This window comes from Nothobranchius furzeri, chromosome 12 (assembly GCF_043380555.1).
Source record: "Nothobranchius furzeri strain GRZ-AD chromosome 12, NfurGRZ-RIMD1, whole genome shotgun sequence".
Classification (NCBI taxonomy): Eukaryota; Metazoa; Chordata; class Actinopteri; order Cyprinodontiformes; family Nothobranchiidae; genus Nothobranchius; species Nothobranchius furzeri.
Genome location: NC_091752.1, coordinates 47,607,345 through 47,679,433, shown reverse-complemented (window position 1 = coordinate 47,679,433; position 72,089 = coordinate 47,607,345). Strand labels below are relative to the sequence as shown.

General features: G+C 42.5%; 1 protein-coding gene across 1 annotated transcript; it reads right to left on the bottom strand.

The window, feature by feature from the left end:
* Positions 1-31,101: 31,101 nt before the first annotated feature.
* Positions 31,102-46,816, bottom strand: LOC107374441 (oocyte zinc finger protein XlCOF6). Its single transcript, XM_015942591.3, has 5 exons — positions 46,635-46,816; positions 35,745-35,901; positions 35,018-35,076; positions 34,872-34,944; positions 31,102-33,666 (listed from the first exon to the last, which is right to left on the bottom strand). Exons 1-5 carry the CDS (start codon positions 46,755-46,757, stop codon positions 32,516-32,518), a joined length of 1,563 nt encoding a protein of 520 aa, XP_015798077.3. The 5' UTR covers positions 46,758-46,816; the 3' UTR covers positions 31,102-32,515.
* Between the last annotated feature and the right edge of the window lie 25,273 nt (positions 46,817-72,089).

Genomic DNA, 72,089 nt, shown 5'->3' with positions numbered 1-72,089 from the left:
ATGGGAAATGGGACGGAGATTATTGAAATCATTGGGATCTGAACCAGGTTTTTTTAGAATAGGGCTGACTGAAGCAGATTTGAATAGGGAGGGGACCGTACCAGAGGATAGTGAGGAATGAATAATGGCTGTTATAAAAGGGAGCAGAGAAGAAAGGCACGATTTAACTAAAACTGTTGGAATAGGGTCCAGTTGGCAGGTGGAAGGTTTGGATTTGGTGATGTAATCTAATAGTTCTGAGGGATGGGGAAGTTTAAAGGAGGAGAACTGAATGGAGGGTTCAAATAAATCAGGAGAGGGAGGGGAGGAATGAGGTAAAGAGAGATGGATTCTATTGACCTTATCATTAAAAAACTGAAGGAGAGAGTTACAGGTTTCTGAAGAGTAAAGATGGATGGGTAAGGAGTCAGGAGGCTGAAAAATGATCCCGACATAAATGATGGAGACAGTGAAACAGCACTTCATGATCTATCGTGTCAAAGGCAGCCGTGAGGTCCAGCAGAACTAACAACACAGAATTACCGCTATCAGTAGCTAGATAAATGTCATTGAGCATTCTAACCAGTGCAGTCTCAGTGCTGTGTAGAGCTCTGAAGCCAGACTGGAAAGTCTCAAAAATGGCATTCTCATCCATAAAAACCAAGAGCTGGTGGTAAACACATTTCTCTAGTACCTTACTTAAGAATGAAAGTTTAGAAATGGGTCTGTAGTTTGCAGACAGTGAAGCATCCAGTCCAGGCTTTTTGAGCAAAGGTTGAATAACCGCCTTTTTAAAATCATCAGGGACTATGCCAGAGCTTAGGTTCATGTTAATTATGTGCAATATTAGAGGGGCAACTACTGGACAAACTTCTTTAAAGAGGCGCATAGGCATCACGTCATCTGGCGAGCCGCTCGGCTTAGCCTCCCCAACAATCTTGATCAAATCATCTAAAGTAATTGGTCGAAATGCTACCAAACCTCTGATAGCAGTCACAGTAGGGCTGCATACTGGTGCCCTAGACATGGTAGCCCGGAGCACAGCTACAATCCCCAAAAAAGGTCAAGAAACTCAGTTCAAAGGTAACTCATGAGGTGAATATATATGAACCCAGGTAGCAGTTTCTCTTTAGGATTGAGAGGAGATGCAGGAAGAAGATAAACAGACAGGACAGAAAAATAGTCAAATCAAAACAAGTTAGTTTTTGTACCTGGTGGTTGCAACAAACAGACACCATTGAAGGTAATCAGAAGTGAGGAACAGAAAATGAAATAATTATTTTAATGTTTAGAGCAGCAGGAACTCTGAGATGTGTTCCAGCATCTGTTTTGCCTTTCGTGAACTTTGGTTTGACGTCAGTATTTGCGTTCCAGGAACGTTTGATTTACAAATTAAGCACTGGTTCCAAGTGCTTGCTGACCCGGTCGACCGAACCAGGAGGCAGCGGAGAACTGACTAGATCAGGAAGTGATCCCTGTTTTCATCAACTGTTGTTGACAAATTTAAACAAATCAGAATTTGACAAGTTTAACAGACATTACCAAAATACCTCCTTGATCCCTCCTTCCCTCAGATACTTAGAGGTTAGTGTTAGTGAGAAGTAAAATGTTAACCATTAATATTAATATTATGATACTACTGTCTTCATAATTATATATTCATTATTAATTCAACAAATACTGATCTGGTGTATTTAGGGTATGAAATGGATCATTACAGGAAAAATATTCATTTTAACCCACAATGTAAAGAATGGGACACATTATTCAAACACTCTGGGTTTAAACATTCAACAGAATATGATTACTGTATATGAAGTTCTAAAGTCATTTATGCCAGGGAAGATGGACTTTATTCGGAGAGTCAAAGATAAAAAGTCCTGTGTCTTGCAGCCTTGAGGACTCATGATGTATGCAGGATTAGTAAAGATTATTGGCTGAAGTTCATCTCTTCATATCAGCACCACGGTGTCAGATTGACCTGCATGAAGGACTTGGCCTGTAAGTTAAAAGCTAACTTCTGGTCATTTCTGGTGAAAAACCTGGCCCTTTGGTATGCTACAGTTGTACTTGTCCAGTTTTCTAGGACCACCTCCTGGTCACCAAGAACCTGTCTTACCTCCTCCTTGAAAACCTCACAACACTCATCTCTTTTCAGTTTCCACTTTGAAGTCGGTTCCCATGATGACTCTCGTCTCTGGGCACATGCTGTATCAGATCATGGAGCTCACTCCAGAGTTTCTGCTTCTCTTCTAGCTCACACCCTACCAGAACCACTAACAACATGGATCATTATTCCTTAAACTCATCAGCCTTTCTGACACTATTTTCATATCCAGAACGTTCCTAACAAACTCCTCCCGCAGGATAACCCCTTCCCCATGTCTCCTTCCTTCTACACCCGGGTAGAACAACGTAGCCCTTCTCCTGAGCATCCACCTTCATGATCTGCATCCTGTCCACCAGCTCTCTAGCTTCACCTCTAACAGTTCCCTTCTTTCTAATCCACACTCTCTCTTTTCCTCTTGTCTCTCTGCCTATGAACAGGCCTTCGTCCTGTCCTCCATCGACTAACAGAAGTCTAATTCTCACAGCTACCTGTAGGCCAACAGTGCCGGTGGCAGTCATTAACTTGGGCCTCAACCGATCCGGTATGAAATCCCTGAATGTAATTCGCATTTGGCTCAGGTTTTAAGTTGGATGCCCTTCCTGACACAGCCCTCTGCATCTATCCAGACCTGGTACCGGCACAAGAAATCACTGGCATGGACATCTTGAGGACTCTAATTAAGCTGCAAAAACATCTCGAAGATCAGTGGAAACAGGAAATGAATACTGATGTATGTGATATCTCAGTTCATTGGTTTGTAAGGAACATTCAAGTTTCTCCATGAAGCTTTGTTCACATTGTCATTACAGGGTGTTATGTGTAGAGATTTGTGTGGAAAATGGATTTAATACATTCTGGAATAAGGAAAACCCTAACCTTTTGTCATAAACAGATTAGTAAAGCTCAGGTTTGAGTCTACGAACTGGACCGATGGCTGGGAGAAACCAATGACAATCTGGTCTGAACTGGTTGGCCTTTATTTAAGCTCAGCAGCAGGAGCAGCAGTAATCTTCAGGAAACACAGGAAGTGTTAAGTGGTACAAATGAAATGAGTTCGTGTTAACACTGAGAGGATGAAAGTAACCTCGACCTCTGCTGAGGGTCCTAATCTAATCTAATCTACTGTAATCCAACATTAGAAACCTCAAACACCCTCAGATCAACATCTGTGGCTGCAGGAAAGAATCTGAATAATTAATCTGGAGAGGCAATGACCAGAGAGAAGCTTCTGTAATGGAGAGATTAAAGTGATGAGGAATAAGGAGGAGTGTGGACAGAGTCGTCAGTGAAGGGTCATGAGGAGCCAACGAGGTGGAATGATTAATGAAGGCTGGTTGGATGAGAGCTGAAGATCCCTTACCAGGCCCTGATGGCCAAAGAATGTGAAGTTTATTTATCTAGGACCTATGACAGAACAGAGGGTTTCACAAAGGAAATTGCATCAAAATTAAATCCTAATATAAAAACAAAAGAAGAAAATGTCAATAAAAACAAAAAATGTCATTCCCCATGTCCTGTCTGGCTGTGAAGCAAACAGAATTAATGTCTGAATGCTGGTGACAAGCCTTACAGATTTACTTTCAGGTGGAGCATCAACGCTTCTGCTTTTAATATCACGCATGATACTTAAAACTTTATTGTTATTGTTTTGTCAATGATTTATAATTCCGACCAGACACAGAGACAGAGGTGAAAGGAAAGGAAGAAACGGAGGGGGTGGGGGGCTCCACAAAAGTAAACAATCAATGATGAACAAGAGTCTGCTTCTAGACCTACAGAAAGCGAAAACAACACACAACAATACAACAAGAGCAAGCTATCACTGTGTCAACCTGATGAGGAAATGTAAAATCAACATTGCTTTACTGAAAAATCACACAATAATAAATCACAGTGCATTTAGTGCCAACCACAGCTTTAAGACATGTGTTGAAAACAGTGTTGCCAACTCAGCGACTTATTTTCCAAAAAGTGACTAGCAACATTTCTCAGGACCGTTTGCTTCTTTCTGTACAACTTTCTTTCGATATTCCCTACAAATTAGCAACAAAGAAACCATTTGCACTCTGATCCGTTCTTCCGGGTGTAAGGAAAGACAATGATAATCTGCACATGTGCACAAGGACTGACAGATCATAAACCGTTTTCGGCCGGGCAAAGACAAAGGTACAGCTGCAGAGCTGGAGACCGATGATTTACACCGCTGCTGCTGCAGACTCGTGCTTCTACTAGAGATGGCGCAGGCGTCAACCTGTGATCTCTGGTTCTGCAGCCGTCAGACACTGACTTTACCTGCACTTGGCAAATAAAGTCAACAGGAGTTTGAACTACCGTCCCATTTACACCCCAGCTCTGTGGCTCATCCAAGCCCCACAATGTGGGTCTGAAATTGAAGTCAATGCGGAAGTGAAATAAATTGCAGTTCCACCCTCATCCGCTGGGGGCTGGTGTCAGAAGCGAGCAAATCCTCATTGACTCCCATGTTAAAAAGACCAATTTCACAGCAGAAATAAACATGTTTACAGCCTGGTTCCAAAACATGTTTTTTGTTTAAATAATCTAGTTTACACTCATGGCTACTCTGAGGGGGGTGAATTTTTCTCACTCTTCTGTTTAAGTGTATTAAAAGCCTAAAATTCTGTATAATTAATGAGCATCTGACACACGTGGCCACAGAGCTAGCCTCAGTCTGAGCCTCGGTCTTGCCTGAAAACTGTTCCGCGATTTTTAGTCTCTGAACTTAGACCAGTAGTTGTAGTGTTTGTGTATTCTTTTTTGGATATTATTTGTGCAATTGTTGGACAAAATGACTTGTTGTGGTATTAATTGCTCTAATAGAGCATCCAAGGAGTCTCCACTTCATTTTTTTTGGTAAGTAAAATTATATTTATGTCTTTTAGGTCACTGTCGCTTTTGCACTAGCTGAGCTTATCAAAGTAGCTAGCTAACTACCATTTTAACATGTACTGTTTAACCATGAAATTTAGATGTAATACGGTAAAATAATTAATAGGGTATATGTCGATGGGTGTAAAACCCAGTGCATTTAACATAAAAATGGGTTGAAATATGACGGAGCTCTCAGAGGGAGACTTCTGTGTTCTATTCTTTCCCCTGGTTCTCCCCAGCAGTCAGCCCGGCGCATCTCTGACTGCTTCGGCGCCTGTCTGCTGCGCGGGCTGACCGCTTGTGGAGCTCTCGGACTCAGAGAGAGACCTGACCACAGAAATACTGCAGCTCGGTGAGTTGGTTGATAGTGCTTGATGTTAGTCTCCAGAAGTCTGTATGCCATCAGATAAACTCGCTCGTTTTTTTATTTTTTCATATTTAAAATAGTGGTTGTGGGGAGCGACTAAATAACTAATTTGTCCACAAAGAGCCACGACCGGGTACCCTATTCTCATGGGAACTAGTGCAGTTTAATAAAATGGAAATTAGTTAATAAAATTGATTATTAAAAGGTTCATATCCTATCCAATAAGGCGATAGACTCAAGTGTTTGGTTTTCTATATTTTTCTATAAGGTAAGCATTTGGTATTACTCTTTATCCTAATTTTAGACCTTTTACTACAGGCCACGATGAGCTATTAAATATTTTAAACCCATATGCTTAAGTAGTTCTTTGTATGAAGTTTTCCTCTAGGTGATCCAGAGAGGCTTGTCCTTAGGGTAAGCAACCAAAGAAGAGAGTGCTGGACTCCCGATTCACCCTCCCGCTTGTGCAGTGAACACTTTGAGAGTCATCACTTCACCACGGACTCCAGGGTACAAACACATTATTTCATATTTTGGTTAAGATTGAAAAAAATTGAAGCATTAGCTGTATAATATACAGATGTTACATTGCTGTGTAACAAGAAAAAAATTTCCCCCTCCCTTGAAATGTCTGTGACTAGGGCTGTTTAGATGGGGGAAACAATCACGCTATTAATTTCAATCTAATTCTATGGATATTTATTCTGATAAACAAATACATTTTTGTCAGTCTTTAATGTGTAACTTTATGTATTGGGATGAATGAAAAATATTCATTTTAAACTAAAACGTTAGGCATTTAAGGATAAATTAACAAAATAATAAACATTCTACTGGTGTCAAATAAATCAAACTGTAATTAAAATATAAATTTTCAAAGTCTGGTTTCTGTATAAACTCTAACAACATATGCTTTGTAATTAACAAATACTCTCCATATGGCTTTCACACACACACACACACACACACACACACACACACACACACACACACACGCACGCACGCACGCACGCACGCACGCACGCACACACACACACACACACACACACACACACACACACACACACACACACACAGACTGCTCTGGTGTACCAGTGGCCTTTGAGATACAGAAATTGACCTTGTCTGATGTGTGTGTGTATATGTGAATCTCTTTTTTTATTTAATTTATTTTTTTATTTTAGGGGAGACTTTGCCTGAAGGACACAGCTGTACCTACAATCTTCTCTTCCTTTAAGGACAAAAAACATTTTCCAAGATGGAAAGTATAGGTAAGTAGGAAGGACAAGGTAAGTGACAACCCCATTGGTTTTGTAAATAGTTTTGAGAAGGTTGCAGATGTAGAAGCAGGGGAAGACAGTGCCATAAAAGTTACTGTCGATCTGAGCAATATAATGATGTGTGAAGATTCACCTCAAGAGGTCTTTGTTACTCAAAATGTAACACATGATGACATTCCTCTGCAAGCAATTGAGTGTGATAATGCTCATTTTGGTCACAGTGTTCAACACCAGAAGGACTCAGACTCTGGTCAGTTTAACGCTGTGCCATTACAGCCAAATAGCATCCTGAGTGACCATTGCTATCAAATCACAGAGTCTCCCAAATCGCTTAAAAGGAGAGTTCTGTCAGCAAATGAGAAGGTGTAGTTCAGAAAAAGCTTGGATTGCAATCCCGGAAGACTAGGAGATTGAAGGAAATAATTTCTTCTTTGAAAAGTGTCACCAAAATTCTTCAGAAGAAACTTCTAATATCAACTGAATGTGCTTCTCTTCTTGATGGTTTGGATGTGATCCAAAAGAGTTGTTTCAGAAAAGATCATCTTTTTCTGAAAATTGAAGCAATTTGCAACTACACTGCATTTTTACTCTCCCAAGGCTTATGACTATGCTAGAGAACACTTTCACTTGGCTTTGCCTCATCCGCAGACCATTCGCAACTGGTACAGTAGTGTCTCTTCAGACCCTGGTTTTACTCTTTCTTCATTTACAGCTTTAAAAAGTCAAGTTGTTGAGAAGAAGAAGGAAGGAAAAGAAACGGTTTGCTCTTTGATGTTAGATTAAATACATATTCATAAGCAAACAGAGTTTAATGGGAACCAGATTCATGGCTATGTTGACATCGGAGCTGGTGAGATTGAAAATGTTGTTGCAACACAAGCATTGGTCATCATGGTTGTTGCCATCAACGAGTCTTGAAAGCTCCCGATTGCCTACTTTCTTATCATCAGCATGACTGGGAAAGAAAGAGCTAGCCTCATTCAAGAGAGTCTGTGTAGGCTTCATGACATCGGAGTTAGGGTTGTATCCTTGACATGTGATGGCCCCTCCCAAAACATGGCCATGATCAGGGAGCTTGGTGCCAAACTGGACATAATAGACATGAGATCACACTTTCTCCATCCAGCAGATCATACACAGAAAATCCATGTTCTCTTGGATCCATGTCACATGCTCAAGCTTCTTCGCAATGTCTTTTCAACTGTTAAAGTTATTGTTAGGGAAGATGGCCAGCTAATACATTGGCAGTACATTGAGGAGTTACACAAGCTTAAGGAGAGGGAAGGCTTGCGTGGCAACAAACTCAAAATGGCTCACATTCAGTGGCAAAATCAAAAAATGAAGGTTCACCTTGCGGCCCAAATCTTTGGCAGCATCGTGGCTGCTGCTCTTGAGTACTGGCGAGCAACAACTGAGGTATCCACAGTTCAGTGGATGTGCCACAGTTGATTTCCTGCGCACAGTTGATGCTGCTTTTGATGTCCTAAATAGCCGCAATCCACTTGGAAAAGGACACAAAGCACCTATCACACCAAAAACTAAAGAACGTGCCATGGTCACTTTAAAAGAAACAGAGTCCCTCCTCAGAGGGCTCAAAATCATAGGGAAAGACAACAGAGTGGTACATGTGCAATGACTATGCTGCTTTTGTGGCCGCCCTCAGGAAGACCTTTGTTCCACCCAGTAGTGAAGTGGGGGCTGAAGCACGTCTCCCCAAGCTCCGCCAATGGGAATGCTCGGTGTGCGCCTATGCTTCCGAGTTTCGCACCATCGCGGCCAAACTACAATGGGATGACTCTGCCCTTCGGGCTGTCTTCTTGGAGGGGTTGGCGCCCTACATCCGAGACGAGATGGCGGGAAATGAACTGCCCCAGACCCTGGATGAAGTTGCCGACCTGGCGCTGCGCATCGACCAGCGGGTTCTGGTTCGACCCAGGTCCTCCGCTCGCACACTCAGAGCTCCTGGACCTCTTCCTCTTTCACCAACACCAGCTCCCGGACCCACTTCAACTGAGGAGCATATGCAGCTAGGCCACCTTCCCCCGGAGGAGAGACAGCGACGGTGGCGCGAGGGTCTCTGTGCCTATTGTGGCTCTCCCGACCACCGGCGCCTGGACTGCCCATTACGGCCGGGAAACGGGGGAACCCACTGAGTATCGGGGTAGCTCAGCCCGGGCCACCCTCTGCCCCATCTCTTCCCACCGACTCCTCCTTCCTGTCACCCTCTTTCACGACGAGATCTCACATCAGGTACATGCTCTGGTGGACTCGGGGGCCGCCAACAACTTCATGGACGTGGATCTGGCTAAACACCTACGGATTCCCCTGACTCCCCTGGAACGAGTTGTTCTGGTGACCTCGGTGGACGGCAGACCTCTCCAGCCCTATCCTGTCCAAGACCGAACCCAGTCACTCCAGATGGTCCTCCAAGGCCACCAAGAAACCCTCCACTTTCTCATCATCTCCGCTCCCTCCTCTCCTCTAATCCTGGGGTTCCCCTGGATCCATCTCCACGACCCCCAGATTTCCTGGTCCCAGAACCGCCTTTTAGGCTGCGGGACCCAGTGCCAGGTCCACCTCTCTCCTCCTCCACCCATGGCAGACCGCCCGGCCAGTGGTCTTGGTCCTCTACCGCCCAATCTGCCACTACCCTATCGGGACCTGGCCGCCGGACGCAGCATGTGGCTGCTGCACCGCGGCTTGTATTCGAGTGCGGCATGTGTGTGTAGAAAACCTTTTTTTTTTTGTTGGTGCATAGTCCGGAAATTACGGTATCTGTTTTGGACCTTATTGTGTCTTTAATAAAGTGATTGATTGATTGATTGATTGGTATTTATCAATAAACCCATTTCCTGCAGCTAGAGAGAGAGACAATAAGCAGACAATTAAACCAAATTGCAATCTGTGGCAGAGCACGTGGCAATGCCCCGAGTTCCGCTCTTCCAGTTTATTTTATAACATGAGATAAGAAAGGAACAGAGGTGTGTGTGTGCGTGTGCGTGTGTGTGTGAATGGGAGAGAGACAGTGTGTGAATGGGAAGAACAGTGTGTGTGTATGTGGGTGTGTCTGAGTGTGAGTATGCTTCCAGGCATAAGTTAGTTAATAGGATTAAAGTAATGAAACATAAAAATTCTATAACAGTCTACTTTTGTTTTATTGGATGATTTGTGTTTTTATTCTGTACCGTGTCCTTGAGTGACCAGAAAGGTGCTTTTAAAATAAAATGTATTATCATTATTATGTGTTCGTGCGTGTGCAGCAGGGCTGTGCAGAGACCTTTGAAGGGGCGGGTGCTCAAATTTAATAAGGGGCACACAGAATAATATTTTCTAACACCATGACATAACCACAGTATACCCAGCTGAATAACAAATCATATTTATTAGAAATTCAAAATGGAAGTGAATCATTATATACACCCCTACCACATAAGGACAATGTAAAGCAAAAGTAACTTATTTTGGTAAATGGTCTGTATTTGTATAATGCCTTCTTAGGGTTCTACAACCCCCCAAGGCACATTACAACACAATCAGTTATTCACACACACACACACACATTAACACACTGATGGTGATGAGCTATGATGTAGCCATAGCTGCTCTGGAGCGCACTGACAGAGGTGAAGCTGCTGAGCACAGGCGCCACTAGTCCCTCCGACCACCACCAGCAGGCTAAGCAGGTTAAGTGTCTTGCCCAAGGACACAACAGCATCAATCTCTGATTGAAGTCAGGATCAAACCTGCAACCTTCCGATTACTGGACAACCTGCTCCACCTCCTGATCTATTGCTGTCCTATTTTACCTGATGATGGGGTACAATGTAGCTGTTGCAGGGTTGCTCCTCTTGCTGCTGCTGATGATGCTTGAGGGCAAGGCTGTGTTGATCTCAGACTGTAGGTAGTAAAACGAACAGAGGAGAAATGTTAGTCAATTACAAAATTAATGTAAGATAATAAAAAAATGGCAAAAATTGGTGAAAACTCTTAGAACTGTAAGACAGAAATATCAGAGACAACACCTGTGGTGAATAAATGGAAATCTAAACATTAGTGGATAATAGAGGAGTTTATGTCAGAGATAAGAATGTGACAGAAATATAAACAGAAAGAGTTGTGTGTGTGTGTGTGTGTGTGTGTGTGTGTGTGTGTGTGTGTGTTTTCATCATAGTATTACCCTTACCAGAATAGACTGTAGAACTCTATTGGTTTCTTCCTTCCATCATGATTCTTTCTTTCTTTTTTCTCTCAAATATTAAAAGCAACAATACAAATGCAAATAAAGATAAACCAACAGGCAACAATCAAACTGTTTAATACTCTGGAAACAAAAATAACAGTGGGTGTGTTCAGCAAAGAGCAGGAAGAACCAAGGTGGTCATCAGATCATTTTACACATCACAACAGTAACTTTCTGTTGGCCATGTCCCAAAAAATGTCAATAACATCACTGCGGTTGACTGTAACATCTTTCTCAACAGCCAATAAAAGAAGCTCCGACAACCTCTCCTCAGAGCAAAGGGTGCGGAGTTTGGTTTTTACCAGTTTGAGTTTTGAGAAGGAACGCTCCACTGTTGCTGTGGACACCAGAAGTGTGCCGTATGTCTTCATCAGCTCAGTCATGTTGGGGAAGATCAAATGTGCATTGTTTTCTTTGACCACTGAAAGAATGGATGTCACATTTATTGGTGGAGGGCATGAGTGCATGAAAGACCTTAAGTTCTGTCAGTAATTTGAGTTTCTTCACAGCTTAGAGTGACTCTGTTGAGATTCTTGCTGTTTGCCAGTTCTCTGGGACTGTCAGGTAATGGAAGGCATTCAAGATGTCCCATGTGGAATTATCTCGTCCTTTAAAACGTCTCTGAAGCTCCTGTGTCATTGTGTCCACAAAGGTGTAGTACACTTTGGCACGGTAGTACTCTTGGGGGGTTGTGAAAGCATGTTCAGCAGTAGCTGTTGTTGCAGTAAACTTAAACTTTGCTGGCACTTTCCTCCTCCGAGCTTGTCCAGGCACCTCAGATGGAGGATCCAGTCCCACTGATGCTGCCTTCTCTGTAGCCTGTTGATACATTTTCTCAAATTCTTCCTCCGTTCTGCTGTGGGACAGCCTCTTCAATACTCCATCAACAATTTTGTATGCTGAAGCCAAGTCCATGTCTTTTTGCTGCAGTGCATCAGATGCTGTTGCTGTCACTTGGAAGATTGGACAGGTGATCTCCAGACACAGGAGGAATTCAAAATTGATGTTTTTGAGTAGAATCATAGCATCACCTGCTGAAGAGTCTGGGGGATCTTTCTGTGTTATTTCCCCAAGAAACTGCATTAAAACTGGAAGGACCTTCCTCATTGTCTTCAGAGCAGTTTCTTGGCAGCTCCACCTAGTGTCTGACAGCTTCTGCAGCTCCAGTGGACGCTGATCAGGGTACACCTGTCGTTTTGATGAGTTGGCCACAAAAGTGTAAAGTTTTTCAACCAGGTTAAAAAAACTCACAAAACAAATGTTTGACTTTGCACTCTCCACCAACACCAGATTAAGGCAATGTGCCTGGCAGTGCACATATAAAGCCTTTGGATTCTGTTTCTGGATTCTCGACTGAAGCCCCTTAAACTGCCCACTCATGTTTGCAGCCCCATCGTAACCTTGACCTCGGCTGTTGTCTATCTTCAGGTTATTTTCTTCTAGTAGAGCCCTCACAAGCTTTTCAAGAGCATCCCCACATGTTGATTCCACGTTACACACCTGAAGGAAGCACTCTTTGATTTCCATGTTGTGTACATATCTGACAACAAAGGAAACCTGTTCAGTGTGAGAAACATCAGTGGTTTCATCCAACAGTATGGAAAAAATGTCACACTCTTGCAGTTCTGTTTGGATGACACGTTTTACTGATGTGGCCAAAGCTTTGATTATATCATTTTGACTTCTGTTTGACAGGAGCGAGACAATAGGTCTTTTTCCAGGTCCTTGTTGCTCTTTTATGGCATCAAGGTGTATTTTGATCACACTGTCATACTTGCTGAACAACTCAACCAACCCCAAGAAATTTCCTCGATTCTGACTTGATGCAGTCTCATCATCCCCTCTGAAAGGCAGGCCCTGTCTTGCTAGGTAAAGAGTAATGGCTATCAAACGAGACAAAATTTCTCTGTTTCTCTCTCTCTTTGTCTTTTGCTGCTTGTGACACTTGGTCAGCCACTTCAAATGCTTCCTCCAATGACTTTTTCCTGAATGAGTTCCATCTGACCATACTACACATGTGAGACTCTGACGCACTGTGCTCTTTGATTTTTTTTAAAGCCTTTCTCCACCTATTAAACCCTTCTGTCTTCCAGCAGGTTTTGCGGCTTGTGTGTTTTTCCTCATGTAAAAAAAGACGGCAGCTGAAACTAAACATAGCATCAGTACTTGGAGAATACTCTAGCCATGAATTATTCTCATACCACTTGTTTTGAAAGGATCGACCTTCTTCATTTTTGGGATATGATGACAGTATTGGTTTGCAGGGTCCAATTTTATCACACATTTGAATAAAGGCCTCTGTGTACTTTATGTTGCAGAGTAGGACATGGGCAGGATCATTTGGGCGTGCAAGTCCAAGTACCGTAAATCCTCTAATACAGGCCCGGGCCTGTATTTGACTCAAGCTCATCAAGCTCCAGGCCTTTATTGGAAGGAGGGCCAGTATTAGAGGCAGGCCTCTATTTCTATTTGAGCAAAATGAACTAATGGTTCGCTGGAGTTTTTGACAATTAAAATTGCGCCCACATTTTCAAAGTTAAACACATTTCTTTTAACAAGGGTAGTTCCTGCTTCAGCCCTCTCCCCCCCTCCCCCTGCGCAGCGGCCGCAAACTCACTGATGCGCCTGCAGCCTCTCGGAGTTCCTGCTGCTCTAAACATTAAAATAATTATTTCATTTTCTGTTCCTCACTTCTGATGACCTTCAATGGTGTCTGTTTGTTGCAACAGCAGGTACAAAAACTAACTTGTTTTTATTTGACTATTTTTCTGTCCTGTCTGTTTATTATCTTCCTGCATCTCCTCTCAATCCTAAAGAAAAACTGCTACCTGGGTTCATATATATTCACCTCATGAGTTACCTTTGAACTGCAGTTCTAAAAGATCTACCGACCGCAAAAACAGCGGAGCGCTTGCTGTTTGGCGGCCGTATGCAGCATGCAGCGAAACGCATCAGGCGCAAATAAAAGACAGAAAACATTAAAGGAAATGACCCGACATGAACGATCGCGTGTCAGTACCTACGGTCTGGCACAGCGCGTTGCCCCCCCCCCCCCCCCCCCATGCGAAATATCAAGAAATTCTTGTTTTTTTTCCATCAATTTCATCATAAAATGCACTTTTTGTAATAAAACTAAAAAAACCAAGTAAAAAAAATTTTCTTGAGTTTTACCCCCAAAAAGAGAATGTGATCATACGATAATTCAATAGGGAGCGTGGTTTCACAGACGCGGAAGTGATAGCGTCGGTGAAACGCCGGCTGCTCTAGGAAACTCCCGAGCGTTCAAGCGTCAACGAAGTGACACGGAAATGCCGGGCTTTCCAGAAGTAAGTAAGATAACTTACTATGAGCTGATAGTTCGTTGGATTGATCGGTAGGTTGGAAACTCTGATCATGAATCTGAAGAAACGATGACTGAGTGGTGAGCTGGAAAGGCGACTTCCGTTTATAGCTGCGGTTTGTGACGTAGGTGCGACGTGGAGGGAATCCCCGCGAGGGGCATGCTGGGAGTCCCTACTTCGCGGATTTTCACCTATCGCGGCCAGGTCTGGAACGCATCTACCGCGATAAACGAGGGATTACTGTAGTTCATACACCCCCTACTGCTGCTCTCCAGAGTGTTCTGCAGCATAATCAGCACGTTCTCTTTGAACTTGATAGTGTAATGACCTGGCTGGGGTTGTAAGCCAGGTGCATTCTGGGTATTGTGTTATATGTGTTTCCTATCGTTCTGCTAGTTCCTATGTGCTGATTTGCATGTTGTGTGAGTGTTATGTAAGCCACAGGGAAGGTGATGTGTGTTCTGTGGAGCGGGTTGAATTAGCATGGTTAACTGACACCGTGACTCTGTGTGGTAGGAGCTTGATAGAGGATCGTGTCTGTAGCGTTACAAAGCGTTGAAGAAAAAGCCTAATTAAGGTCTGCGTGAACCTCTACTGCCTCCTGCTGGTTGATTTGGGGACCGTAACCCTACCGCTGGCACGCTCGTACTTGCTTGTTACCACATTCCATCCGGCCACAATAAGAGACCGGCCATTTACCTCCGCTGACTCCGACAACGGCCAAAATTGGAGACACGACCTGTATTAGAGGATTTACGGTAGGTCTGAGAATGTTCTCTCTATGGCTTCACTCTCCTTCTCACTGGGCTCTAACTCATTCTGATACTTTCACTTTAGCCTCGGTCTCCTGAGACTGACTTGCCCTTTCCTCAGAAATCTCTCTTGGCTCTGTCTGTGACTTGCTTTCTGCTTCTTTTCTTCCTTCAATCTCCTCATCTGATCTATCACTCTCCACTTGCTGTTCATCTGAGGACAAGGCAAAATTAGCTATTGTATGAATGAATTATGTAGTTATTCACATTTAACAGGTCTTGCACCTAATCCATGATCAAGAGGCTAACAAAAAACATTTTCTGCCATCAAAACATTGCAGTTGTGTATATTATTGTTTCTACACTTGTTGCTGTGATGCAACTTACCTGCACTCTTTTATCCAGCTGGTGAGGGACCCACTGCCTTTAGCTGCCTCACATAGCTCTTTCTGTCGCTGCTTCCGCCTCCTGTCCTTACGAAGCATGTCTGTACAATGATATATCATAATTCATTTACAAATATTTTTTCATGCATATAAAACTCATGCATACACATACTGGGACATTTCATTCCTTATCCAGAAAACTAACTGTATATAATTTGGCCACAAATTTGCTTCATGATGCTGATCCAGAATATTTCCATAATATTTTAATCATAGTGCTTTAGTAATTATAATGAAAATAAAGAATAAAACAATATGTTTATGCTTTCATTCAGTTTTACATAACATAACTGTCATGATTATGAGACAGACTAAACAGACTTTTAGCCAGAATGAAAAAATGTTACAAATATTTTATAGAACAAAATTCCCTCTAAATGAGGATAATGAGCAGTGGCAGCTGGTGAAATCAGTTTTTGACCTTGTCATTCCTGCTTACCTGCAGGGGCGGATTGAGGACTGAAGAAGATCCGGGGCTTAACACACACACACACGCGCGTGCACGCACGCACACACACGTGCGCACACACGCACGCGCGCACACACACACACATGACACACACTAGTCAACATCATACTTGTCTTGTACCACATAATGTTTAATCTGAAGCTACATATTAAACATTTTCAGGGCAGAATATTGTTCCTGTTAGTGTTTAGTGTGAGATGATAAATATTCCATTTCTTTCTCCAACAACTTTACCTGATAGTAAGCTAACTTTAGGCAAACCAGCAGCACAACAAATATTTTTAAATAAGACTCCCAAACCTGAGTCAACACCAGTCTCATCAAAGCTGGGGTTCTGTTGCGGTACTTTTGGTCTAAAAATGTCCTTATGTCCATCTTCACACATGCGTTTCAGGCAGAGACTGTAGAAGAAGCCGGCTGCTGAAGGGCTTCTTCTTCAGTGGTGGAGGCTCAGGCAGGCTGTATACAAACTACTGCCAGCTGCTCTCTCTCTGTTGGACTTTGGTACTGCATGTTACTTCCACGTTTGAGATCCGGGGCTTTTCATGAAACATCCGGGGCTTCAGCCCAAGTAGCCGGGCCTAACGCCGCCCCTGCTTACCTTTACTTTCCTTCTTGTAAGATGTTTTTGACCTTAAAGGAAGAGAAAATTGTGGGTACAGCTGTGTCCTTCAGGCAAAGTCTCCCCTAAATGAAGATAATAAAAAAAAGATTCACACACATCAGACAAGGTCTATTTCTGTATCTCAAAAACCCACTGGTACACCAGAGCACTGTGTGTGTGTGTGTGTGTGTGTGTGTGTGTGTGTGTGTGTGTGTGTGTGTGTGTGTGTATAGAGTGTCTGTTATTTATAAAGCAAATGTAGTTAGATTTGATCCAGAATTCAGACTTTGAAATTTTATGTTTTAATTACGGTTTGATTTATTTGACATCAGTACAATGTTTATTATTTTGTTAATTTCCCCTTAAGTGCTTAACGTTTTACTTTAAAATTAATATCTTTCATTTATCCCACATAAAGTTACACATTAAAGTCTGACAAAAAATGTATTTGTTTATCAGAATAAATATCCATAGAATTATATGGAAATTAATAGTGTGATTGTTTCCAAATCTAAACAGCTCTAGTCACAGACATTTCAAGGGAGGGGGAATTGTTTTTGTTATGTTAAACACACAGCAATGTAACATCTGTATATTATACAGCTGATGCTTCAGTTTTTTCAATCTTAACCAAAATATGAAATAATGTGTTTGTACCCTGGAGTCCGTGGCGAAGTGATGACTTAAGGTGTTCACCATCTTCTGAGGTTGCTTACCCTAAGGTCAAGCCTCTCTGGATCACCTAGAGGAAAACTTCACACAAAAAACTACTTAAGCATATGGGTTTAATAGCTTATCATGGTCTGTAGTAAAAGGTCTAAAATTAAGACAGAGTAATACAAAATGTATACTTTATAAAAAATATACAACCAAACACTTGAGTCTATCGCCTTATTGGATAGGATATGAACCTTTTAATAATCAATTTTATTAACTAATTTCCATTTTATTAAACAGCACTAGTTCCCACGAGAACAGGGCACCCGGTCGCGGCTCTTGGTGGACAAATTAGTTATTTAGTCGCCCCACCACCATTATTTTACAATTATGAAAAGAATTAAAAAACTAGCGAGTTTATCTGATGGCATACAGACTTCTGGGGCCTCATTTATTACGCCTGCTTACACACAAAATGGGGTCAGAAAACTGCGTAAGCAACTTTCCACGCAAACTTTGGGATTTATGAAAGAGAACGTAGCGGAAAAATGTGCACAAATTTAAGTTGACTAAGAACCTGGCTTACGCACATTTTAGACATGGAGAGCACCTGCAGTGCTGCTGCTGAGAAGGATAAAATTATGTTTATGTTTATTCATTTGGCAGACGCTTTTATCCAAAGCGACTTACAATTTATAACCTATAGGGCATGCTGCGATCTGTGGCGGAAACCGGAGTACCCGGAGGAAACCCACGCATGCATGGGGAGAACATGCAACTCCACGCAGAAAGGCTGCAGCCGAGTTTCGAACCTGCAACCTTCGTGCTGCGAGGCAACAGTGCTAACAACTGCGTCACCATACAGCCCTGTAAAATTATGAAAATCCTGCAGCATTATCACTTGTACTGCTTCATTTTCACACAGAACAAGACCCTCCACACACACACACGCGCATGTACACACACACATGCGCGCACACTCACACACACGCGCGCACACACACAGCCTGAAGTGCAGAATATGGAATGCAGACTATCAGCAGGGGGACAGATTGAGACAGAATGTCATGCGTCTGTGACAGTGTGTGTCCTGTCACTGTGACCCGATTGATCATGCGCCCTGGCTACCTGGACAAGGGAGATCTCTGTTTGGCTGACTGGTTAGCGTGTGCGACTTTCACCCGGTAGTCTGGGGATTAAATCCTGATGCACCATTTATTTTTTATCACTCTGATGAACTCAGCATTGACGGCTTCAGCAACGCTGTGCCGCTCTGTGGATTTTCTCTTATTTGTTTTGCAAAAGCACTTCCTTTCATTTCTCCACCTCACCCACAGGTACCTCAATTTCTGCTTCTGTGAAATAGCGCTTCCTTGATCTGACTTGATCTACGGTCGCCATCGTCATTGGCGGAGCGCTGCAACAGCCGGCTTATGTATATGCATGAGATCCACAAGGCACTTTGCATTGACTATTTATGGCAGTAAGTGGGCGTGGTGAGGGCGGGATGTGACTAAAAAGCAGCTGAGAAACATTCTTGTTAGTCTCCGATTTATGAATCGGAGATTGCGTGCGGCAGTGTGTACTCCATGTTTGGTAGATCACAAACCTGCTTGGCGTGAGTAAATTTTTTTTCTGAGCTTAAGTACGGTTTTAGTAAGGATTCTACGCAATGTTTGATAAATGGGACCCCTGGAGACTAACATCAAGCACTATCAACCAGCTCACCGAGCTGCAGTGTTTCTGTGGTCCGGTCTCTCTCCCAGTCCCAGAGCTCCACAAGCCGACAGCCCGTGCAGCAGACAGGCACCGCTGCGATCAGAGAGGCGCCGAGCTGCTGCTGAGGGGAGGGAGACCATACCGATAGTCGGAACCCAGCTCCACCAACATGTCATATTTCAACTCATTTTCAAAAGTGCAGCGTTATGTTAAATACACTGGGTTTTACCCCGTTACATCTAAATTTCATGGTTAAACAGTACATGTTAAAATATAAGCTCAGCTAGTGCATGAGCGGCAGTGACCTAAAATACATAAATATAATTTTACTTACCAAAAAAAAATGAAGTGGAGACTCCTTGGACGCTCTATTAGTGCAATTAATGCCACAGCAAGTCATTTTGTCCAACAAATGCACAAAAAATATCCCAAAAAAGAATACACAAACGGCGCAACTACTGGTCTAAGTTGAGAGATATGGGGGAACAGTTTTGAGGCGGGGCTAAGGCCTTTCCACGGAGCTAGCTCTGTGGTCACATGGGTCTGATGCTCATTAATTATACAGATTTTTAGGTTTTTAATACACTTAAACAGAAGAGTGACAAAAAATTCACCCCCTTCAGAGTTGTCATGAGTGTAAACTAGATCTATTAAAACTAAAACATGTTTTGGAACCAGGCTATAAACATGTTTATTTCTGCTGTGAAATTGGTATTTTTAACATGGGAGTCAATGAGGATTTGCTTGCTTCTGACACCAGCCCCCAGCGGATGAGGGTGGAACTGCAATTTTTGTCACTTCCTGTTTTGCTTCTTATCCAGACCCAAATTATGGGAGGTGGGTGGTTTGTGCAACAGTTATGTTGTCCAGTGGGACTTAGGTGTTTGAGTGAGACACACTACTGAGTCACCATGGGACAGGAGCTCAACAGGTTGGAAAACCAGAGTCAGAAGTTCATATCACTTGTAAGTCGCTTTGGACAAAAGCATCTGCTAAATACATAAACATAAACTTCACCAGCGCCATTGTGTCTGAAGTAGCAGTTTCATACAGTTGTGTATTTGTCACCTGGTCTCCCATGACGACAGCCTGGATGCCGAAGAACGGCCTCATGAGGAGGATGTGGGTTCCGTCTTCAGCAGGATGAGGATTCCTCTGGTCTCTGAGAAGGAACAAGAGGTCTGAAAGTCTGCTGGTACTCCACCAGCCACTCTTAAGTCCTGCCATCTCTAAAGTGAGTGGAGGTTCCTCAGGACGGAGCAGCTGGCAGACAGTTTAAAAACAACAACTCTTGGAGCGCTGATTGTCGAGGAATTAGGTCACACTCTCATTGATCCTCCTTGTCTGTTCCTGGGGGGTTTGTGGGGCTTGGGAGCCTGAGTGTGTGCAGAATTTCATCTTAATTCATTTTCTACTGAGCTGCAGATGTTCTGTCGCTAATCGCTCAAATTAGGCTTTAATCTTTACTGAAGAGAGAATCAGACGGACTTACAGTAGGATCAAGCATCAGAACCTCGGCAGAGAAAAACTGTCCAGACATCTGGACACCCGCCGAGGACCCAACGGAACCGCCAAGATTTGAACTTTCTGCTGTGTGTGTGTGTGTGTGTGTGTGTGTGTTCTTGTACACACTACATACTGAGAACCATTTCCCCTACAAAGTGAGGAACTTTTTAGGGATGTACCGACATGTTGATGAAAGTGATTGTCGTGTATTAAAATTACAGCATTTAAGACTATAATGTGTACTACCCTCCCTAAAATCAAGACAGAAGAAGAAGAAAATATCATTTCTATAGCGCCTCAAGATAAAAATCACGAGGCACTTCACAAAAACAAAACAAAAATGTAAAAATATAAAAAAGCATTGAGAAAATGTTCAAAAATATATTTAAAATGAGCAAAAATAGGCAATTGGGATTTAAAAGAAAAAATGTTAAGAAAGAGAGAGAGTGAATAGGAAAGAGGGAAATCAGTGGATCCTGGGGAAGGTGGAATAGGTGGGGAGAGCAGAATAAAGAGAGAGTGGTTGAAGAAGGTCATACAAAAGCCAGCTTGAACAAGTGAGTCTTCAGCTGCTTTTTGAAGGAGACCACTGAGTCCACTGATCTCAGGCTCAGGGGGAAAGAGTTCCAGAGTCTGGGGGCCACAGCAGCAAATGATCTGTCACCTTTGGGTCTTTAGCCTGGTGCGCTGCACAACCAGTAGGCTTTGAACACTGGACCTCAGGGACCTGCTGGGGGTGTAGGGACTAAGAAGATCACCAATGTAAGATGGTGCTTGTCCATGTAGGGCCCTATAGACCAGAACCAGGATCTTGAAATGAACCCTGAAGTTGACTGGCAGCCAATGAAGATGGAGGAGAAGCGGGATGATGTGGGTGTGTTTGGAGGACTTGGTCAGAAGCCGAGCACAGGCGTTCTGGACCACCTGTAGACGGTTCAGGGAGGCTCTGCTCAGACACGTGAAAAGAGAGTTACAGTAGTCTAAGCGTGAGGAGATGAAGGTGAGGAGAACTGTCTCAAGTTCAGAGCAGGACAGAATGGGACTCAGCTTAGCAATGTTCCTGAGATGGAAGAAGAAAGAGCGAACAAGAGAACTGACATGAGAATCCAGGGTGAGAGCTGGGTCAAAGGTCACGCCAAGATTCCTGACAGAGGGTTTGGTGTGGGAAGCAAGCTGACCAAGAGAGTCTCTGACTTTGGGAACCAGCTTGTCTGGGGCACAGATGAGGATCTCAGTCTGATCTTCATTCAGCTGTAGAAGCTCCCAGCCATCCAGGTTTTGATAGAGTCTAAGCAGGTGTGTAACAGTTGCAGCTTAGACATCTCATGGGGCTTAAAGGAGATGTACAGTTGGATGTCATCTGCATAAAGATGGTAGGAGATTCCTTTGAAGGAGCTCAGGATGTGCTGAAGAGGAAGCAGATAGAGGAGGAAGAGCAGAGGCCCCAGCACAGAACCTAGTGGGACACCATGGGTAAGAGAGGTGGTGGAGGACCTAAACTTGGAGACGGCCACAGAAAAGGAACACTCAGAGAGATAAGAGGAGAACCACTCCAGAGCAGATCCTGATAGGCCTACCCAGTCTCTCAGCCTCTCCAGTAGCAGGTGATGGTCAACAGTGTCAAAGGCTGCAGTCAGGTCCAGCAGGACCAGAACAGAACAGTCCCCTGCATCACTGTGAGTCAGAAGGTCATTAGAGACCCTAAGAAGAGCTGTTTCAGTAGAATGAGCTCTACGAAAACCTGCCTGGAAGCTATCATAGATGTTATGTTCATCAAGAGCAGCTGTGAGTTGTTTAGCCACAACCTTTTCCAAGATCTTGGAGATGAACAAAAGTTTAGAGATGGGTCTGAAGCTGCTATGGAGAGAGGGGTCGAGACTTGGTTTTATAAGAAGCGGGTGGATTACAGCGTTCTTAAAGTAAGCAGGGACCTGACCAGAAACCAGAGAAGCATTAATTATAGAGAGCACGCTGGGACCGATGGACTGAAAAGCACTTTTAAACAAAGATGAGGGTAAGATGTGGAGGGGGCATGCAGAGGTCTTCATAGAGTTAACTAGTTTGGTTAACTCAGGCAAAGAAACAGGAGCAAAGCTATCTAGGATGATGGGCCTGGTTGGAGTCGGGAGAGGCAGCGATAAGGCTGAAGGAGAGATGCTAGATCTAACCTTATTGACTTTGTCCACAAAGAAAGACACTGCAACAACTCAATAACAAAACTATAAAATATTTATTTAGCACTGACCTGACATCAATGCCCAATTTAAACTAAAATTAAAAAATAAACTGTGTCACTTGACCCCACTCATGTGTATATAAAATAATAATAAATAAAAATAAATGATAAATGTACAGGATAATAACCGAAAGGCCTGCTGAGAACGTCTGTGAATAACACATCAAAATAAAGTGTCCTATTTCTGTGTAGGACTACTGCAACAGCCTGCAACAAAGGGCATTCAGAACAAATGCAACAGCTGATAGAACAATATTTTCTCTGTAGGCCTTCAACATAGAAGTCAATAAAAAAGAAATCACCATAGCTTGCGGGCCTCTGTCAACAACAAGTGCACCAATAATTTTGGACGTGGGCTACGAGTGTAGACACCTGTCCATTCTGCTTCTCAAGGTAGAGTGACACGTTTTTCTTGATGAAGAGGAGCATTTCTGCTTTCTCACACTGAAGACTGCTCCTCCTCATCAAGAACATGAGCTGCAGCACTGACCAGTCTCTCACTGTTGGTGCTTATGCATGGTGCTGACTAGTACTTGTGTGCCATCTTTGCCAGGTCAGGAAAGCGATCGTGGTTATTTCCCCAGTAAGCAAGAGGGTCATCACTTCTGGAGATGGGGACTTCAGACACATAACCATCTAATTGTTGAGCTTCTTAGCTGCCTGACAGTTGAGAGAGATAAAAGGCCAGTAAATAAACATTTTTATCAAATAAATAAAACTGTAGGCAATAGCAAGATTAAAATATTCAGTCATAGTGAGTCAGAATCTAATAGCCGGCCTGTTGTTTGGGGCACTCCCTTGCAGGATCTCACAGAACACATCAGCCAATGAAGGGACACTCCTCTCATCTGGTGCAGAAAGACGAGTCCTTTCTACGGTGCTCCTCCTGCTCTGTGTGCTGGTGTGTTTCCATCTGTGTTGTCTGCATCTATTGCAGCTTGGATCATTTCTTGTGCATGCTCTTTTATTCCCACATCCAAGTAAGGATCTTTAAAATGTGCATCAAGCACAGTCGCAATTAAGTGCAGAGGATCACCATAGATCGTCTGTTGACAAACCTGACGAGTGTACTTTTCATTGTTTTCACCCCGTGGTCCATTTCGACTTCTTTACTTAAAAGATGCTTTAGAGCTGCAATTGACGGTATTACGTCTGCAACAGATGCAATGGAGGAGCTGATCTCTTTAGTTAGCTGTTCAAACGGGGCAAGGACAGATAGAATGTTTTCTATTAAGACCCACTCTTCCGAATTATTTTTAAATGAAGACACTGAAATAAACGATCCAAACAAATTCATTAATGAATTTAACAAATGCTTCACTACTGTGGGACCAAGCTTGGCAAACACCATTCCAAAAAGAACTAATTATAACATAGATGAAAAATTATAAATAACAAAAATAGCATGTTATTAAATCCAGTGACTAATGAAGAAATAAGAGAAATTGTAAAAAAAAAAACCTCATAAATAAAAGAACAACTGACTGCGATGATTTAGACATCCATCCATTTTCTGAATCCGCTTTTGTCCACATAGGGTCGCGGGGTGGCTGGTGTCTATCTCCAGCGGTCAATGGGTAATCAGGTGGGGTACACCCAGGACAGAGAGCCAGTCCATTGCAGGGCAGCACAGACACACAGGACAAACAGTCACACACACACACACACCTGGGCGTCGGCTGGTGCATCACCTTTTATAGTCCTGATCCTACCACCGCCAAACATAGTTCCACCATAATTGTTTCTAACTAATTTACATTTAAGCAAACAAACATTACTTCCCCATTTACCTTCTTTTATTACACTTCAAAATAATATTTTTTTAACAAAACAATATATATATATATATATATATATGTATAGCATAACATAAAAACACATACAAATGAACAATAAAACCAAGCTCTAACATATGCTTATAAGACCACAATAATGCACTTTTAACCTTATTGTATATGACAGTTTGTATTTGATTATTATTTTATGTGTGTTTACGTATATTTTTTGTATCTGTACAAGGCATTTAGCTGTCTGACATGCAGGCCATTGGGGTTCGGAATAATTATATACTAGTATAATAATTATTGGATTAACATGATATAGCTATGCAGTCTACATACAATAGAAAATAAAAACAGGCCATGTCAAATAGTAATTAAAAATTAGTTATGGACATGAACAAAAACAGGAAATATATACATTGAGATTTATATAATTCCATCCATTGTCTGAACCCGCTTGTCCATGTAGTGTTGCGGGGAGATTTATATAATTAATATAACAAATAACTGTTTAGAGAAGGGAGAAATCCTTCAAAGGCACATTCTTCTGGGAGCTCCTGATCCTGACAACACCACCAGAGGAGACCCAGCTGCTGACATCAGAGGATCGCCTATGACCAAGCGAACAGCTGGTATCAGTAAATAAATAATGGAATCAGGGCAGTTTTACTGGGATGTTTGTGTTTGTGTAAGATAAATGAACATTACAGAATAATTTTCTCAAGGGGTATTTTCATAACTTTCTCTGCAGCAGACAGTAACTTTAGCCCAGAGCAGGTGACCGTGTCCTGGAGAGCTGCTATCCAGCACCTTTCAGTGTCATGTTGGTGGGGAGGTGTCTGACCCACGACATGCAGAATCATTCACAATGATGGACACAGCAATCCAATTATAATCCAATCCCAGCAGCTGGATGAGCCACACAGATCTGATATGGGATCAGGTTGTCTGGTCTTTGTTACATAATCATGCTGTAGACCAAACTGGATCTTCAGTTTTAATCTGTTTTAGGATTAATGTTCAATCAAAGTTCAAAGGAAGGCAGTTTCTGTTAGACTCAATTCCAGGAAGACCAGAGGATCACAGAGATGGTGAGGACTAACCCATATCTGGTTCTGATGTGGTCCACCCTGGGTCCACCACTCCACCCATGGGTCGGAAGGGGTGTATGCAGTCCCCACATCTTCAGCTGGAGGTAAGCAACACCACTGATACTTGGAGTCACCATGGCAACCATGGGAAACAAGCTGGATGCTGCTGCCCTGAGATGAATGAGTTGATTAGGTGACGGTGCTCTCCTGCTGTAGTTGGTGGGTTGCAGAGTTGAACCTAGACTTTTGCAGATGGCAGCCCTAGCAGGCTATTGTTTGTCTGTCGGTCCCTGGCTCTTATATATTTTTGTCTTTGTGTGCTCTTATACTTCACGCTTTCTTTCCATGTTTTGAAAATCTTTGAGTAGATGTTTGTGGTGGACATTCTGTTTAACAAATGGTGAAATTAATAAAGCTGTCAAAAGTCAGAGCTCAGTTTATTTGAAGGCAAAAGCGTTTAAAGACTCTTGTCTCTAAGCCAGTCAGGAGCGGAAGAGCCCAGAGCAGCTCCTTCTTCTTCTTCTGTTGTTTAATGGCGGGTGGCATGTAGTTTGTAGTCGCATTTCCACCATCTACTGGGCTGGAGTGTGGGTGGGAGTGAGAGGGGGAGAGGGAAAACGAGAAGAAAACTAAACCGCTTTTTTAGGACTTATATCACTAATTTAGATTTCTTTTCTTCTCCACTTGGTAGATTCTTATATACTGGTTGTCCAGTAATCGGAAGGTTGCAGGTTCAATCCCGGCTCCGGACAGAGAATTCTGCTGTTGTGTCCTTGGGCAAGACACTTAGCCCACCTTGCCTGCTGGTGGTGGTCGGAGGGCCCGGTGGCGCCTGTGCTCGGCAGCCTCGCCTCTGTCAGTGCGCCCCAGGGCAGCTGTGGCTATACTGTAGCTCATCACCATCAGTGTGTGAATGTGTGTGTGAATGGATGAATGATACACTGTAGTGTAAAGCGCTTTGCAGTCCTTACTCTGAGAGGCGCTATACAAGTGCGGGTCATCATTCTTTATACCCAGAGATCCACCTTCGTTGCTTTTTACTTTGTCTCTTTTTAAAATACTTTTAACAGTTTTTAAGTGTCTTAACGGTCTTGGGCTTTCTTATCTTTCAGAGCTGCGTATACCGTATGTACCCACGCGGTCTCTGCGCTCCTCTGGCAGCTGTCTCTTTGTCATCCCTAAAGTCAGGACACATATTACGGCGAGGCGTCCTTCCAGTATTTTACGGTCCTCGCCTCTGGAACGAGCTGCCAGGGGACCTCAGGGCTGCAGAGAGCGTCCATGTTTTTAGAAACAGGCTCAAGACCCATCTTGTGTGCGTGTATGTGTGTGTGTGTGTGTGTGTGTGTGTGTGTGTGTGTGTGTGTGCGTGCGTGTATGTGTGTGTGTGTGTGCGCGTGCGCGTGTGCTGGAGGATGAGTGTCGTGAAGGGGTTTTTATTGTCTGACTGTTTTTAAAAATCTAGGGATGGGAGGGAATACGGGTATGCGGGGCCTTTTTAATTTGTTAAGCACTTTGAGTTGCATGTATTGCATGATTAAGTGCTATATAAATAAAGTTTGATTGATTGATTGTCTCTGATTTTGCTTCGGCTCTCTGTATGTTACTACAATAACAAATGACATGTTTCCACTTCTGCTCCACAATCACATAAGCTGCTGGATGTCCCTCCGGAGGTTCCGGAGGAAGAAAATAGCTCCCGTTTTTAGAAAATATTTAAAATGAAACACAAAATAGTGTTTTGATCTAAAAAAGACTGGCTTGGGCTCGCCAATTATGTAGCGTAGATAATCTACATACTAGGTTTTAACGCTGTTTGCTATCAGCTTTGTTAGATCCTGAGAAAGATCAAACAATATTAGCACATGAAGCCATATCATGTATAAATATCCAGGATATTTATACAATCGATAGAAGTTTATACACCAACCTGCTTGGTCTATATTTAATCCAAATATTAATATTTAATTTAAGAAATGTAATTAATAGCAAAAGTTTATTTACCAAACAGAAGACTTAATGGAATCTTTGCTTATTCAATAACCAAATTTACACCATTCTGTGTTTCATTTCAAAGAAGAGTCAGGTTTAAAAAGTTAAGAATTTATTACTAACAATTTAAAGATGATTTAAAAATGACAATTGATAAATGACAATTTATAACAGCTTCAACATTAAAACTTGGTATTAAAAGCAAACCTGTGTCAGAATGAAAACTAAAGTGGAATGCGTATGTTTGGATGCGTGGATGAATCTCAGAAGATTTCTTTCAGAAAGAGAAACGCGTTCTGGGTGGAAAAGTTGTTTTGCAGCTAAGTTGTTTCTTAGAGAGAACAGCATACAGATGCCATCTGTCGGAAGTGTCTACCTCACCCAGTCAGGAGACCCTCTTCTGGTTCCGAAAGGCAGGTGGAGATGGTGAACTCCGAGCACGAGGTTGGTAGAAGGGCCTTGGTGCGACCAAATCGGTCCTGAGATGTCTCCGGGTCACAACGACTGATAAACTGGTTGCGTCTCAAAAAATCAATAACTCTGAAGGAGTTTTCCGTCAGCTGGTGCAGGTGGCGTTTATTCAGAGCGATTCTATCGGCGTAATAGAACAGCTTAGGTGGAGGCTTCAGGGTGGCCGACCCTTATCCTCATGGACTCTCGTTGCCACGGAGAGTATCTGGTGGGTTCAGAACTGACTTGAACTGAGGAGTTTTTGGTTTTATTAAAACCTCAGGACACACCCTCTCAGAGACAGGAAGCTTGTTGTTATGGAGCAAAGACATGTGACAGCAAGTTACCTTTACCCTGATTCAGTCCCCTCTGCATGGTGTGTACAAGTGCAAATGACCCTCTGGTTACCGATCAAACATTACTGATTACCATAAAGAATAATTATTATTAATCCAAAGAATAATAAGTCATCTCATTAATTAAACACATTTATAATGAACCATGATGATTATTTATGAACCTTGTAATAAACAGTAAAGAGTTTATTAAAATGATTATTTTAAATCTTGAAGTGCCCTTCATCTTGCGGAGGAACAGCAGACAGATAAAAGACAGTCAGATTAAAGATGGTTTTAGCAGACTCTACGTCTCCTGTGATGGATAATCTGTGGGACAGAAGTTCAGCCAGGACAGCGTGACCTAGCTGGGGAAGTGTGACCTTTGGGTCACAAAATAAGGGCCTTCATGTCGCTACACTATTAATTTTAATCTCTTAAATTAAATATTAATATTTTGATTAAATATAGACCAAGCCAGTTGGTGAATGAACTTCTATCGATTATAATGGTTTGTCTCCCTCCTCCTCCGGCACGATGCCATGCACGCTTGCCATTCAGAGTACTGCTGAGATCCTAACAGCGAGTGGTGGGGGATCAGAGGTGCCAGGGCCTCTGCCAGTGGCAAAACATCTTTTTTTGCCTCCACCTTCAGATCGGATCATTTTTTTATACCTGCCACAGATCTCTCTTAAGAACTCACAGCATTGACGGCATCAGCAATGCTGTGCCACTCCGTGGATTTTCTCTTCTTTGCTTTGCAAAAGCACTTCCTTTCATTTCTCCACCTCACCCACAAGTACCTTAATTTCTGCTTCAGTGAAATTGCGCTTCCTTGATCTGCGGTCACCATCGTTAATGGTGAAATGCTGCAACGAGCTGGCTTATGCATATGCATGAGATCCACAAGGCACTTTACATTGACCATTTATGGCAGAAAGTGGGCGTGTTGAGGGTAGGATATGATCCAGAAACACCTGAGAACATTTCTAGGTAGAGTGTGATTTATAAAGCGGAGATTGCGTGAAGCTGTGTGTACTCCATGTTTTATAGGTCACAAACTTACTTGGCGTAAGTACATTTTTTTTTGCTGAGGTTAAGTAGGTTTTAGTAAGGATTCTACACAATGTTTTATAAATGAGACCCCAGATCCTTATATCGGGGAAACTAAACAACAATTACACAAGAGCATGGCACAACACAGGAGAGCCACCTCTTCAGGTCAAGACTCTGCTGTCCACCTACAACTGAAGGACAAGGACACACCTTTGAAGATGTCAAAGGACACATTCTTTGACAGAGAAGGTAGATGGTTTGAGAGAGGAGTAAAAGAAGCTATGTCAAACGTGAAAATCTCACTTTAAATAGGGGAAGGGCTTAGATTTCACCTTTCCAGTACCTATAATGCGGCTTTGGATCTCATTCCTAAGCAGTTTCAGTATAGGTCACACCTTCCTGCATCTAATCAACACAATGACTCATCAGGGGATGGTGAGGAGGGGTACTCAAGAGTAGTTTCTGGTCGTTAAATAACAATAGACAGCTACAGTTTATGAGCTTGACTCCCATATTCCAGTTAGAACTGACAAAGCTCCTTGGAGGAGAAGATGCAACATCACGAAATGGCCTGATTCTGAGATTAGGTCATCTAACCCTGGCTATGTTACATTATACTGTATTTTCCCTTGACTGGAGACTAGAGTCTGTACACAGTGTCTTTAATCACAGCCTTCATCAGCGGGACCACAGCTTCATCAAATAATAAAGATGAACAGTAGTATTCCTTTCCCCAAGGTTCCTCACAAGTGAACTGTTTAGATAAACTTTTTATTCTCCAAAAGAAAAGAAGATCTTATAATTCAAAATAGTCATTATGAACTTTTGTTATTATAAGCAATGACATGTCATGAATCTGTGTTAAAGGTTTAGTATGTTTACTAGATGAGGTCATCACCATTGCTCACACACCAGACAAGAAGTAAAATTAAGAAAGCATGACACATAACTAACCTTGTCCCTAGACTCAGAGACTCTGCGTCTCAGAGCGTGTGTTTCTGAGATTCTTGGTAAGTTTGGTAATGGATAACAGATAACAAAGTTATGGATAACAACTGTATAAACCAGCCGCTCTGCTTTCTCGTCAGTTGGGAGAGAAAGCTGGAGACTGGCCATCTCTTAGTAGATCTCTAGCTCAGAGAGATTTGGACACACTGTCAAAACCTTGAAGCTTTTTGCACCTGCGAACAAGATAGTTTTCCTTCAGAGCAAAGCTGACTTTGCAAAACTCCTTCAGTTATTTTAAGACGCGTGGTCTCCATCCATCTGTCGTGACCCGAGACACATCTCTAGGACTGAAAGGACGGCACCTCGGTACTCTACAGCCCTCCGGTGCCAGCGGTCATCCGACCACTCTTGACTTTCGGATCCACCAAGAGGGTGCCTCTATGGTAATGTAGACACACAGATAGCGTCTGTATGCAGTTTGATAAATAACAGCTCATAGCTTATCTGCAAACCAAATTCTTTTATCCAGAACGCACCTCTCTGAAGATACGGAGATTCTGATTCATCATCTCATATTCACATATAGTTTTCAGAAACCCATCTTTTAGTTACATCCACCCACAGGATAATAGTTGAAACCATTTGTCAAGACTTAATTGTTTATAAAATAAATTCTTATTTGTTTGCAAACACTGACTGGTTCTTGGATCATAAACGAAGTATGAACGATCCCTTAATAATTAAAAGAATCCTAGAACCTTCTAATTAATCATCCTAAGACGAAGCAAGGTGATATTATATAATTAATAGAATATTACAGCTATTGGTCACAGTAATGAGAATAGAAATAAAGAGCTTTTAAAGCAATTTATTTAGCCCACATTACACTATTTTCCATTACAGAAGAGAAACGTCTTCAAGAAATCAAAGAAGTCCAGCTGCCTTCATCTGAACCCTTTTGATATGATTTCATGTTAAGTGCAATTTAGAATGTCGATTGGTCTTTTATCACCGAGGAGATGACCCCGTACCCAGTTTAGTGAAGCCTCTCATAAAAACATGAATAAAACAACACATGTGGTTTTATGTCTAATGCTGTTCATTATAGCTGTTTGGTTTCAGATTAAAGCTGTAAGAAGATTAACAAGATTAGCTTGTTGTTTGTTTGTCCGATGATGATTTAAACCTGGAAACAAACATGTTGTCTCAACACAGCTGTTCAACCATGGCAATGGTGGATTGCTCCTTTAACAGATGAAACAGGCCTCAGATTAACAAGCAGTCACCATAAAGGTGATTAAGCCTACTGCTCTAACACAAAGGTGGGATTATTTGTTGTATAGGTCCTTTAATCTGACTCCAGGTTTGAACAACAACAAATTACAGCAGCATCAATAAAATAGAATTACCAACTTCAAACAGGAAAACCATGCTTTAACTCTGAAAAAACATCACTTAGAATAGAATAACCTTTTATTGGTGTTACGCACTACACAGGAGCCACCTGTTCAGTCCTCCTACACCTGAAGGACAAGGACACACCTTTGAAGATGACAAAGTCCACATTCTGGACAGAGAAGGTAGATGGTTTGAGAGAGGAGTAAAAGAAGCTAGCTATGACCCTTTTTACAAAACACACCGTGCCGGCACATCAGATTAATGTTACCGCTACGGTGCATCTTATAGACGCACCATGCCAGGTAGCTTCTGCTCGTTAAGCAACAACAGACAGCTACAGCTTATAAATCAGAAATGTCTTCAAAAAACCAAAGAAGTCCAGTTGCCTTCATTTGAACCCTTTTGGATCGCCATGACCTGGATGACTGAGAACCAGGTCCAGAGGACAACCAGCCAGGATGACTCATTCTGGGCAATATTTTCCCTAAATGGACCAGTTCAGTACGGGTCTTTTATATTTAGTAACATTAAGTGAAGCGTTTTGGTTCCTGGTGGACCTCGGTGGCTGAGACTCTAACATCAGCTCTGCAGGAGGACTCCAGCAGCTGTTGGAGACTCTAAAAAACATCAGCTATTATAATGGGATGTTTGAGCTCCAGTCTTGTGATCATTTGTGAAGACGTTTCTGTGAATGGTGTTTTATTAATAAACTTTCCTACAAACATCTTTTCTTCTTCTGTGGTGATTTTATGGCTGACTGGAGAACCATTTCCACAGAGGACTGAGTCTTCAGGCTAAAGACATGAAGATGGGTAGATGTTTCAGGAGGGTACAGAAGAACCAAAGTAGGGGGAGGACCTAAAAGAAAGTCACAGGTCAGAAGACACTCTGATTCGCCTCTGCTGCACCAACTTCAGGTGAGCTTTGGTTTGCAAGTGAGCTTTGAGGAAGGTGAGCAGGCGGAAGTGTTTTCCGCAGTCACTGCAGCTGAATGGTGTCTCCCCGCTGTGGATGCTACGGTGCCTCAGGAAGCTGGAGGCCAGGTTGAAGCTCCTGGCGCACAGCGAGCACCTGTATGGCTTATCACCTGTGTGTGTGTAGCGATGGTCTCGCAGCAGCTCCTTCAGCCGGTAGCTCTTCCCACACACGTCACAGTGGAAGGGCTTCTCCCCTGTGTGGCTGCGTCGGTGCGCTCTGTGCTGTGACTGGTTGGGGAACTTCTTCCCGCAGACATCGCAGCTGATGACGGCGTCGGAGGGGGCCAGCTCATGGGCGTGTTTACTGATGATGTGGTTCTTCAGGCAGCGAAAGCTCTTCCCACAGATTGAACAGAGCTGCCTCTCTCCGTTGTGCGTCACCTGGTGGCTGCGCAGATTGGCAGCCTGGGAAAAGCCCCGCCCACAGGTAGAGCAGGTGTACGGCCGGACTTCCTGGTGCACTAGCTTGTGACGTGTTAGATGACAAGCGTGGTAGAAGGCCTTGCCACAGACGTCACAGATGAAGGTCTTATCAAAGTGGGTTAGCCTGTGGCTCTTGAGCATGCTGACGCAGGAGTAGCCCTTCCCACAGACGTCGCAGTGGCAGTTCTTCTCACCGGTATGATGTGTCTTCACGTGCAGGTCGCGGTGGGCCTTGTGGTTGAATCTCTTTGGACAGAAGTCACAGCTGTATGGGAGCAGCCCATGCTCTTTGATCTTATGCTCACGAAGCTTCAGGATGCCGCTGAGCACCACGCCACACACTGAGCACAGTGGGTGGGACTTCCTTTGGTGATCGGTCAGCCGCTCGGCATTTGGAAACAGCTTGTTGCACCGGGAACACTGCAAGAGCTTGTCTGCTCTCCAGCTGACTGTCTTCTCTCTCCTCTGGCTTCTGCGAGTCCCCCTGATTCCACCCTCTTCTACAGAGGCAGCAGCAGCTGGTGCCGATGATGATCGAGCATACTTGTGGTCATCAGAGTGAGGGGGAGCGGGGAAGGGGAGGTCCTTCAACACCTCGGAGGAACTGCATTTCCTTCCACCTGAGGCCAACAGAGCATCGGTCAAACTGAAGCTGCTCACCAGTAGGAGGCGCTGTAGCCAGATTACCTGAGTTGATGTGTTTTATGTACCTCTATGTTATCCATGTACATTGATCTCATCTCTACTTGATTTGCTGGTGTGGTTTTAAGTTCTGTTACTTGTGTTTGTTTTATGTTCGGCGACCTAGAGAGTCTTGAAAGGCGCTTACAAAAAGAATGCATTACTATCATAATAATAAGAATTATTATTATTAATATCATCATAATTATTATTTTGATTATCATTATCTTTATTATTATTTTCAATATTATTATTATTATTATCATAATTATTATTATCAATATTATATCATAATTATGATCATCATTATTATTATTATCATCATCATCATTATGAACATATTATTATTATTATTATCATTATCCATCTATTGTCTGAACCCACGTTGTCCACATAGGGTCGCGGGGGGGCTGGTGCCTATCTCCAGCAGTCAATGGGCAATCAGGCTGGGTACACCCTGGACAAAGTGCCAGTCCATTATCATTATTATCATCATTATTATAAATATTATTATTATCATCCTTATCATTACCGTATTATTATCATATTATCATCATCATTATTATTAGTAGTAGTAGTATCATTATTATCATCGTCATTATTATCATCATAACATTATTAATATCATTATTATTATCATCATTATCTTTATTATAATTATCATTATTATTATTATTATCATTATCATTATTATTGTCATCATTATCATTAATATTATTATCATCATATAATTATTAATATCATTGTTATCATTATCATTCTTATTATTATTATCATCATTGTTATTATTATCATCAGCATAATCATCATTATTATTATCACCATTATCATCATTAATATCATCATCATTATTATTATTATTATCATTATTATTATTATTATCATCATTATCATTAATATCATCATTATTATTATCATTATCATTATTATCATCATTATCATTATTATTATCATCATCATAATTATCATTAATATTATTATTATTATTATTGTTATAGTTATTATTGTTGTAAATATTTTATTATCATTATTATTATCTAAAACTTTCTACCTAATACAGACTGAAAAAAGTCAGTTACAGCATCTGTGATGAGTCATGACGTTCCTCAGGGCTCAGCCTTCAGTCTCCATCAGATCAACTTACCTTCAGCATCCACATCATCATTAGCGTCCCCGGGCAGTGACACCAGAAGACAATTTGGATCAACAGCAGAGCTCTGAAATGAGAAAAGCTCCATCACTGATAGCATCTTTAGACCATATCTTTGACTGCTGGATTCACACACTGACCCCATCAACCAGGAAGTAGGTGTCCTCTGTAGGCGAGGTCCGGACACCTGCCTCTTCATCTGAATCACACAGAAATGTTAAAAACCACTAAACACTCCAGCTGCATTACAGGAAACAGTCGAGCACCATCAGGAAGACCAGATCACCTTAAACACACACGAGTTACTTAAACGTGAACCAACAGAACCAAACCAACCTTGATGGCTCTGTTGTGGTTCCTTAGATATAAATTCTATTTATCCCACGGACATAGTTTTAATGTTCAGGAACCTTATCCTGGACTAGTGTTGAGCTAAAGCTAAAAGCAAACATCCTTAAAGTCTAACTAAACCCCAATATAACTTTCTTTTGCTTATAAACTGTATAATTGGGTCTTTACAAATGTAATCTTTCTGTTTCTGTGCATCTTTTAACATGTTTGTGTAAAATTGATTAAATCTAGAAACTAGGTCTAATAACGACTTTGTGCTCCCCCCTGTGGGTGGAACAGTGGCTACTGCATTTTATACTTGTGACTGATGAGCTGGAACAATTTCATGTCATAGGTACAGTCTACTCCCACTCCCCCTCCCTCCCAGGATGGAATTTCCCCACATTAGGCCACGCCGCTCTGTGCCTCCTGGCAACGCCCACTTTCATGGCATTTTTCTAATCTCGACTAGGGGTTGGGTTACGTTTTCTGTCCCTCCTTAAACTTTACAGATTAAAGGTCAGATGTAAACATCACCTGTCTGAGCCGTCCTTAACCCCTCACAGGTCTCCTCAGGTGTAGGTGGAGCTTCTCCCACAGCTCCATCCTGCTTCACAGGGGTCGGCTCAATGATCCTCAGGATTTTATTTACAGCCTCCAAACACAGGCTGTCCACCACAGCTCCCAGTTTCTCCTGACAGGAGCAGAGAAACACCATCTTCAGAAATATTCAGCAACACCATCTGTCCATCTCCCCAGCAGAGAGGCACACACTACCCTCTCAAGACACCAGCTCTCCCAGTGGGACCCCAAGATGTTCCCCAGCCAGACTGAAGGCGTAATTCCTACAACGTGTCCTGAATCCAGCCAGCAGAACAGGACTGAAACACCTGGACATACAAGTTTTAGGTTCTGGGAATGGGACCGCTAATACAGATCTGATCTGACAGATCCTCATGTTCCTACCACAGCTTCAGTCTAACAGGAAGTTCTAGATCCTCATAGTGTTGTTACAGGTGGAAACCGGCACAACCACCCATGGGATTCAGGGCTGTATTGATGACAAAACTCTGTGCGATAAAATATTTTTAAATGTACCACTCGCACAACATCTTTTCAAGTCACTTTTTCCCCAGAACTTTACTGAACCAAGGTAAGTTGCTTGTTATTTTGTAGGGAAGATGGTTTTTACTGGTCCACAATGTGCTGATAGGAGCTGTGGAGGAAAATAAAGACACTAGCAAAGACACAGACGGTCCAAAGTTTCAGATGAAAAGTGTAACTATGGGCAGATTAGCTAATGCTAACAGGTAGCAGGCTCACGGTCAAGTGGGGTTCTGAAAAACATGATGGTTGTAAAACTAAGAACATCTAAACTCTACAAGAAGAAAGGTCCCCATCATGGTCCTGATTATTCTAAGTGTTAGGGTTAAATAGGGGGAGGGGCTTAGATTTCACCTTTCCAGTACCCATAATGCAGCTTTGGATCTAATTCCTAAGCTGTTTCAGTCTAGGTCACAACTTCCTGCATCTGATCAACACAACCACTCATCAGACGACACGTCACTCGTCTGTATGAGAGTGAGCTGCGCAAATCATAGACATGAATACGTAAACGCCTCATCAGGTACTGGAGAGTGTAACAGCATCGCCGCCATGTTTGATGGGTCTCCTCCCTCTCCAAAGTCAAGGCAGAGGAGGAGCTATGCCCGTTTCTGTGTAGACTACAGTTATAACAACCAGCGTACTATTGAAACAGATCACGTGGTATTACTAGTGACTTTTCTAGCCTACCTGATATGATTTTATATTTAATATTTATTTTTATTTAATTTTATTTTAATTATCATGCCGTACCTTGTTCTTGATTTTATGAAAAAGCTGATAAAATGTGGTTTTTAGTTGGGTATAAGCCCCTTCCTCAGTAGAAATGAATGCACTGGGGGCTAATCTATGTAAAATGGTGGTCGGCACCACAACGGCATCTCCAGTAGACAGCGCCAGTCCACGGGGCATCTACGTATATATGTCTGTGGTGCAAATACCCTGTGAAATAATTAAAGACATCATGCTTGATTAGCAGCCAGGATGACACCTGCTTCTGCTCACTATAGGAGGCACTTCAGTTATTAAATAAATAAATCTAATAATAATACACGGAAAATTAATCCAAACGAGCTCTTCAAAACACTGAACCGAACCGAATACGAGTTTAGCGTACCGTTACGCTCCTAGTAAAAACATCTTGTTCACTTTTTTGCAGCAAGCTAATTTATCGTTATTGAACGTTATGTAAAAAAAATGTAATCTCACTCAGCTTAACCATCTGTTATTTGAGGTAGTTTAGTCCTCATAATGGACTATAAGTTCTGACAGTTTGGAAATATTTGCTCTTGACTGCCTAAGGGCAACAGAATATTACAGGGGAACGTAATTTCCCACAACACCCGTTTCACGTAGACAGGGGCAGCTTTGTAAACAAGCTAGCTTCCAGCTAAAAGATATAGAAAAAGAAAGAAAACGATCTTTTATGGAGCGATCACTGGCCGCGCCATGGCTGGTGAACGAGGGTTAGTGAGCCAGGGACACACCGTGGAGATCACGTAAACAACGCTGCTTTAGCCACTGGCTAGCGGACGAGCGCTGGAATGTGTTGGGAGACGGCAGGCTGCAGGAAAGAACAGAACTACACACAAAAGAGAGGAGACTTGAGTTAAGGACTTTGGTACTGACACGTTGGGACTGGATCAAGAGTTCTGGTACAAAGAAAAGGCGAATGTCGGAGGGACACCACTCGAAGGCTGATGTCCAGCTAATAGTGGGTGGGGATCTGAACGGCTTCTAGATATGATGACAAACTGTCAAACTTCATGTGTCTTTTGATTTAATTTTTTTATTATTCAAACTAACAAGAACAGCAACGGTGAAGCTAGTCTCTTCTACTTCTTAGTTCAATTAGCAGACTCCATGCTTCCAGGGTGCACTGCTGCCTTCTGCTGGTTCTTTCAGGTTATAGTCATAGTCCAAATGCTCCAAATGCACAGCTCGGAGCTCGTATGTCCCTCAACAGCTACTGTATTTCAAGATGGTGGATGACCATAAGGCGTCGACCACAGTTTATGTATTTAAAATGTATAATTTCAAGTTGAGAGGAATATTTAGAATTGATGTTGGTGAGAAATATTAGTGATAAAGGACAAGTTTGTGAACTGGAAACACAGGATTTATTGTAAACAGGTAAAAATATCACACACTGGGGCTTTAAAGCATAAAACATTTACTCTGTGTTAAATCTTAACCTACTTTATTTGATATAACAGAATTATTAATGTGGTAAATAAACTAACTTTAATATCTTTTATCTTTACGGTAAAGCAGACCCTCTGAGCTGTCGATGGTCCCTGACTGCTGACGTGTGGACCAGCCTTGCTACAAAGGCGTACCTTGGTGTGTCCCGCTATTTCCTGAGTTATGATTGGAAGACGAAGTGCTACAACCTTGCCACCATACCTCTTGTGAACACAAGTCATTTTTGGTTTTAGGTATGGAGTCAATTTTATGTCAATAAGGTCTCACGAGAGCACGCACAATCACGAGAGGATAATTAAACATCCGTGAGAGGATAAGTTCCCATCCACTAGCGCTCAAAAAGTCCTCCGCACGTGTTTTAAACTATTCACGAGTGCGAAAAAGCACCTTGCTTGTTTAGAATTACCTGAGAACAGATTGTATTCAATCAAGCTCAGACAATTGTTGCAGTCACTCGTAAGTGTGGGTACTACGCGCGTGGAACTGTTAACACACGCTCGCGCAGCCTGCTCTGCTCTCGAGTAGAAATTCCACTCTATCGGACAAGTTTCACTTTTGACAGTTTGGGGGGCGGGTTCCAAGGAGCCGCCTTCCCTAACGTGATTGGTCACTTTCAGACAGAGATCTTTACCACATTTTCCCACAGTGCTTGTTTACGAGCAGAAAACGTATCCTCACAGAACAAGGCTATCTCAGCATGCTTTGCGCGCCGGCTGTGGTTTTTCAACAGGAAGAGAAAATGGGGAAAACTACGAAGTTTTAAACTTAAGTTTGTTTAAAAACTAGTGGTAGAAAACCAAAAAGCTTAAAGCGGTTCTGTTTATAGACGTTTTTTGTTTGTATGTTTGTTTTTTAAATGAAAATTTAAGCAGAAATCAGCCAGAACGAGTTTGTATCGTAAGTCCCGTAGTTATTCCCGTGTGTGTGTGTGTGTGGCGAATGAAACTTGTCATTTGTTTTAGGGACAACAGACCATTTTTATTAAGCTTAGAGATGAAGAGTGAAGCTGTTTACGACAACAGTAGTTTATCGTGTGTTCTGCTGTGAAAAACAGTTTTATAACCAGGGATTTACACAGCTGACACCTTTTAATGAAGTAAAAATTGTTTGTGTGAAGAAAATAATTTTATCTTCTCATGTGGATAAATGTAAAAATGTGTTTATTGCCTTTTTGTCACCTGTGATCTGATTTTCTCTGTAGGACTGCAGGTGTCCAGGGTCAGGAGAGTCTTTACCTGGTGGTCCTCCTGGGAGAGAGGCCTTCTACTGTTATTGTGTTAATGTTATTTAGTTGTTTGATATTTTAACACATTTATTAAAGCAAATACTAACTGATAACTCTTTCTTGTCATTGATTTTATCACCACTTTTATTATTACAGATGCTTTTGAACATGTTACATGAACAGAAAATGAAAAAATGGTAAGGAGACAAGATTATTTATAATACGTTACACTTATTTACAGATCAAAATCAGTATGGACCAGTTATGTACAGTTAAAGCAGGATTAACCTGAGTGACTCTTCCTGGATCATTTATTTAAACTGAGTGAGCAGGAAGTCTTTAACAGTGCAGCTGGATCTGCTGTAGGAGGATCCAGACGTGGATGGAGGGCTGGAGCAGACCCGTGGCTGGACGTTTCTGGTCAGAGGAACATCATACAGGACGGTCTGCAGAGAGAGCTTTGGGACGCTTCCTCTCACCGTCTACTCCATCGTCCATCTACAGGGACTGCTGGGCTGGCTCAGACGACGGCTGTTACATCTCTAAGATGTATTCAGAAATATGAAATGAGGAGATGGTTTATGGATCCACTGGTATAAAAATTGTGATGCTTTAGCAAATAAAACCACAGTGTTGTTTTTAATAGAGGTTCCTACATAAATGACTTGCCTGTTAACAGTAGTGGTGATTTTCTGGTAACTCCTCCTCCAGGACAGAGCACCACTGACCTCCTCCACACACATCTTCCTCAGGTTCATCCTCATGTGTGGTTGTCCAGGCCCAGTACTTCACCAGCACTGATGCAAATGTGCAGCACAGTGCATGCTGACCTGTAATAGATTGAAATTGTTTTTTTCTTTATTCAAAAATGTAAAACAAACCTATAACCTGCAGAACATTGGTTCTGTTCTGTTTAAAGAAAAGCAGCAGGAAATGGTTAAATAAAAACTACAGAGAATTTACATTAGACAGATCTAATCATTATTAGGCTTATGTTGAATAAACAAATGCACAAACACGTCAACGCTATTTTATTAAAAAGCCTGTTTTTAAAACGGTTTATCCTCATTTGATGCAAAATAAGTAGTTCTATGGTCCAATTAACATTAGAAAACATCCTACTGCACTCAGATCAGAATCAGATTTATTTATTGCCATGTAGGTGAGAGGCTCATCTACTAGGAATTTGTTTCGGTGGCAAGGTGCAAATATACATTCAAGTCAAAGTCAGGTCAGGCAGCATTTGCATTAAGATACATCAAATAAACAGAAGTAGAAACATAGCTAGAAAAACAATCATACGCGTAGTAATGTGGGTCACTGGGGCATTTCTGTGTCTATTGGCCGATCATTGGTTGTTCAGGAGACTTACAGCAGATGGGAAGAAGCTGTTTTAGTGGAGTGAGGTTCTGGTCTTTAAGGCGCTCCACCTCTGCTCTGTATGCAGACTCGTCCCCATCTGAGATAAGGCCAATAAGGGTGGTGTCATCCGCGAACTTGACCAGTTTCACTGTCAGGTGGTTTGAGGTGCAGCTGTTAGTGTAGAGGGAAAAGAGTAGAGGAGAGAGGACACAGCCCTGGGGGGTTCCAATGTTGGTGATTCGGGTGTCTGAGACATTTTTTCCCAGCCTCACGTGCTGTCTCCTATCTGTCAGAAAGTCTGTGATCCACCGGCAGATGGAGTCGGGCACGTTCAGCACAGATAGCTTGTCCTAAAGGAGAGCTAGGCAGACTGTGTTAAATGCTGAGCTGAAGTATACAAACAGTATCTTTGCGTAGGTTCCTGGGGAGTCCAGATGTTGCAGGATGAAGTGGAGGGTAAGATTGTCTGCATCATCTACAGATCTGTTGGCTCTGTAGGCAAAATGCAGGGGGTCCAGAAGAGGGGTTGTGATTTTTTTGAGGTGGTTCAAGACCAGGCGCTCAAAGGACTTCATGGCTACTGATGTCAGCGCCACAGGCCTGTAGTCATTTAGTCAAGTGATCTTTGGTTTTTTAGGGACTGGGACAATAACGGAGGATTTGAAGCAAGTTGGAACATGGCATGAGTCCAGAGAGGTGTTAAAGATCTTTGTGAAGACAGGGCTCAGCTCCTCTGCACAGTGTCTCAGGTCCAGGTGCCTTGTGGATGTCTAGCTTCTTGAACATCTTATTAACATCCTCTTCCATGACTGTTAGAGGTGAGTTGGAGGAGGGGGGTGGGGGCTTTTGTGAAGAGACTTCTCGGGGCAGGGAGGTGTGAATGAAGAAGAGGAAGAAGAAGAAAGTATCATTTCTACAGCGCCTCTCAAGATAAAAATAGCGAGGCGCTTCAGAAAAACTAAAAATGTAAAAATATAAAAAAGCATTTAGAAAATGTTTAAGAATATATTTAAAATGAGCAAAAATAGGCAATTGTGATTAAAAAAATGTTAAGAAAGAGAAAGTCAACACGAAAGAGGGAAATCAGTGGATCCTGAGGAAGGTGGAATTGGTGGGGAGAGCAGAATAAAGAGAGAGTGGTGAAGAAGGTCATACAAAAGCCAGCTTGAACAAGTGAGTCTTCAGCTGCTTTTTAAAGGAGACCACTGAGTCCACTGATCTCAGGCTCAGGGGGAGAGAGTTCCAGAGTCTGGGGGCCACAGCAGCAAATGATCTGTCACCTATGGTCTTTAGCCTGGTGCTGCACAACCAGTAGGCTTTGGTCACTGGACCTAAGGGAGCTGCTGGGGGTGTAGGGACTAAGAAGATCACCAATGTAAGATGGTGCTTGTCCATGTAAGGCCCTATAGACCAGAACCAGGATCTTGAAATGAACCCTGAAGTTGACAGGCAGCCAGTGAAGCTGGAGGAGAAGCGGGTTGATGTGGGTGTGTTTGGAATGACCTTGTTGTGTAGATCTAGCTGGTGGTGATGTCCTGGTTGATTGATGGATCATCAAAGCGACAGTAGAAAGGGTATCTGCAGGTTTAAAGGAGCCAAATTTAAGACTTTTTAAGACCTTTTTTAAGGCCACTTGACCAAATTTAAGCTATTTTTAAAATTTAATTAAAGCTATAATTTCCACCTAATGCCTGGAACAGGTGCTAACCACGTCACGAACGTGGGATTAGCCATCCAGTTACCATTAAACTTGCACTTCCCCATGGCGCAAGCTCCCACTAGCTTAACCAGCTACTGTGCTCATCTAAAAATAGCCCCCTTTCACAACCAACTGAATGTGTACAGTTCCGCTTATGTCAATATCGTACACAAAAAATGCTGAACACTAACTAGAAATTCACAAAAATTTTATAGAAATAAAAAATATTTTGTTTAATGGGTCTTTGGTCATTTAAGACATTTGGAAACTGTATTTAAGGATTATTTGTCATTTTTAAGGATTTTTAAGGCCTTAAATTAGGAAAAGCTAATTTAAGACGTTTTAAGACTTTTTAAGGACCCGCGGATACCCTGAGTAGAACTCATTAGGTCTGTTTGCTAACTGCAGGTCTTCCGTTGACTGAGGGGTTTTTGGCTTGTTGTTGGTTATTTGCTTAAGCCCCCTCCAAACAGAGCCTGAGTCGTTAGCTGAGAATTGTTTTTTCAACCTCTCAGAGTACTTGGATTTAGCACTTTTCACCTCCCTGTTGAACCTGTATTTTGCATTTTTGTAGCTCTCATTGTCTCTGTTTTTGAATGCGGTTCCTTTCTCCTGAGCTGACTGAGTTTAGCTGTGAACATGGTTTGTCGTAACTGAAGCACAGCCTGGAGCGTGTTGGAACAATGTTGTCCTCGCAGTGCTTAATGTAGGACGTGACCGTGTCCGTGTACTCACCCAGGATGTCTGTGGCTGAACCGAACACATCCCAGTCTGTTGATTCAAAACAGGAGTGAAGTTCTTCCACATCTTGTTTAGTCCACTTTTTGGATGTCCTGACCACAGGTTTGGAGAGCTTTAATCTCTGCCTGTATGCAGCGATCAGATGGATCATGACGTAATCCGATAGTCCAAGCGCAGCATGCGGCATTGCATGATAGGCTGCCTTTATTGCTGTGTAACAGTGATCCAGCGTGTTGTTTTCCCTGGTCGGGCAGTCAATTAATTGTCTGTATTTCGGTAGTTCTTTGCTCAGATTCCCCTTATTAAAGTCGCCAAGGGCAAAAATCAGGGAGTCGGGGTGTTTTTGCACCACACACAGAATTATATCTGCAAGTGCGTGCTGTGCCGCCTGCGCGTCAGCGCTCTGCGGGATGCAAACAGCGGCCAGAATGAATGAGGAGAATTCACGGGGAGAGTTAAAGGGCTTGCATTTTCAACATTTGTATGATTCAACATTTATAATGCATTTGGTTTATATTAATTACCTACATGATAATAATCTGTAGTAATGTGTTGTGTACATTTAACAAGTTCATTCTGTAGCTTAAAACATACATGAAACCATCTATAGTTAACATGTACGTCCTGAAAGCTTCTACAATAAACAAAATTACTTTACCTGAAAACGGTTGTGAACAAACGCTGCTGATGGAGGTGAAGCAGCTGTAGCAGCTCCTTAAATATTCCTGCTTGATTTTCACTAGCTTTAGCATTATTCCTTTGCGTGTAGCTTCAGCCACGGCTGTGACGGTACCTGCGGACCATCGTAGAGGTGAAGGCCAGACTGTCCGAATTCAGAGCCGCTGGGTTCTGGTTTTAGCGGTCGAACAAGGACCCAGCCTTGCTAGACCGGCAATGACCCGTACTCACAAGCATCCTGCTCCTGAATTCGGACACAGTTGAATCAAAGACGTTTTCTGCAGGTAAACAAGCACTGTGGGAAAATGTGATAAAGACCTCGGTCTGAAAGTGACCAATCACATTAGGGAAGGTGGCTCCTTGGAACCCGCCCCCAAAACTGTCAAAAGTGAAACTTGTCCAGTAGAGCGGAATTTCCACTCGAGAGCAGGGCAGGCTGCGCGGGCGTGTTAACAGTTCCACGCGCATATTACCCACACTTAAGAGCGACAGGAACAATTGTCTGTGCGTGACTGGATACAATCTGCTCTCGGGTCTTTGTAAACACGCGCAAGGTGCTTTTTCGCACTCGCGGATAGTTTAAAACACGCGCGGAGGACTTTTTGAGCACTAGTGGATGGGAACTTAACCTTTCACGGACGTTTAATTATCCTCTTGCGATAGTGCGTGCTCTCGCGAGACCTTATTGACATAAAATTGACTCCATATTAGGTGCCTACCTCCATTTGACTAGCATTTGTATTAACAGGTTACAAAGTTAATTAAAGTTGCTGATAAGCGATCATCTCGTCTTTATTATTCGATGGCACATAGCTGATCACACTTCAGACTAGAAGCTAATGATGGTATATTAGAGCATCCTGGTGCAATAAGCTAAACTTTTATGAATGACTCGATTAGTTGACTACTAACATAGTCGTTTGTGACAGCCCTACATTAAAGATAAGTTTGTATTTATTTATTTAGAGGATTTGATTGTGCAGTGACATCTGTTGTTTGTTTATTGTGACTTTGCTGCGCTTAGCTCATACCGGGCTGTGAATTACGGGACACAGCATTCCAATAGGATATATATTGCAGTCCCTGGGAAAGCAGAGCAAGGTGTATGATTTACTGCTCTTGTGGTCAAAATGTGTTTACTTTTTTTTTGTTTTGTTGTAACCATTGTTGTTCATTTTGACTGTTCATGCAGTTTTCACCTCATCACGAGATCAGACGAATGAAAGTAAAACATCTGCATCAGTCGAAGCTCTCTCATCACGTTTTCCATCTTCAATCCTGGGACTGTTACACACTAAAACTTGAAAGAAGTGCTATTACTTTGTTAAAGAACATTTCCTTTTACAGACGAGGCATTATTGTTTATCATTTTTGTATTTGGTGACTTATCTGAAGATTGCTATTTCACTACTCATTATAACCACACAGAGAAGGCATACCTTAAAAGGTATAGTGGCAGATGTTTCTGAATTTCAGGGAAGAACCGTCCGCTCCTCGTTTTGGGGAAAAAAAATGCGTATGAGAAAGAACGCCCAGTTATCCTCATTACAAGTAGCTGCTGGCCTTGCAGCACCCAACCTTCTTCTAGCAGTAGTCTGAAATTAAATTCTCCAAATAGCATGCTGAACTTTGGCTTACCTGTCGAGCAGAAAATAGAGGTGTCTTTGGAGAGCCCAACCTTCGCTTTGCATGCGCAGGAAGTAAAAACTACCCAGCAACGCACGACCACGCACGACGACGGCCTTGTGTGAATGGTTCACCAGAAAGATTGACAGTTAAAACGGACCAATGGTTCAGATGATCCATCCGGAAGAAAGAGTTTCATGCTTTTTTGTTGAACAACCAAAAACTACTGAGAAAGATCTGCTCCAAAGCTACATACAAATGAGCAGAAACGAAAGATTATATTAAATCCATTTCATATGACTGCTCTCCTTTATGTTTAGTTACGTGGATTAGAAACAACAGAATTTGTATGTAGTAAAACTATCTCTTGAGTTTGTTTATATCCAGTAAAACTGGAATGGATAACTGTTATTTGGTTATAGATCTTTTTCTCATACAGATGAGCTATGTAACGTAGTAACGTAGTAATGTAATGCTGCTTTACATCTGGAGTTTACTTCAAAGAAGACTTAAGTAACAGTTATCAGTTTCATTAAAGTCCATCAGGATCGGGTCAATCTTATTGGTAAATCAAACTATGGTCACCCTATGTTGAGGAGCTCATTAATGTCGCCATGACTACTGGTCAAATTCGAGAAACCGATTCCAAACGACTCTAAAGATCAAGTTTTAGAAACCATCTCGGTTAACTGGACGTTACGGTGAGCGCAGACGACCGCGAGCTCATCTAACCGATGCTCTCTTGGACTCAGAAACTGTTAGCTACATTTAGCTAAAGTTTACTTACCTCAACTTCCGGGTTTTGTGAGTTCAAAGATACTTTTTCGGCTGCGCTGAAAATTTCCAACACCACCGCGTTGGCCAGGCTGTTCACGATGAGCACTACCTCATTCTTAAACCCAATCGCCATGTTTAACAGCTAAATAGCGTGTTAGCTTAGCACAAAACAACTGGAAATCGAAACAGGAAGTGACATCACTGTCCTCGCCAAGCTGCTGGTGGGAGCTTTTCAGGTGTTTTGAACCGAAAGAATTTTCAGTTCTGTGTCAGGTTGAAGTTTCATGTATTGCTTTTAAAAATATTGGTGCTTTTTTTTAAATTTATTAATATTGTTGTTTAATTTGAGCATGCAGCTCTGTACAATGTGGACGAAAAGGACCGCCAAAAAGCAAGCAAAACAATATTATAAATAGCCAAATATAGGTATTCTACTGTTTTTTGTCTTGCTTCCTACCAAATACTTATTTTCCACCAATAATTAATAAATACATTCTTTAAGAATCACACCGTGATTTTTCTGGACTTAATTTTTTTATTTTGTCTCATGATTGAGGTAATGAAAGTTACAAACCACTCGTTTTTTTATAATGGGAGAAGTTGCACAATTGGTGGCTGACTAAATACGTTTTCCCTTCAGCTTATTTCTTTATGATTTATGATTAATTTTGACTCCTACTATCTGTCAAAAAGTTTTGATATAGCAAGGACAGTTGGTGTATTTTATTTTATTTTTTACAATATTTCTTCTTTGGACAATTTTTATTTTACAACATGATGCTTAATAAAATCGTCATATGCACCATTACCATTTGCTTTTTGATATATTCAATTCAATTCAAGTTTATCTATATAGCACCAAATCACGGTAAGAGTCATCTCAAGGCACTTCACACAGTAAACATTCCAATACAGGTCAGTTCATTAAGCCAATCAGTAACAAGTTTCCTATATAAGATACCCAGCAGGTTGACTAGTGTCAGAGTCTTTACAGCAATCCTTAAACTAAGCAAGCATTTAGTGACAGTGGAGAGGAAAACTCCCTTTTAACAGGAAGAAACCTCCAGAGGATCCTGGCTCAGTATAAAGGCTGATTTATGCTTCTCCGTCTGCGTCAGTGCGGAGACACGCAACGCCATTATCCGTTGTGGCGTAGGGCCCCGGCAGGCACGCAAGTACGTACGGAGTCGAACCCACTTTTTTAAACATCCATCGAACGAGACGGATTACGCAAGCTAGTGATTGGTTTGTCCAGAAACCTGAGATCACTTCCGTCATGACGCAATGTCCTGTAAATTTGTCAACAGTGCCGGAGTCGTGTGTAGAAAGAAGTAGTAGATATGGACCAGTTCGAGGAATGTCTAGCGGAGGAAGTACGGAAATACGAACATTTATATAATACGTCTTTAAAGAATTATAAAGATGCCCAGGTTATTTACAACTCCTGGAAGGAAATTGCCCGTATTTTGGAAGTGGATGTGGAGCAATGCATGAAGAAGTGGAGGAGCATGCGGGACAAATTTGTCCGAATGATAAAAACCTTGAGGGGCACCAGTGGCGATCCAGGTGGCAAAAAGGTTCCGGCTTTTTATGTTATGCTTTCGTGGTTGGAGCCGCACATAAAGCATAGACCCACATCTTCAAATTTCAAGGTAACTACTTTATCATGCTGTGTTTGTACTTCCTGTTTGTCTGTGCTACCAGCTACCAGCTACACATGGCGCTAACAAGCTGCAGTTCTAGTTAAAAGCTTTCATCAAAGTCAACCAAATTCATCTCATTATACTACTGTGATTACCTAAACCTATTAATAACTATATTTGCATTCTGTTTTTACCAGTGTATGTAAGTAATAAAGAGATAACTATGTGCCTGTGTTTGCTGAACAACAGGCCCCAACTGAACCACCTCAGGACCAGGCCTCATGTGGATCCTCACAGGATGAGGCCCCATCACAACTTCAGGGGTCTTCACTGCCTGCCTCTCAACAACAGCAGGATGTTGAGCGCCTTGTTTGGTTGTAATGCCTTGTGAATGCGCTTTATAAATAAAATTGGATTGGATTGGATTGGAGTCCTCACCGGATCCTGTGTCATCACATTCCTCATCAGCTTCATCAAATTCATCTCCATCTCCATCTCTCCATGCCTCCCTTGACCGAGAATCCGTTTCAACGGATCAACAAACAGCCGATGAGTTGCTAGAGTCCACCAGCACACCACGACCTGCTCTCAAAAAGAGGCGGCGCCAGCAGCATTTGGATGACTGCTTTTCTGAACAGATGACCCGAATTGACAAACGTAGGAAGGAGCTCAGTGAGATACTGCAGAAGGATGATGAGTATGACAGGTTTGAGCAGGTTCTAGCAGACCTACTGAGGAAGGTCCCTGAACAGAAGCAGGTGGTGGCCAGGCGCAACCTTTTAGCATGTGTGTGCGACTTTCTGGAGAATTGAAATGTGTTTGTGTTGAAAGATTTTTTATTTGCATGTTTTTATTTTTATTCCTAGAAGTGTTTCATTTGCATGTTTCTTTTCCATTAAAGTGAAGTCTGTTTTCTTCCATTTACAGTTTTGTTTGTCATTTTCAGTTTTTTGGCATCAGTTTGCACACAGTATTATTTCGCACTCATTGACTAGGCTCCCCAAAGCAGATAAACACAGAGTCTTGAAAAAAAAATTCATACCCCAAGATAATTTCAGGTTTTTAGTTGAGATTTTTTTATGAACAAGGCACTAGAAAATAGACATGGTAAACAGCAAAAAAAAAAAAGAAAAAGAACACTACCACCAGGCTGGCTCGCCAAATATGTAGCGTAATGGTTGTTGGCTCTTTTATGAAAGATGAACCATTCTACGTAATAATCTGGAAAATTAATTTTAACAAATTAATAACCAAATGTTATAGAGATAAGAAGACTCAAAGGTTGTTTTCATCGATAAACTGACGATCATATCCGTTTGTCTGTTTCAGTTCAATGAAAAGGCAAGTTTTAAATTTTAAGAGATTTATTTCTTAAATTTAAACTAACGATTTGAAATGACAATCATAGGAAAAAACAATCAACATTGGCAACCTTTTTGAACAATCTTTAACAGTTGATATTTTAAGCTTGTTCAAATAGACCTTGTGTTGGATGTGCTAAGATTGAGGATGATGGAATTATGAATGCGTGCATGCAGGTGTCTGAGATTGCTTCAGGGAGAGGGAAGGTGAACTGAGTGAAAAATGATGTTTTGCAATTAAACTTTAGTTCTTATTAGAAAAACAGCATCAGAACGCTATCTGGTCGTGTTCTGCCTCACCGCACTTAGGACCCTCTTTTAGATCCGGACCAAATGGAGGATGTGTTCTCCAGATGACACCTTGGCTGACAGAGAAGACAAAGGTGTGCGACGGTCCAGTCCACAGTTGACCTCGGTACACATTGCTGAAGCGTTTCGGCAGATGCGCTTTCTCATGTTTAAATTAACTCAGAAATCAAAAGACTCTGGGAGGAGTCTGCATTAGCGGGTTGCATTTCAGCTATTCTGTCTGGCTTGACAGAAATAACGTGGTGGGAGAACAGGAGCCTGCAGGGCTCCTTTCCCCGTGGCGTTCGTTCCGCACTTCAGCTCTCTTCCGTTCTGTCTCCTTACCGAAACCACTTCTCTTCCCAAAGCAAACTTGTTGTGCGTCAGAGCAAATGTGTTTTGAAGTTACTGTGGATCCGGACCTGTATGAGCAGGTGTGAAGGTCATCGCTAAACATCTTCAAAAACATTATTTAATTAAGTATACTGATTCATTATAGTTCATTATGATTACCCAAAGCATAATAATCATTCATTTGATTAAAATACATTTATAATGAGCAAAGTGATCAAATGATTATTTAACATTAATAAAATAAAGAAAGCTTAAGACTCTGTTTTATTATGACTAGACTGTGTGTGAAGTCCTTCTTCTGGAGAGCAGGTGTTCGGATGTTGTGGATTCCTTCAGACTTGCTGCCGTCTTAGGTCTTAATCTGTGGGTGAAGGTGCTGCGTGACCCAGCTTTGACCCAGCCGGGCAAATACAACCTTTGGCACAGAAACCCATACTTCCTCACGTTACAATTACGATGGACAAACTCTAGTCTGTGAGTGTGCCACGTGACACAGTCTCCTCCTGCCAGGACACAGCTCCTGCTGGTGACAAAAAGAATTGTGCCAGTTCATTCCGCACACAAACGGCATTCCTGTTTGAGCGGCTCTTGCACATCATCTTTGAGTTGACCGGTAGAAGGTTGGAGTCACCGTCCACCAATCTCCGCCAATCTCCAGGGTGCACCACTCCTGCCGAGTCACTGTCAGCGAAAGTGGGTGGGATGTATCGGCTCTCTGGTGTGTTCGCATTGTCAATGTATGCCAGGTAGTTGTGGAGAACCACACACGCCTTCACAACCTTCACCGCTTTATCTGGGTGGAACTCAATGGCCCTCCCAAGAATTCGCCAACGCGCTGCTAGGATCCCAAAGCTGTTTTCAATGACACGCCGGACTCTGGACAGGCGGTAATTGAAGATCTGCTTATCCTTCTCCAAATTATGTCCTGAAAATAAATACAGCAGCAATGAGTGTTATTAAACAGAACATAATCACAACTTAATACACATGACACACTAGTCATTTCAAATGTGATACATATGGCTAGTCGCATACCTGGAAAAGGTTGCATTATGTTGATGTGCAGGGGGAAGGCAGCATCAGCAACTAGCATGTGCGGTGCTTCAGTCCTGGTTCCAGGGAGAAACGCAGGAGGTGGCAGGTTCAACTTGTTGTTCAGGAGTGTTGAACCAAAGACACATTCTTTAAATACACCACCATCACGTTCCCGTCCATACCCACCGAAGTCCACCATCGTAAATCGATAGTTGGCATCACATGTTGCCATCAGCACAATGGAGTGAGTGCCCTTGTAGATGAAGTAGTCACTCCCAGCATTTGGTGGTGCTTTGATGGTCACATGTTGGCCATCCAGGCTCCCCACACAGTTTGGAAAGTTCCAAAGACGCCAAAAATCTGCTGCGATGGCTGCCCACTGGTTGGTAGAAGGACATGGCAGGTAATCTGGTTGGAGTGCTTCCCACAACGTGCTGCAGACCTCAGAAACAATCATCGACAGAGAATCGGACTCATGTTAAGAAGAAGAAGAAAATATCATTTCTATAGCGCCTCTCAAGATAAAAATCACGAGGCGCTGAAGCATAATTCTGCGCACACGTAGACGCATAAGAGACCTGGATGATGAAGCTCAATGGTTAAAGGAATCACTGAAGCGGTGTGAAGCACGCCGTCGCGCGTCTAGGCGGTACCGTAGGAGGCGAGCTGCCGTGGTTCGCCGCATGCTACAGCAGCGAGCTATCTGGGTGCGCACAGCGTCCCCCGGTCCCCTCCTCCTCCCCCTCCCCCTTGTCCGGAACTCTACCTCACCAGTCTGAAGCAGCCACCCTGTCCGTAACAAGTCCGGACCTGTTACTAGGGGCTTCGTCCGGATAAATTCCGGAACACGTTATCCGGATGTTTGTATTCAGACACAAAGGTCTTACGGACAGAGTCTGGAACATTTCCGTTTTTCATGGCCTGTCTGAAGGGGGCTTTAGAGATTCTGTTTTAATATTTTCATATTATGATTTACTTGGCCAATCAGAACGTGCCATGTTAAGGGATATTACCAAGACAACCTCAGAAAACACGCCTTCTTGAGATACTGGATGCTCTGATCTGGGGTAAAGAAATATCTATGTGTCATGAGTTTAACTTAACTTTAATTTGTCCTTGTGTCTGGTGCAGGTGACGATTGCCTTGTCATATCAAACATTACTGATTACCATATATATAAATCAATGTAATGCTTCATTTCATTTCAGTAAGTAACTCAATCACAGGTCAATCAACCTTACTGATTTACGCACAGATTAATCAAAACATTATTATTATTATTGTACGAATGATTAACTCATATAAGCTGAAAACAGCCACTCTTAAAACACTCCAGTCCGACCTAGATAATCAGGCAGGCTTGGCACAGAAGGGCCTTGAGAAGGGAACAGTATTGTTGACACTTTGTTATCATGTGTTCTGAGCTGTAGAGAGGCCCCAGCTGATGGAATAGCAGGACCCAACAGATTAAAGGCAACACATGCAGACTCCTGTCTCCATGTCGATCAGATGCTGAAGGGGTCAAACTGTACATGAAAACTGACCATTTCTGGACATTACATGAAAAATCCCATAAAGTCATTGCTGCTGTGGCCTAAGGGAATAAATGGTTCAGAGCTATGATTCTGTGTAAATTTGGCAAATGTACTGAAAAGAAATTTTGGATTATTCTTATTCTCCTCAACTAGCGATGAAAAATAAGCAGTTCTAGCTTGTTGAAGCTTATTTTTATAAAGCACAAGACTATTTTTCCAGGATAAATAGGACTCCTCCTAGTGTTTAGAGCGCATTGCTCTCTCCAGTTTGCCACACGTAAAGAAGAAGTAACATTATGAACTAAAGCATAAATTTGTGAAGGGCTAGATATGAAAATATTGCCCTCTGCTACGTTCCTCTGAGATACTGAAGGCAGTAAAGATGGAACAGTTGATTTAAAAGATGCAACTGCGTTGTCAGTTAGAGACCGACTATAGTGAAATTTACTTTCATGTCTCAAGAACTCTGTTATAAAAAATTCAAAGGTTATCAAAAAGTGGTCCGAGAGGACTGGATTATGTGGAAATATGGTTATTTCCTCACACTCTATGCCATAAGTCAGCACAAGGTTCAATGTATGATGGCAGGAGTGGGTGGAGCTATGTATTCTTTGGATAAAACCAATTGAGTCTAAGATATTACTAAAGGCTACATTGAGGCTATCATTTTCAGTGTCCACATGAATGTTAAAATCCCCCACTACAATGACCTTATCAGTATTTAGCACCAAATCAGATTAAAAAAAATCAGAGATCTGATCCAAAAACTCAAAGTAAGGGCCTGGTGGACGATACAAAACTACAAGCAAGAGTGGTTTTACAGTTTTGCAATCTGGATAAGGAAAACTAAGAATAAGATGTTCAGATATTAGGATCACCAAAAAATAAAACATGATCATATTTCAGAATGCAGTCCTCCACAAAGTCAGAAAAGTCCTTTAAAACGTCAGAGTCATATTATGGGGGGCGATATATCAGCACAACAAGCAGGCGCGGAGAAAAACAGAGTTAAAAAAAACACACTTCACCTTCACCATACCTTTAAAAGAGCTGTTGTATCTGAAATCACTTGCAAGCGTTGCAGAGAGGCTTTGACAGTGAGGTAAAAAAATAGGATGGTCTCAAAATGCTTGCTCACCCGACTGGCCTTGTCAAGGGAACGGCGAAGACTAACTAGATCAGGAAGTGATTCCTGCTTTATCAACTTCATTGTTTATAAACTTATACAAATCAGAATTTGACACGTTTAAAGGGCATTACCAACAATACCTCAGAAATCACTCCTTTAGTCAGATACTCAGAGAGTTGAACTCTTAGTGTGAAGTGCAAATATTATGACAGCTATGTGAAGCAAAAATGTTAAACCTGAATAATTATCTTATTAAAATGTGTATGAGTATCCTGATAGATTAATTTGTTAAATCAACAAATACTGATCTGGTGTAGTTTAAGACCTGAAATGAATCATTGCAGGAAAAATATTCAATTTAACACAGCATTGATTATTGCACACATTATTCAAACACTTTCGGATTTAAACATCTTGTTCATTCAGCACATTTGATTATATCAACTTATAAAGTTGTAAAGTAATTTATGAATCAAGGAAGATGAACTTAATTCAGAGTAAAAGTGAAGAAAGTCTCATCTTCTGCATGAGACCTTGAGCAAAGATATTATGGCTTCCTTGTTCGATAACAAGGTCTTGTGGAGTGCTTTCCTATTTGGACGGCAGACAGATATGGTGTTTGTCTCTGAAAATTAAAAAGTTAATTTCTGGTCATTTTTTATGTAAACTTGACCTTTTGGTACTCTACATATCCCCTTCTTTCCAAGGGCACAGAGTCACAGACAGAAGACCACAAGGCATTGGACAACTTTAGAGGCCCTGAGGACTCAGCAGAGGAAGACAGAGTTCGTTCTTAGGCAACAAAGCAGCAGGAGTGCGGTAAACCAAACAATCACACAGCAGAACAGTCAATACATATCCCAATCAGCAAATTGTAATCCCACTTATCGAAATCCGCAGGCAGGGACCACGATGAGAAGGAAATCAGAGTCATAAAGAGAAGCGGACCAGACCATAGCAAACCACAGCGATCCACAGTGAAGCCAGGAGACAGGAATTCCCAGAGGATGTCCAGAACTCCAGAAGAACCAGAACCCACAGCAGGAGAAATTTTATGATTCATCATTTTGTTAACACTATAGGACTGTTAGAAAGTAACATTTGACCCCTGCCAGCAAAGCACATAATGATAAAGATGACCTAAAAGGGGCTGATAATTTGTCAGAGCTTTTTTGAATCATACAGAAGTAAACATAGCAGACATACTTGTTTATTTAGCAGTGTTTAGTTAATAACAATGTTACTGTGAACCACAAAACATTCTGGAGAACAATAGGTTGTTTGCTGACAGACAGCTGATAAGCTACAAGGAAACAGCCAACAACAACATGGTAAAAAAGACTTTTGAAAGATGAGTAATATTTATAGAACATTGAATTTATGACTCACTTCATCCAATAATTAGATTTTCTGACTGACGTGTCTCAGAAGCTCAACTAAGATGTGTATGTCAGTAACCTGCCGTTACTAGAGCTAGTCTCTGCTTAGTAGCACCAAGCCCCCACAATGCAGCTCTGAAATTGAATCAAACCCGGTGTCGGTACAAGATCTGCTCGGGTGCAAGATCGGCTCGGAGTCCTTCGACTGCCGATGACGTCAAAGTACGGCAAACCCACTCGGACAAAATACACTACACATCTATACTGTTGGAAAGAATTTAGCAGTTTCGTTATTAAAATAATGTTTCTTAAGATGTAAGTTTTTGTTTATAATGGTATTTGTAAAATAAAACACTATTTTATTCATAATGTTGAACTCCTCTTTGAGCACATCCCTTGAAGGATCATAGGTATTAGCAACACCTGTGAAATTGTATTTGCAGGAAAGAAGTGTGTCCCGTTTATTGAAGTATTTTGTGTTTAGAGTTTTTGACGTCTTGTCCATGTGTAGTTCAGTTACGCTCATAGCTGCTAGCCAAAACTCTGGAGTTAAAAGTTTTCTGGCGTTACTAAAATACCTGTCTGTACTTATTTGATTGATGGTAGTTTTACTTTCTATTAGACTGATGGTAGTTTTACTTTCTATTAGACTCCAAATGTAATCATTTGGCGCATTTCTAATTCATAATTTGTAAGAATGTAATTGGTGATATTAGCATTAGCATTCCTATGGGTTTTTCCACGTATGTTAGCATTGTGCTAACCACTCGCTGCCAAATTGCAGCCTTTGCGATTAGAAAATCTCCCTTTGTCACATCGCAATTTAATTGCACATGCAGTTAATCGGTCAGCCCTAATATACATGCAGCTCTATGCTAAAAGTGTATTTTCAAAGAGGTAATGATGGATTTTTTTGTAAAAGTTGTCCATCTTTCCAACAGAAAGATTTGCCTGGACCAACGTAACGTGATAACAACGTAACGTGATTACGTAATTCCGTAAGGTTCATGTTCAGCCAATCAACTACTTTGACGTCATCGGCAGTCGACGGACCCCGAGCTGAACTTGCACCCGAGCAGATCTTGTACCGACACCGGAAGTACCAAAAATTGCAGTTCCACCCTCATCCGCTGGGGGCTGGTGTCAGAAGTGAGTAAATCCTCATGGACTCCCATGTTAAAAATACCAATTTCACAGCAGAAATAAACATGTTTACAGCCTGGTACCAAAACATGTTTTTGGTTTAAATGATCTAGTTTACACTCATGACAACTCTGAGTGGGGTGAATTTTTTTCTCACTCTTCTGTTTAAGTGTATTAAAAGCCTAAAATTCTGTATAATTAATGAGCATCCAACACACGTGACCACAGAGCTAGCTCCGTGGAAAGGCCTCAGTAGAGCCTCGGTCTGGCTTGGAAACTGCTCTGGCATTTTGAGTGTCTGTGTTTGTGTATTCTTTTTTGGATATTTTTTGTGCAATTGTTGGACAAAATGACTTGCTGTGGCATTAATTGCACTAATAGAGCATCCAAGGAGCCTCCACTTCATTTTTTTCGGTAAGTAAAATTATATTTATGTATTTTAGGTCACTGCCGCCTTTAAACTAGCTGAGTTTATCGAAGTAGCTAGCTAACTATCATTTTAACATGTTGCATGTACTGTTTAACCATGAAATTTAGATGTAAAATATGGTAAAATAATTAATAGGGCATATGTCGATGGGTAAAAGGGTAAAACCCAGTGCATTTAACATAAAAATGGGTTGAAATATGACGGAGCTCTTGGAGGGACACTTCTGTCTTCCATTCTTCCACCCGGTCTCCCCAGAGGTCAGCCCGGTGCATGTTTGACCGATGCAGCGCCTACTAGCTGCTGCGTGGGCTGACCGCTTGTGGAGCTCTCGGACTCGTAGAGAGACCTTACCGCAGAAATACTGCAGCTCAATTCCCTACCTAAATGCAAAGTTTGAGAGATGTGGTTCACTTAATTTAGCTAATATCAGTCTGCACTGCCTTCGGGCTATTTGTCAAGTTCACAAAATGTGGAACGGGATGTAAGTTTAGAATCAGTGGCGAATCGGAACATATCTCAAAGCCCTGGCCGACGAAACGGTCCACATGACTATTACTGTCAGGCTCTGAGAAAATTCAGGTTGTTTTTGTGTCAGTCGATTCTGCAACAGTGACTCTAACTAACGCAGCACTAGTTGACAGACATCATTACAGCGTGACCCAGTTCTGTAAGGAATTCTGTTCAGGAGGTCGCATTTCAATTCAATTCAATTCAAGTTTATTTATATAGCACCAAATCACGACAAGAGTCGTCTCAAGGCACTTCACATAATAAACATTCCAATTCACAGTTAATTAAGCCAATCAGAAATAATGTTTCCTATATAAGGAACCCAGCAAATTGCATCAAGTCACTGATTAGTGTCAGTGACTATACAGCAATCCTCATACTAAGCAATCATGCAGCGACAGTGGAGAGGAAAACTCCCTTTTAACAGGAAGAAACCTCCAGAGAATCCTGGCTCAGTATAAGCAGCCATCCTCCACGACTCACTGGGGATCGAGAAGACAGAGCAGGCAGACACAGACACAGACACAGACACAGACACACACACAGACACACACACACACACACACACACACACACACACACACACACACACACACACACACACACACACACACACACACACACACACAAAGACAAGTAGTGTGTCTATAGTTATATTGTGATGTCTTAGTAAATATTGTATTTGGTGAAAGATAAACTTTATTGTATTCATCCTAGTGGATCTATAATTAAACGGATAAACTAGTAGTAGCACATAAAAAGTTAATGAAAACAAAAAGTTATTATCAGGAGAGAGAGAATGTATTAGTGGTTAGCAGCAGTGTGCTAGTCGATGGCCCCCTCCATGAGGCCACCACAGCCATAGGCGTCATTTTAACCGGGGACGCCGGGGACATGTCCCCGGCAAAATTTGTGATTGGCAGCTGTGTCCCCCCCACTTTCAAAAACGCCTGCTGATGAGGATTTTTGTTTTACCAGCTCAGATCTTATCCAGGGGTCGGCAACCTATTCCCATCAAAGAGCCATTATTACCCGTTTCCCACAGTAATTCTGGACGGACCTTAATAAGCAGTGACTTAAGTGAAGCAGGCAGGTCGCGCTAGAAAATTTAGTTTAAAAAGACGTCATAAATGTTTTCCCCCGTCATTTTTATTTATAAATTATGAAGTAAAAACTCACAATTTAATTTTCATTCATTTGTCATTAATATGTAGTCTACACCCGTGCGTTAACCATCTTCCAGTAAACGCACAGCATCCAGCCCACCTCTCCAAATGCGTAAAATGTGCATCAGCCGCTAGTTAGGCGCACCATCAGCTGATCAGCCCAGACAAGAGCAGAGCAAATAGAGACAGAATAGAGGATGATTCTGTCTGGATGTGGATGGAGATTACATTTTACAGCAGCCTGATCATCATTTAAATACGTAAACCATCACCTGTCTTCTAGTCCATGCTATCAGCATATATTTTAATTGGTGTGTGTGTGTGTGTGTGTGTGTGTGTGTGTGTGTTTTCCACTTCAAACACTGGTCTAACCAACCAGACCAGCGTGTCCAGTAACGTATTAATGTTACAATTAAACAGTTTCCCTTCATGTAGGCTAGGAACATTTCACCTGCGGTGGCCCGACCGCTTCTGCTCCACACGAACTTTGTGCGTGATCAAATGTCTCTACGCATCATGCGTCTCCATATTAGAGACGGGAACAAGCGCTGTTCAGCCAGTTTCATAATTTCATAAAAAGAACATTTTTCCAAGTGACACATCCCTCAGAGAGACCGGGTTTCCAGACCGCTTCAGTGGGAGGAAATCATTGCATGCACCATGGTTCTGCGCTGCGCTGCGAACCCCTCAGATCTTCAGCTCACTGTCCACCGTGGGCGCTCCGAGCCGCGCTGAACACAGTGTCCAGTATAAAGCTCTGATGTTCTGATGGGAATCTTTTACCTCCGCGATGTGCGTTAACGATTAAAATGTCAGCTCATCCATGTGCATCAGTGTGCGTGGGGGTAATTCTTTCAAACCAAGCAACATCCTTGAGTTCATCTGTCAAAATAAACAGTCAAATGGAAATATATGTAACCTGCCGTTTAACTGTTTTGCCTTCTTGTGAAGATTGTTGCAAAGAGAAACAATTAAACTTGATTAACCCCAGAGCCACCCAGAGCGCATGTGGGAAGGTTCCTCCCACTGAAGCGAGTGTTTTCCAAACCCTGTCTCTCAGAGAGACTTGTCACTTAGAAAATGTTCCCTGATGATGAAACTTTGGCTGAATAGCGCTTGTTCCCGTCTCCAATGTGGCGACACATCCAGGAGCCGTCTGAGGAGAATCCCAGAATCTCACATCGTCTTCAGCTAATAAAGCGCCTATGATTACGCACAAGCGTGACGCGTCAACCCGGTCTCACAGTAAGACCAGGTTGGACCTGTTCAGGTTTACGCAGACAATCTTTACATTTAGAATTGGCATACAGATGTAAAATTAATGCAGTAAAATATAAAGCATTTTATTTAAATATCAATTCATTATTTTACAAACACAGAGCCGCATCAGATGGATGGAAGAGCCGCATGCGGCTCCAGAGCCGCCGACCCCTGTGCTAGCCTACTTTATTGTCCCCAGCAATTTTTAAACCCCACTCAAGTGTATGGTTATTGTCCCCAGCAATTCTGGAAACAAACTGACGCCCTTGACCACAGCTCAGCAGAACGTCATTGTAGCTTCTTCTGGGGAGAAAAACACTTACAGAGAAAATAAAGTTAACAGCTGAAATTGCACAAAATAGTACAGTTAAAGAGCAGACTGTAGAATAAAGCAGTAGAGTGTGAAAAGTGGTCAGTGTGTCCTTCAGCAGTCTAAGCCTATAGCAGCATATCTACAGAGTTAACTCTGGATAATCTATCCTATTTAGATGTAGGCATGTTGGAGGCAGGGCAAGGGAGAGCCGTCTTTACCGACTGTACACTCCACCTCCCTGTAATCCCCCACTTGTCCAGATTTAGGCTAACATCAGATTTTAACCATAGGCCCTATCAAATAAAAATGTTTTAAGCCTATTCTTAAAAGTAGACAAAGTGTCTGCCTCACGGACTAAAGCTGGGAGCTGGTTCCACAGGAGAGGAGCCTGATAACTAAAAGATCTGCCTCCCATCCTAATTTTAGATATTCTTGGACCCACCAGTAGACCTGCAGTCTGAGAGCGAAGTGCTCGGTTAGGAACATATGGAACAATCAGATTACAGATGTATGATGGACCTTGATTATTAAGAGCTTTATATGTGATAAGAAGGATCTTAAAATCTATTCTGAATTGAACAGGTAGCCAAAGTAGGGAAGCTAAGACAGGAGAGATATGATCTCTCTTTTTAATTCTCATCAGCACTCTAGCTGCAGCATTTTGGACAAGCTGAAGACTTTTAACTACATTCTGTGGACTTCCTGAGAGTAATGAATTACAGTAATCCAGTCTTGATGTAATAAATGCATGAACTAGTTTTTCAGCATCACTCCTGGAAAGTATGCTTCTAATCTTAGCAATATTCCGAAGGTGGAAAAAGGAAATCCGACAAACTTGTGAAACCTGGGACTTGAATGACATGTCCTGGTCAAAGATAACACCAAGGTTCCTTGCTTTGTTCTCGGAGATTAATGTAATGCCATTAAGGTCAGGCGATTGGCTAAGCAATTTCCTTTTCTGGATTTCTGGTCCAAAGATGAGAACTTCCGTCTTGTCTTGATTTAAAAGCAAGAAGTTTAGAGTCATCCAATTTTTTATGTCCTCAAGACAAGCCTGTAATCTACCCAACCGATTAGGTTCATCAGGGTTAATGGATAAATATAACTGAGTATCGTCAGCATAACAGTGGAAGTTTATCCCATGCTGTCTAATGATTTTACCAATTGGGAGCATATATATAGTAAAAAGAATTGGTCCAAGCACTGAACCCTGTGGTACTCCGCAAGTAACCCTGGAGTATGAAGAAGATTTGTCATGTACATTTACAAAATGAAATCTGTCAGACAGGTAGGACTTAAACCAGCCTAACGCTATTCCTTTGATCCCTACAACATGTTCCAGTCTTTCTAAAAGAACATTGTGATCAACTGTGTCAAAGGCAGCACTGAGATCTAACAAGACTAGAACAGACACAAGATTCTTATCTGAGGCCATGAGAATATCATTTGTAACTCTCACTAATGCAGTTTCAGTGCTGTGATACTCTCTAAAACCAGACTGAAATTCCTCAAACAGATCATTAGTGTTTAAATGCTGACATACTTGGATGGCCACTATTTTCTCCAGGACTTTGGATAAAAATGGAAGGTTAGATATTGGTCTATAATTCATTGGGTCATCTGGATCCAGAGAAGGCTTCTTAAGTGAAGGTTTGATTACAGCAACCTTAAAATCTTGTGGTACATACCCATTTACTAAGGATAGATTGATTATATCTAGAATGGGGGCAGTAACCAAAGGAAATGCATCTTTAAATAATTTGGTTGGGATTGGATCCAAAATGCAAGTTGAAGGTTTAGATGAAGCTAATATTTTTGATAACTCTGAAAGCTCAACTGGATCAAAACGGTTCAAGCACAGATGAGGTTCTAGAGTCACCTCTGAAGCTGCCTCACTTACTGAGGAAGAAGAAATCGCATTGGGGAGGATGCTAAAGATTTTGTTTCTAATAGAATTAATTTTACTTGTAAAAAATCCCATGAAGTCATTGCCGCTGAGGGCTAAGGGAATAGATGGCTCAGAGCTATGATTCCGCGTAAGTTTAGCAACTGTACTGAAAAGAAATTTAGGATTATGCTTATTCTCCTCAATTAATGCTGAAAAATAAGCAGTTCTAGTTTGTTGAAGCTTATTTTTATAAAGCACAAGACTATTTTTCCAGGACAAGTAGGCCTCCTCATGGTGCGTAGAGCGCCATGTTCTCTCCAATTTCCTAGAGTTTTGTTTTAAGGCTCGTAGATGAGAGTTAAACCAGGGAGCCAACTTCCTGTCCCTAATTACCTTCTTTTTTAAAGGGGCAACATCATCTAATGCCACACATAAAGAGGAATTAACATGATGAACTAAGGCATCAATTTGTGAGGGGCTAGAACTGAAAATATTGCCCTCTGCTACATGCCTCTGAGATGCTGAGGACAGTAAAGATGGAACAGTTGATTTGAAAGATGCAACTGCGTTGTCAGATAGAGACCGACTATAATGAAATTTACTTTCATGTCTCGAGAACTCAGTTATAAAAAACTCAAAGGTTATCAGAAAGTGGTACGAGAGGACTGGATTATGTGGAAAGATTGTTATTTCCTCACACTCAATGCCATAAGTCAGAACAAGGTCCAATGTATGATGGCAGGAGTGGGTGGAGCTATGTATTCTTTGAGTAAAACCAATTGAGTCTAAGATATTACTAAAGGCTACATTGAGGCAATCATTTTCGATGTCCACATGAATGTTGAAATCCCCCACTACAATGACCTTATCAGTATTTAGCACCAAATCAGATTTAAAAAAATCAGAGATCTGATCCAAAAACTCAGAGTAAGGGCCTGGTGGACGATATAAAACTACAAACAAGAGTGGTTTTACAGTTTTGCTATCTGGATTAGGAAAACTAAGAATAAGATGTTCAAACGAACTGTAACTATTAATCTGTAAGGGACTGATTAATAAGTCCGAATGAAAAATGGTTGCCACTCCTACTCCTCGCCCTGTACTTCGAGCAATATGATGATTTAAATAATTTGAAGGAGTCGACCCGTTTAAGCTAACATAGTCCTCTTGCTGCAGCCAGGATTCTGTGAGAGAGAGCAAAGAGATCTGATTATCACAAATCAACTCATTAACTAACAAAGTCTTAGAAAAAATGGATCTAATGTTCAACAACCCACTTTTAATTTTTCTAGTTTTCTGCTCATTTGAATTTGTTCTAATATTTATGAGATTTCCATGATTTGCTTTATTAAGCCTGATATTTAATCTGTGTGATTTTGGCCGTGGGCAGGACACTGTCTCCATGGGGTAGTGGGTGGGTAACAGTACAGAAGCTGCAGAGGGGTGGGTTAAACTACGACTCTGCTTCCTGGTCTGGACCCTGGATTGTCATGGAGGACTAATAAAACTGGCCATATTCCTAGAAAGAAGAGCTGCTCCATCCAAAGAGGGATGGATGCCGTCTCTCCGCATCAGACCAGGTTTTCCCCAAAAAGTTTTCCAATTATCAATGTAGCCCACGTTGTTTTCAGGACACCACCTAGACAACCAGCAGTTGAAGGACAGCATGCGGCTAAACATGTCGTCACTGGTCCGATCAGGCAGGGGGCCAGAGAAAATTACGGAGTTTGACATTGTTTTGGCAAACTTACACACCGAAGCAACATTAATTTTAGTGACCTCCGATTGGCGTAACCGGGTGTCGTTACCGCCAGCGTGAATAACAATCTTACTGTATTTACGCTTATCCTTAGCCAGCAGTTTCAGATAAGATTTAATGTCGCCCACTCTGGCCCCAGGTAAACATTTAACTATGGTTGCTGGAGTCTCTAATGCCACGTTTCTGACTATGGAGCTGCCAATGATCAGAGTCGGCTTATCAGTGGGTGCGTCACTGAGCGGGGAAAATCTATTAGAAACGTGGACGGGTTGGTGGTGGCCCACGGGCTGGGTTCTATGCTTCCTGCGTACCGTCACCCAGCCGGCCTGAGGTCCCGGCTGGTCGGGTTCCACTGGAGGGTCGCTACGTGGTTGTTCTGAGCTAGTTAGCCCCGCGCTAGCTAAGTAACTACGGCTGTTTACAGGTTTTTCAACAGCGCGGAGCCGGGACTCCAATTCCGACACCCTCGCCTCCAAAGCTACAAAAATGCTACATTTATTACACGTACCATTATCACTAAAGGAGGCAGAGGAGTAACTAAACATCTGACACAGAGAGCAAGAGCTAGGAGACGGAGAAGCAGAGACAGAAGTAGCCATAGCCGTGCTGAGGCTAAGCTAACTGGACGAGCAAACTGTTCAGTACCAAATAAACTGCGTGCGGACTCAAATGGTTCCCTAAAAGCTAGGTGGAACAACAGAAAATGTGTGTTTTAGCGTGCTTTTGTGCTACAATAACTCAGAGATATCCAAGTACAGAGAAATTAAATCAGCTTTAGCAAGCCCCAAACACCAAACAGCTACACGGAGTGCAACACTGAAAACAGGAAACAGGAAACGCCTTACCGCCAGGTGCATTTCAGGCTCTCCACATCATATGTGACTGACTTTTATGTTATAATAACGATCACACACTAGGAATGTTATAAAGTGCCTATATCTGACAGTTTCTTTTGTATATTATTTGACTTTATAAACTCCAACAACAATGTGCTTCTATTTTTTTTTCAGGCTGAATCTACCCAAGACATTGGCTGTCAGACTGATTTAGTAGTCTGCAAGAATGCACTTGTCCAGGCTGACGTGAAGCCTTACCCGTAGCAAAGGTGAATTATTTTTAATAATCATCTGTGTAAACATTTTATTATTACCTTCTAGTTTTAATTTGTTTTACAGATTATTGTTACACGTGATTTTATGTTCTTTTAAACATTTATAAATGTGCTGTTTCTTTGTTTTTTATATAGCCACCCAGTTTAGAGCTCGCAGCTGCTGTGTGTCTTGTGACACAGGGACCATGATGGAAATTCATCTTCCAGAAAGTCTGGCTCATCATTTAGCCAGATTTCTAAGGTATAGGCCAAAAATGTTTAGGTTAGTTTTGATAAGGTCTGTGCATCTCTCATTTCATGACGTAACTTTTCATATTTTAGTTCCTGGGTGCCTTCAATGTGCAGGGACTGTCCAAGCAGACATTCTGTCGACATCAGACAAAGTCCTTAATTCCAACAGTGAGCTGGCAGTGGCAGCTAGAGCAAGCTGATTTCATCCAAGAGGCTACTGAATCTGGACCTGTGACTCTTGGTGGTGACATGCGAGCTGATTCACCTGGTGAATATTCACAGATCAATGGAGAATTATGTTTATTTTCAGAGCAATGAAGTTGGAAATAGTGTGCAAATGGAGAAGGAGGGATTTGTGCGAAGTCTGAGCACACTTTTGGAGAGGGGGGTCGATGTGCAGCAAGTTGTGACTGACCGCCACACATGAGTGCAGAAGTATTTGCGGGAGGAAAAAAAGGAAATCAGTCACGACTTTGACCCCAGGCACATGGGAAAATGTAATCTTTGGGGATGTATATAGTGAATATTACAGGATTTTCTTTTCTATTTTAAATGTGGGTCTATTTGGCTCTCCAGGAATTGGTAAGAAAATCGAAGAGCTGGGGAAGAGAAAGATGACCCAGGATGTGAGACTGTGGAAGCAAAGTGTGGTGAACCACCTCTACTGGTCAGCATCCCTCTTTATTCCAGATTGGTTCAGCATTTACATGCTAATGTGGCGATACATAACCCAAACCAATATTACAATAACATAAACTCGTACACAAAACGCTCCTCTTGATAGAGCAAATCTGTTCAGCACATTCTGACAGACAGACCACCATTCTTCTGTCATGTTGCTGTACAGGACATTTTTAGAGTTCTTCTTTTTAAAGATAAATAGTATTACATTTAAAGAGCAATACTTTCACATTATCATTTTCCCACACTTTCTGTATACCTGTATTTTGCTGTTTTTCAATAAAGAATGACAAATTATTTAAGTTTATGTTTTTTTTAGCACACAAATATCTATCTGTAAAAAATATCTACAAAGCTAATATTTACATAACAAGTATTATTTGGTTTTGCAATACAGCACTCTGTTTATTTGAGTAAGATTTTTAAACCAAGCAGGGCTGGACTGGGACAAAAATTCAGCCCGGGCATTTTGACTGGAGACTGGCCCATCACCTGGTTTTTGTGGAAAAGACATTAAGCCTTACGCTGTTTCTGACACACACCAATGTATACTTTCTTGTTGGTAATATTTATGTATCAATCTAATAAACGTAAACCTACACCATCCTTCCTATCCTGGTATTCTAAAAAGTACTTAGTAAAAAGGAAAAAAGACCACTTAATTAAAGTAACACCCCAAACAATCTCTAACACTTGGTAGAAACCTGACATTAAAACAGAGAACTATTAATCAATAATTAATATTAATATAAAAAAGGCATTTATGGAAATTTTCATGAACTGTTTTATTACCACACCAACTAGGAAATATTTTTACAATACATTTAAAAAAGAAAGGAGACAGAGAAAGGCGAGATAAAATAACTTAATTGACCATTTGAGGTCTTTTTAGAGATCGTACTGGTGCAGTATCTAGAAAATGTGGGGAAAATGCTGACATCATATTCAGTATTTACTTCTGTAACTACTTGTTAATACCGTAAATCCTCTAATATTGGCCTGTATTCAATTAACAGCCGGGTATCACATTTTGGCCGGTGTCGGAGTCGGCGGAGGTGAATAATGGCCTGTTTTTTATTGTGGCTGGGTGGAATGTGGTAACAAGCAAGTACCATAGGGGGGGTGGTTGTGTCATCTGTCTCACTTTTGATTTGTCAGTGATAGACCGCGAGGGTAACTTTAACCATGGCAGGTGCGGAGATGAAGAGGAGGCGAAAATTTGATATCAAGTCCAAAGAGAATGTGCTGATTATGCTGCAGAACACTCTGGGGAGCAGTAGGGGTTGTATGAACTAGTCGACTTCACCGCTCTAGAGTGACATTTTATGCCTGTCATCAACTAGTCGCTGTCACGTGATAATGACCGGCAAGATGCAGTCCTCGGAAAAGACAGCAGCCTGCTGTCAGCAGGTGACAAGCTCCTGCGCGTCGGGAGGCAATGCGCTGTTTTGGCTTTCCATATACCAGAGCGTTGGTACTGACATCCGCAGTAAAATGGACATTTAACCAAATTGTGACCTTTTCCCTCTTGCAATTTAACCTTCCCCTCACCCCCATCCTAATCTTAACCAGCTTGTGCATGCAAAACTCTGATTGTTTATGCACTCCAGACATCTGCGTCCTGAGCACGGCCACAGTAACATTATCAAATCAGGTGTCGCCACCTCAAAAACTAATTTAACACGCAATCGTTCATGTCGGCTCATTTCCTTTTATGTTTTCTGTCTTTTATTCTTTTATTTGTGCCTGATGCATTTCGCTGCTGTGGATCGGGGCGCATCACCTTGTCCTCCGGTGACGCACCTCACCGGTGCGGCCAGCGCGCAGCGCTCACTCTGCTGTTTTTGCGGTCGGTAGATCTTTTAGAACTGCAGTTCAAAGGTAACTCATAAGGTGAATATATTTGAACCCAGGTAGCAGTTTTTCTTTAGGGCTGAGAGGAGATGCAGGAAGATAATAAACAGACAGGACAGAAAAATAGTCAAATAAAAACAAGTTAGTTTTTGTACCTGGTGGTTGCAACAAACAGACTATGGCAAGCCAAATGAGCATTTATTCTGATATCAGGATATCAGCCAGCATTGTCATGAACATGTAAGCCATTTCTGTCCACTAGTTAACTAGTTAGACATGTTTGTGTCAACTAGTTAAATAGTGACAGCCTAAATGTCAACTAGTTAACTAGTAAGGCCTAAATTCTCTCTAGTTAACTAGTTAAAATGTTTCATATCTTACTAGTTAACTAGTATTGCTCAGTGTGTTCACTAGTTAACTAGTGGACAGATCAATGTCCACTAGTTAACTAGTTAAAACACATTTAGTTTTTACTATTTTCACCCTCGATATTTAACTAGTTGACACAAACATGCCTAACTAGTTAACTAGTGGACAGAAATGGCTTACATGTTCATGACAATTCTGGCTGATATCCTGATATCAGAATAAATGCTCATTTGGCTTGCCATAACGGACACCATTGAAGGTAATCAGAAGTGAGAAACAGAAAATGAAATAATTATTTTAATGTTTAGAGCAGCAGGAACTCCGAGAGGCTGCAGGCGCATCAGTGAGTTTGCGGCCGCTGTGCAGGGGGAGGGGGGAGAGGGCAGAAGCAGAAACTACTGTTGTTAAAAGAAATGTGTTTAACTTTGAAAATGTGGGCGCACTTTTAATTGTCAAAAACTCCAGCAAACCATTAGTTCATTTTGCTCAAATAGAAATAGAGGCCTGCCTCTAATTCTGGTCCTCCTTCCAATAAAGGCCTGGAGCTTGATGAGCTTGAGTCAAATACAGGCCCGGGCCTGTATTAGAGGATTTACGGTATGTTGTTAATACGAGTTGCAGTATTTATAGCTATCCTGTTAGTGTGTGTAATTGTTGGACGTAATCTTTAACAAAACACATAATTAATAAATTATTTGTGTATGATTGTGTGCATTTAGAATATCTATAATAAAGTCTCCACAAACACTAACTTATGATTATTTGTATTTAATTCTACTGTGCATTTCTGAAAATTTGTTCTGAAAAATAATTCATTATTAATATTTAATTGTGAAATATTTTGTTTACAAATGAAATTCGTACCTTCTTAACTAAATATTTAACTTTAAGTAAATATTTATCATCCAAACTAAATATTGAACTTTTTAACTAAATACTTTGAACCGTCACCTTATCGTGGTGGAGGAGTTTGAGTGCCCTAATGATCCTAGGAGCTATGTTGTCTGGGGCACTTAGTGCCCCTGGTAGGGTCTCCCATGACAAATTGGTCTTAGGTGAAGGGTGAGACAAAGAACGGTTCGAAGGATCTTTCATGGCGGTTAAAACGAAGAGTCGGAGTACCCGGCCCGGAGGGTAACCGGGGTCCCACCCTGGAGCCAGGCCTGGGGTTGGGGCCCGTGAGCGAGCGCCTGGTGGCCGGGCTTTCGCCCATGGGGTCCGGCCGGGCCCAGCCCGAACCGGATACATGGGCTCGTCCAACTGTGGACCCACCACCCGCAGGAGGAACATGAAGGGTCCGGTGCAATGCGAATCGGGTGGCAGACCAAGGCGGGAGCCTTGGCGGTCCAATCCCCGGAGAAGAAAACTAGTTTTTGGGACATGGAACGTCACCTCGCTGGCGGAGAAGGAGCCGGAGCTTGTGGCAGAGGTTGAGCGGTACCGGCTAGATATAGTCGGACTCACCTCGACACATTGCATTGGCTCTGGAACCCGAGACCTGGAGAGGGGTTGGACACTCTACTTTGCTGGAGTTGCTCCGGGTGAGAGGCGGAGGGCTGGGGTTGGCTTTTTGTTAGCCCCAAGACTCTCTGCCTGTGTGTTGGGGTTTACCCCGGGGGACAAGAGGGTAGCTTCCTTGCGCCTTCGGGTCGGGGAACGGGTCCTGACTGTTGTTTGTGCTTATGGGCCAAATATCAGTTCAGAGTACCCACCCTTTTTGGAGTCCGTGGGACGAGTGCTAGATAGTGCTCCATCAGGGGACTCCATTGTCCTGCTGGGGGACTTCAATGCTCACGTGGGCAATGACAGCTTGACCTGGAGGGGTGTGATTGGGAGGAACGGCCCACCTAATCAGAACTCGAGCGGTGTTTTGTTATTGGACTTCGGTGCAAGCCGCAGTTTGGCCATAACGAACACCATGTTCGAACATAAGGATGCCCACCGGTACACTTGGTACCAGGGCAGCCTAGGTCACAGGTGGATGATAGATTTTGTAGTCGTATCATCTGACCTGCGGCCGTATGTTTTGGACACCCGAGTGAAGAGAGGGGCGGAGCTGTCAACTGATCACCACCTGGTGGTGAGTTGGATCAGATGGCAAGGGAACATGCCGCGTAGACCTGGCAGACCCAAACGCATAGTGAGGGTCTGCTGGGAACGCCTGGCAGAAGAACCTGTCAAGACGGTCTTCAACTCCCACCTCCGGCAGAGCTTTGACCACGTCCCGAGAGCAGTGGGGGACATTGAGTCCGAGTGGGCCTTGTTCCACTCTGCGATTATCGAGGCGGCTGTTGCTAGCTGTGGTCGTAAGGTGGCCGGTGCCAGTCGTGGTGGCAACCCCCGTACCCGCTGGTGGACACCAGAGGTTCGGGGAGCCGTCAGGCTGAAGAAGGAGGCCTACAGGGCGTGGCTGGTCTGTGGGTCTCCGGAGGCAGCAGACAGGTACCGGATAGCCAAGCGGGGTGCAGCAGTGGCAGTTGCCGAGGCAAAATCTCGGGCGTGGGAGGAGTTTGGTGAGGCCATGGAGAAAGACTATCGATCGGCTCCAAAGAGGTTCTGGCAAACTGTCCGGCGCCTCAGGAGAGGAAGGCAGCAACTCGCTCACACTGTTTACAGTGGGGATGGGGAGCTGCTGACGTCAACTGAGGCTATAGTCGGACGGTGGAAGGAATACTTTGAGGAGCTCCTCAATCCCACCAATGCGCATTCCGAGGAGGAACCAGAGCTGGGAGGCCTGGGGATGGACTGTCCGATCTCGGGGGCAGAAGTTGCTGAGGTAGTCAAACAACAACACAGCGGCGGAGCCCCGGGGGCGGATGAGGTTCGTCCTGGGTATCTCAAGGCTATGGATGTTGTAGGGCTGTCATGGTTGACACGTCTCTACAACATTGCGTGGTCATCGGGGGCAGTTCCTAGGGAGTGGCAGACCGGGGTGGTGGTCCCCATCTTTAAGAAGGGTGACCTGAGGATGTGTTCCAACTATAGGGGGATCACACTCCTCAGCCTCCCTGGAAAGGTCTACTCCAAGGTACTGGAGAGGAGGGTCCGATCGATAGTTGAATCTCAGATAGAGGAGGAGCAATGTGGTTTTGGAATGTGGCCGTGGAACTGTGGACCAGCTCTATACCCTTGCAAGGGTGATGGAGGGGGCATGGGAGTTTGCCCAACCAATCCACATGTGCTTTGTGGATTTGGAGAAGGCTTATGACCGTGTCCCCAGGGGCACCCTGTGGGGGACGCTCCAGGAGTATGAGGTGGGTGGCTTTCTGTTAAGGGCCATTCAGTCCCTTTACCAGAGGAGCGTGAGTTTGGTCCGCATAGCCGGTAGTAAGTCAGACCTGTTCCCAGTGAGGGTTGGACTCCGCCAGGGCTGCCCTTTGTCACCGGTTCTGTTCATCACTTTTATGGACAGAATTTCTAGACGCAGCCGTGGTGTGGAGTGTGTCAAGTTTGGTGGCAGGAGAATCTCGTCTCTGCTTTTTGCGGATGATGTGGTCCTCCTAGCTTCATCCAGCTCTGACCTTCAGCTCTTGCTGGGTAGGTTCGCGGCCGAATGTGAAGCGGCTGGGATGAGGATCAGCACCTCCAAATCTGAGACCATGGTTCTCGACCGGAAAAGGGTGGCTTGCCACCTCCGGGTCGGGGGAGAGGTCCTACCTCAAGTGGAGGAGTTTAAGTATCTCGGGGTCTTGTTCACGAGTGAGGGTAGGAGGGATCGGGAGATCGTCAGGCGGATTGGTTCGGCGTCTGCAGTGATGCGGACGCTGAGCCGATCTGTCGTGGGGAAGAGGGAGCTGAGCCAGAAAGCCAGGCTCTCGATTTACCGGTCGATCTACGTCCCAATCCTCACCTATGGTCATGAGCTTTGGGTAATGACCAAAAGAACGAGATCGCGGATACAAGCGGCCGAAATGAGTTTCCTCCGTAGGGTGGCCGGGCTCAGCCTTAGAGATAGGGTGAGGAGCTCGGACATTCGGGAGGGACTCGGAGTAGAACCGCTGCTCCTCCGGATCGAAAGGAGCCAGT

Coding starts and splice junctions, on each gene's coding strand:
- LOC107374441 (XM_015942591.3), bottom strand. CDS start 46,757: ATGGCGATTGGGTTTAAGAATGAGGTAGTGCTCATCGTGAACAGCCTG. Junction 35,902..46,634: donor CACAAAACCCGGAAGTTGAG/GTAAGTAAACTT, acceptor TGCTCCTGTCAG/GAGAAACTGGGAGCTGTGGT. Junction 35,077..35,744: donor GTTAAGGACGGCTCAGACAG/GTGATGTTTACA, acceptor TGTGTGATTCAG/ATGAAGAGGCAGGTGTCCGG.